Below are 72,089 nucleotides of genomic sequence, written 5' to 3'. Positions count from 1 at the left end.
TGGCAGCCCTTGCAGCTGTAGCACGGGAGTCGTGGGCCTGCGGGCTGAGGTGATGCTTTAAGAGAGTGTGTTAAGCCGCGAATGATTCATCCTCAGTGATCAATAAAATTATTGTGCAAGTACGAAATGCTTCGAAAGAGTTTGCAAGTGGCTGCGGGAGTGAAATTCTAATTAATCTATAGATTTTCTTGGAAAATGTGGCAGTTATAGTGAGCGTGCACTTGCTCGGTAGAAGAGGCGTGGGCTAATAGCTAGTAGGCGGTGGTGTTCAATGAACGAGGCAGAGTTAGTGAAATCCTGATGACGATGATGTTTTGTTTGTGGGGCGCTCAACTGCGCGGTCATCAGCGCCCGTACAGAGTCCCAATTTTTACACAGTCCAATCTAGCCACTATTACGAATGATGATGATAATGATGAAATGATGAGGACAATACAAACACCCAGCACCCAGGCAGAGAAAAACCTCCAACCCGGCCGGGAATTGAACCCGGGAACCGGTGCATCAGAGGCAGCAACGCTAGCCACTAGACCACGAGCTGCGGACGATCCAGTTGATGGCAATAAATTCCATTTGTTCCTGTGGAAACTTGACATGTGGTGTATTTTCATGTTTTTCCCTTTTCTGCTTTGAACAGTTATCCTGTTTTGTTTTTGGAGGAGATAATTGTCGGGAGTTAATAGAAATCAGGTGGAGGCGGCGTACAGACCTTGCAGTGTGCGTTCTACAACCTAGTGGTCGGATCTGAGAGTCTTTCGGAAGGTGCAGTAGTGAAATTGCTATTGGGCGTTTACTGGTGCTGTATTAGCAATGGCTAATTAAACCCCGTCGCATTGGTCAACCGAGGGTGGGGGACGCTTATTTAAACTAGAAAATCTCAAATCAAACACCTTTCAGCCGTCTAAGCTTCAAAATTGTTGTTTTATTGGGCTACCAGTTTCGCCGATATATTACGCCATCTTCAGCCCCACTGACCGACCTATAAGAAGAGTCCACCTTTGTCCAGTCGAAATAGGGGCCAGAATTCAAAAACCGGTAGTTGTAGATTATTGAGACACCCATTACTTCAAACATTACCCGCCGAGTCGGGAAGCAGGAGTGATCATTTTTTGTCTCGTTATGCAACATTTTATGTTCCTCACTAAGACACTGTTCTGTCACTGCGTATTTCTCTGGCTGGAGCAAGCGAGTGTGACGATCGTGTTCTACACATCGCTCCTGTATAATACTGATAGTTTGGTCGACATAAGTCATCCCACAATGATAAGGAATTTTGTATACTCTGTGTTTCCTCAGTCTTAAGTCATCCAAAAAGGGCTCTAATATTAGCCGGCCGCTATCGTCTTAAATTCTTGAAATTTTAGAGGATGTACTAGCAGCAACAGGTAAAAAAGCAACAGAATTGCAGATATTCTCTGATGGTTTCCATGGCCGTGTGAACTGAACAGCGCGAATATTTTGTTGGTCAGTATAACAATGCTTCTTAAAAACAACATTATATTATCTAATTCGTGGGTAAAATTTTCTGCGTCGCAATAGCATAGACTCTCTTCACCAAAGTCCGCAAGACTCCCGTGCATTGGTGTGGAAAATAACAGCTGGTTGCATGAAGCTAACGATCAGTATGCTAATTGTTACGATATACAGGGTGTTACAAAAGGGCACGGCCAAACTTTCAGGATACATTCCTCACACACAAACAAAGAAAAGATGTTATGTGGACATGTGTCCGGAAACGCTTAATTTCCATGTTAGATCTCATTTTAGTTTCGTCAGTACGTACTGTACTTCCTCGATTCACCTCCAGTTGGCCCAATTGAAGGAAGGTAATGTTGACTTCGGTGCTTGTGTTGACATGCGACTCATTGCTCTACAGTACTAGCATCAAGCACATCAGTACGTAGCATCAAACGGTTAGTGTTCATCACGAACGTGGTTTTGCAGTCAGTGCAATGTTTACAAAGGCGGAGTTGGCAGATGCCCATTTGATGTATGGATGAGCACGGGGCAATAGCCGTGGCACGATACGTTTGTATCGAGACAGATTTCCAGAACGAAGGTGTCCCGACAGAAAGACGTTCCAAAGAATTGATCGGCGTCTTAGGGAGCACGGAACATTCCAGCCCATGACTCTCGACTGGGGAAGACCTAGAACGACGAGGACACCTGCAATGGACGAGGCAATTCTTCGTGCAGTTGACGATAACCCTAATGTCAGCGTCAGAGAAGTTGCTGCTGTACAAGGTAACGTTGACCACGTCACTGTATGGTGAGTGCTACGGGAGAACCAGTTGTTTCCGTACCATGTACAGAGTGTGCAGGCACTATCAGCAGCTGATTGGCCTCCACGGGTACACTTCTGCGAATGGTTCATCCAACAATGTGTCAATCCTCATTTCAGTGCAAATGTTCTCTTTACGGATGAGGCTTCATTCCAAAGTGATCAAATTGTAAATTTGACAATCACCATGTGTGGGCTGACGAGAATCCGCACGCAATTGTGCATTCACGTCATCAGCACAGATTTTCTGTGAACGTTTGGGCAGGCATTGTTGGTGATGTCTTGATTGGGCCCCATGTTCTTCCACCTACGCTCAATGGAGCACGTTATCATGATTTCATACGGGATACTCTACCGGTGCTGCTAGAACATGTGCCTTTACAAGTACGACACAAAACGTGGTTCATGCACGATGGAGCCCCTGCACATTTCAGTCGAAGTGTTGGTACGCTTCTCAACAACAGATTCGATGACCGATGGATTGGTAGAGGCGGACCAATTCCATGGCCTCCACGCTCTACTGACCTCAACCCTCTTGACTTTCATTTATGGGGGCATTTGAAAGCTCTTGTCTACGCAACCCTGGTACCAAATGTAGAGACTCTTCGTGCTCGTATTGTGGACGGCTGTGATACAATACGCCATTCTCCAGGGCTGCATCAGCGCATCAGGGATTCCATGCGACGGAGGGTGGATGGATGTATCCTCGCTAACGGAGGACATTTTGAACATTTCCTGTAACAAAGGGTTTGAAGTCACGCTGGTACGTTCTGTTGCTGTGTGTTTCCATTCCATGATTAATGTGATTTGAAGAGAAGTAATAAAATGAGCTCTAACATGGAAAGTAAGCGTTTCCGGACACATGTCCACATAACATATTTTCTTTCTTTGTGTGTGAGGAATGTTTCCTGAAAGTTTGGCCGTACCTTTTTGTAACATCCTGTATACTATGCCCCAAAATCCCATCGTCATTTCTGTGAAACAAAACATCAAGGCAAGGAAGTTTTCCATCCTTTTCAACTTCCATCGAAATTTGATACTAGAATATGGACAATTAGATTGACTAAAAGACGATTCAAAGCACCAATCACATGATGCCAGACCATAAAAGAATCATCAACGTACCTCCAAAAACAGACAGGTTTGAGAAACGAAGTCCTGAGCACCATACCTTCAAAGTCTTCCACAAAAATATTGGCTTATATTGGCCAAACTATGCAGGACCAATGTGTAGAACACCATCCTCTCATTCTTTTGCTGCTGCCAGAGAAATTTACAATGGCAGAACACAGTTTTAATGAGGGATACAAAATGTTGTATAATGTAAATGATGGCTTGTGCTTCCCGCTTCTGGGAGTGTGTTCTAAAGGAATCTATTGAAATTCGATTATCTAATAATATTATTACCAAGGATAAGGGTTTCACTTTAATTAAGGTGTGGAATCCGATTTTATCTGATATTAAACAGGAGCTTCACTTTGACCAACAAATTCTTTTAATTAGTATCCTGCTAGCGATATACCGTTTTGTCTGTCTCTTCCTCTGTTGCGCTACTGGTTCACTTAGCCTGAGGGCAGCAGCACCGCTGCTCGCGCTCATGTGGTGGGCCGGGGCGGTGTACAAAAGGAGGCACCAATAGTGTTGGAAACTCAGTTTCGGCGAGAATGTGCATGAGCATACACACCTGAAGATGGCGGCCAATTGGCTTGGCTCTGAGCACTATGGGACTTAACTTCTGAGGTCATCAGTCCCCTAGAACTTAGAACTACTTAAACCTAACTAACATAAGGACATCACACACACCCATGCCCGAGGCAGGATTCGAACCTGAGACCGTAGCGGTCGCGCGGTTCCAGACTGTAGCGCCTAGAGCCGCTCGGCCACCCCGGCCGGCGGCGACCAATTGGTCTGTTGAAATATTGGGTCAAAATGACTACATTATCCGGCTGCAAGCATTAGGAGAGTATCATCAGAGTGAGATACACTTCCTACGTATCTCATTGGCTTCATCACAGACAGCACTAGTCATCCACAGTGTGTTTCTCGGAGTAATCACACTACATATTAACTTTAAATGTGACATTCAAAACTAGCATGTTCAGTGTCTTGATTTCGAACATAAAGTCTTTGTTTGAATTCTGTTTTCGTGTTTTAAAGACATAGTGACATGTCTTCTACGCTTTGGACACTTGGCGTTTCATTCGACCCAGAACCCTTTGAGTTTGGTGTAATTTTCCTGGGTTAGTCGAAAACTACATGTACATCTATATCCGAACTTCGGCAGCAGCTGATGGCGTGTGGCGGGAGGTACTTTTGGTACCAATATCACTCCTCCCTTTCCTGTTCCATTCGCAAATGGCGGCTGGGAAGAAAGATGTCAGCATGCCTCCTTATCAGCTCTGGTTCCTCTGACTTTCCAGTTGTCATTTCACGAACTTTATGTGAGAGGAATTAGTATGTTGCTCAAAACTCTTGGAATGCACTCTCTCGAAATAACCGAGTGAGATTGCACAGGGGTAAGGCATTGGACTCCTATGGAGGCCGGCAGTTCAATTCTGTTCTGGCCATCGATATGTAGGCTTTTCGTTATTTCCCTGAATCGCCAAGGCAAATGCTTAGGTGGTTTCTTTGAAAGGACATGGCCGATTTCTTTCCCCTGTCCGACCTAGAGCTTCGTTTCTAATAACCTGGTCGTTGACGGTACCTCAAACTTCATTCTTCTTCTTCTCTTTTTTTTTTCTCGACACTGTAAAAGTAAACCTCTCCGCCATGCACGACGTCTCTCCTGTAGTGGCTGCTACTGGAGTTTGTTGAGCATCTCCGTAACACTCTCGCACTTTCTGAGCGAACACGTGGATCTTCTTTGTCTCCACTGCAAATACAAGTGTGCTACGTTAGGAGCAGCGTATGAAGAGTACACGCCAGTTTCCTTCGGATTTTCTACAGGGCGAACTGCTCCGACTAAATTTTGATGGTTGTTCAGGAATATTTTCTGAGGAGTTGGACGGAAAGGAGCCTTGATCACTGGTGCCTTATTACACAGTAATTGCAATTAGTTTGACTGCCTACTCCAATTTGTATTTGTATCTATACTCCAGTGAAAATATATGCACGGCATGCTAATGTCAATTGTATGCGCTGTGTGTCTTGTTTAGAAACAAACTTGTTCCATTCACTCTTGGTAGGCCAGCCGGGGTGGCCGAGCGCTTCTAGGGTCTACAGTCTGCAACCGCGCGACCGCTACGGTCGCAGGTTCGAATCCTGCCTCGGGCATGGATGTATGTGATGTTCTTAGGTTAGTTAGGTTTAGGTAGTTCTAAGTCTAGGGGACTGATGACCATAGAAATTAAGTCCCATAGTGCTCAGAGCCATTTGAACCATTTGAACCACTCTCGGTACTTGCTGTTTACAACAGTAATGGCCACTCTAATGTTTGTCCTCAAGTTTGTAATCAGTGTTGCTCGGCTGTGCCTCAGATTTGTTTTTCCGGAAGCCTTAGTTAGATGTTGGACGCTGGGCGTTGCCAGTGATATGTAGCAGTATCAAACTAATTACAATTAGTGTGTAATAAGCCACCGGTGGTCGTAGGTCCTTCCCGCCAAAATCCTCAGAAAATATTCCTGCACAACCACCAAAATTTAGTCGTTGCAGTTGGAATTCGCCCTGTAGAAGATCCAAACGAAACTGGCGTGTTTTCTTCGTGTGTTGCCACTAACATAGCACCCTTGTATTTGCAATGGAGATAAAGAAGATCCATGTGTTCGCTAAGGTTTACTGATGAATAACTGGCTTAATACATCTCGAGTACCTCCCGCCGGAGGTTCGAGTCCTCCCTCGGGCATACATGTGTGTGTTGTTCTTAGCTTAAGTAGTGTGTAAGACTAGGGACCGATGTCCTCAGCAGTTTGGCTCCTTAGGTATTCACACACATTTGAACATCTCGTGTACGGGTTCACTTAATGAAACAGAAGAGCGACACAGCGATGCTGTGCTGAGTTGTTCCCGTAACCAAGTCACATTACTTTTGCGTCTGTTCATAGGTGCCTACCAGAATCTGGACGCTTCTGTGATATGGTTATTACGTGTCAAAACCTATTTCACTTGTGGAGGCATTTTCGAAGAAGCAGGGTAACTGAGGTAATAAATCATAATTACGAGTAAAATGTGTGTAACGAGCCATGGGTCCCTTATACAGAAACACTAAAAAAAAAAAAAAATTCGAACGACCTACAGTATCTTGTTAGGGGAGTTCTGGTACACCCTGCATAATTTCAGTGTAGATGCGAGTGTGCTACCTTAGGAGTAAAGTTCATGTGACGCTGTTCCTTGGATCTTCTCTGTCTCCACTGTAAATGCAAGTGGACTACATTAGTAGCAGTATTCGTGTACCGACCTGCCCTATTCATACGAAGAGAAAATATTTGCACGTTATAAATGTGAGTTAGAGCGTAACGACTGAAAGCGTGGGTCGAAATACAGCGCGTTCATCGCTGTATGGTGTAAGTCCACAGAGAGACGTGGAAGCTGATGCATAGGTGGGCCGAGATAATGACGGCAGTGTGTGGTGATGGCGCGTGAAGGCCGCGCCGCAATTCGTGTTCCTCGGCGCGGAGCTGTCGGAGGCGGGCAGTTTTTCCGCGCGCCTCTCAGATGTCTCGCCACAGTGGACATTCGAGGAAGCTGGCTTTCCGACAAAAAACGGACAAGTGTAGAACATTCCTGCTGCCAGACGTAGGAGCGACGGCATAAAAAGGGGCGCTGCTGCCGGAGAAATCCAGACGCGAGCTGCGAGCCAGGAGCCAGCAGCCAGGAGCCCGCACCGCAGCAGCAGCGCTTTGTTCGTATCCCGTCTCACTCAAAGTCCCTCCGCCTCAAGCAGCAGGCAGCCCCAGCTGACTCATCAGGTGAATGTTCTTTGTCGGTCAGCAATCGTCATTCTCAACCATGTATCAGCCACTCCCAGATACAGGCTGCTTCCACACTCCTCCATACGTTACTAACTTCAACTTTTTGCAACCAACTGTGTCCTGTGTATACGTCAAAGATTCGCCTCATTTGCGAAAAGTTACTGGTCTTTACCCAGGTTTCAGCTAGAGTAATCTAGCCTTCTTCAGAAGCATAAAATAAACTAATACATGCCAGAATAAGGCACGGTCAAACATAGAAATCTTAAGTACCGTGGTACCATGTCAAGCTACGCTACTTAGCTGAGGAGCAGCCCCGGCCCCACTTCATGGAGAGCGGTCTATTAGCCGCGGACGCTGCGTTTAGCTTGACATGGTACCACGGTACTTTAGCTTTTTATGTTTGACCGTGCCATATTCTGGCATGTATTGCTTTATTTTATGCTTCTGAAGAAGGCTAGATTACTCTAGTTGAAACGTGGTTAAAGACCAGTAACTTTTCGCAACTGAGGCGCATCTTTGACCTATTAATTATCACAGTTGCTGACAGGGCTGCAACATGTTGGAAATTCTTGTGTCCTGTGTGTCTCTTTAGATCGTCAATCATTCCGTTAGGTCATCCTCTAGGTCTTTTCTTATCACGATGACTCAAACATAGGTTCGTCTTAGTCCATCTCCCAGTTTCACATCGCTATACGTCTTGCCCATTTCAGGGTCGTAACTGCTTCTATCACGTCCTCAACTCCCGTCATTTCTGTTATCCATTTGTTTGTTTTCCTATCCAGCTTGTTCTGCCGACATGTATCTTTCCACTGATGTTGAGCAACCATCAATTTTTGAAATATTTGTGAATTTAAGGTCCATGTTGTACACTCGTAATTTAATACACTGATTATAGGTTTCCGTTCAAGGAACATTGGAAGTTTACTTTTGAATATACCATTGAGTTTCTCAAACGAAGTCCATACCATTTGTACCCTCCTATTTATTTCTTTACAAGTGTGACCACTTTTTTAAATTTTTACTATTTTCAAAGCTACATACTAGTATCTACTTGTTTTAAATCTCATAATCTATCTACAGGGGTGCACAAAAATATGGAGACACTAAAAACACAAGTTACCATGCCTAATACGGCGTTATTCAAAATAGCTTACTGTTGTCTCGGAATGGTTCAATACAGGTCCTGTATGGTTTTCAAGGGAATCTCACGCTATTCTTATTGCAAAATTGTGGCAAGCTCAAGTAACGATATGGGGAATGGATAGCCTCCGCGCACATTCCCCTCCAAAGCAGACCACAAAGGCTCAGTAATACACTACTGGCCATTAAAATTGCTACACCACGAAGATGACGTGCTACAGACGCGAAATTTAACCGACAGGAAGAAGATGCTGTGATATGGAAATGATTAGCTTTACAGAGCATTCACACAAGGTTGGCGCCGGTGGCGATACCTACAACGTGCTGACATGAGGAAAATTTCCAACCGATTTCTCATACACAAACAGCAGTTGACCGGTGTTGCCTGGTGAAACGTTGTTGTGATGCCTCGTGTAAGGAGGAGAAATGCGTACCATCACGTTTCCGACTTTGATAAAGGTCGGATTGTAGCCTGTCGCGACTGTGGTTTATCGTATCGCGACATTGCTGCTCGAGTTGGGCGAGATCCAATGACTATTAGCAGAATATGGAATCGATGGGTTCAGGAGGGTGATACGAACGCCGTGCTGGATCCCAACGGCCTCGTATCACTAGCAGTCGAGATGACAGGCATCTTATCCGCATGGCTGTAACGGATCGTGCAGCCACGTCTCGGTCCCTGAGTCAACAGATGGGGACGTTTGCAAGACAACAACCATTTGCACGAACAGTTCGACGACGTTTGCAGCAGCATGGACTATCAGCTCGGAGACCACGGCTGCGGTTACCCTTGACGCTGCATCACAGACAGGAGCGCCTGCGATGGTGTACTCAACGACGAACCTGGGTGCACAAATGGCAAAACGTCATTTTTTCGGATGAATCCAGGTTCTGTCAACAGCATCATGATGGTCGCATCCGTGTTTGGCGACATCGCGGTGAACGCACATTGGAAGCGTGTATTCGTCATCGCCATACTGGCGTATAACCCGGAGTGATGGAATGGGGTACCATTGGTTACACGTCTCAGTCAGCTCTTGTTCGCATTGACGGCACTTTAAACCGTGGACGTTACATTTCAGATGTGTTACGACCCGTGGCTCTGCCCTTCATTCGATCCCTGCGAAACCCTACGTTTCAGCAGGATAATGCACGACCGTATGTTGCTGCTGCCCTGGCCAGCACATTGTCCAGATCCCTCACCAATTGAAAACGTCTGGTCAATGGTGGCCGAGCAACTGGCTCGTCACAATACGCCAGTCACTACTCTTGATGAACTATGGTATCGTGTTGAAGCTGCATGGGCAGCTGTACCTGTACACGCCATCCAAGCTCTGTTTGACTCAATGCCCAGGCGTATCAATGACGTTATTACGGCCAGAGGTGGTTGCTCTGGGTACTGATTTCTCTAGGATCTATGCACCCAAATTGTGTGAAAATGTAATCACATGTCAGTTCTAGTATAATATTTTTGTCCAATGAATACCCGTCTATCATCTTCATTTCTTCTTGGTGTAGCAATTTTAATGGCCAGTAGTGTATTAAAAACTGGTGGTCGTGCTAGCCACGAGAGATGCGACAGGTCATTCTCGTCATCACAAAACCAGTCCTGGACGGTGAAAGCTGCGTGAAAAGGGGACCTGACGTCTTGGAACACGGCGTCACCATTGGGGAACAAACATTGTCCCAGGGGTGGAGCTCATCGGACAAAATGGTCACATAATCCTTCGCAGTAATGCTACGTTGCAGAGTATCCATGAGGCCTATGGAGTACCTCGATACGGCTGCCAAAATCATCACCGAACCCCCACCATATTTCACTCCTGGCATGTAAACTCGGCCAGAAGTTGGAAAAAAAGTGCAACAGGACTCATCCTACCATATGAATTTTTTCCATAGCTCTATAGACCAGTTTTTATGGGTTTGGCACCACGTTTTTCTGTTACGGACATTTGCGTCACTGATGAGTGGGCTCTTTTCCGCCTATCGTCTTCTAATTTTTCGCTACAATCTACTTCAACGACCGTCCATCACGCTCAGTGAACACACACTTTCATCAGCGTTAAGACATAGCGGATGGAATGGGGTACCATTGGTTACACGTCTCAGTCAGCTCTTGTTCGCATTGACGGCACTTTAAACAGTGGACGTTACATTTCAGATGTATTACGACCCGTGGCTCTGCCCTTCATTCGATCCCTGCGAAACCCTACATTTCAGCAGGATAATGCACGACCGATATGGTGCTCCTTGAAACACAAAACACTTCGGCTGCCTTGGTTACGAAAGCATCCACCGTCCGAGCTCCAACAACAGTTTGCCCACGTTCGAATTCACTTCGCTCCGACATAACACACACACAATTACACAGAATACTGTTCTGATCGTGTCTGACACCTGCAACGTAATGAAAACATTGCACAGGTGCCGTTCGTGTTAAAATATAACAGCGCAACCTGCAGGCTTGGCCAGCATCTACATTTATGTTCAAGCAGACATTTCTCGCCGTGTTTCTATCTTTTTGTGCAACCCCTATATTTTTCTGTCCCTACCGAGACGCTACATGTTGGGATACGTTACAATTTTTAAAAAAAAGTTTATTTATCTTTATTCAAGGTCCATTATCTAGGCTACAGATACGGACACAAAGTTTTTATTTTCTTTTTCTTTTTTTCTTTCAAGGCCTACTGGACATTACAGTAGGATGAGGTCGGTTATACCTATTGTTCCAAAATCACTGATGGTTTGTTCTGAGTATTTTTGTGGTTTCCGTACATATATATCAACATCTGTAATATGTGAATCACTGCAAAACTGTGTGGCAGAGAATGCTTTTTATTGTATCATATTTTACTGTTTCTACCCGTAGCATTCATGGATGAAGGGTAGGAACAACAATGCTTGTACGCTGCTGAGCGAATTGTTGTATGTCTATTTTTATCTTTGAGACTTTTAGGAGTGGGTAAGGAAATAGTTGAAGAATACTCCTACTTTCAGCTCCGAAATAAGTTCTTAGAGTTACCTGGGCATGTTTTCGAGAGTAACATAGCGCTTGTCTTCGAGTGTCTGCCAGTTAAGATTTCTCCAGTCTCTCGCCAGTTAAACGAGCCTATGATCATTGCATTACTCTTCTTTGTATCTGTAGATGTCCCCTGTTAGCCTGATCTGATATGCGTCCGACACCTCTGAGCAGTTCAAAAAAATGTTCAAATGTGTGTGAAATCTTATGGGGCTTAACTGCTAAGGTCATCAGTCGCTAAGCTTACACACTACTTAACCTAAATTATCCTAAGGACAAACACACACACCCAACTCGAGGGAGGACTCGAACCTCCACCCTGGACCAGCCGCACAGTCCATGACTGCAGCGCCTGAGACCGCTCGGCTAATCCCGCGCGGCTTCCCAGTATCCTACAACTGAATAGTAGCTTGCATTTCTTACACCTGAGCTTAAGTGGTCATTACATTTCAGGTACATGTACATTGTTACTCCTAAATATTTGTATGACATGACTGACTATAATATAATATAATATGATTAACATCGTAGTCACAGGACACCTTGCTTTTACGTTTCTTGAATGTCGAAACTTTGCATTTATTTACATTAGGAGCTATTTGGCAATATTTCTAGTAGGCTTTTGCTTTGACATTAACTAACTGGCTGTTACTACAGTTTTTAAAGGACACTACGGTCGCAGGTTCGAATCCTGCCTCGGGCGTGGATGTGTGTGATGTCCTTAGGTTAGTTAGGTTAATTAGTTCTAAGTTCTAGGGGACTGATGACCACAGATGTTAAGTCCCATAGTGCTCAGAGCCGTTTGAATCATTTTTGCCGGACAGAAATTCCTCATAGAGGAATGGATCATCTGTGGAAAACCTGAAATTTCAAGTAATAATAACAGCCTAGTCATTAATGTATAACACGAACAACAGTCCTGTCACATTACACTGGTACATGCCAGACATTACATCCATGTATGCCATAATTTTATGTTAAGTCTTAAGGAAAGAAGTTCCTGTAAAACGAAAGCTCAATTTTAGTGCTTAGTTGCTGGTGAGGTCGATGAAGACTGAGCTTTAACTTAGATGGACAAGAGTCAGGCTTGTTCCGCAGAGTTCTTTGCTCCTCAGCGAGGCCGCTCACCCTTTAAGAAGGCTCACCCGCTCACGAAGTCATCTCTTGCCGTCCCTCTGCCCGTTTCTCTTCATTGACGTCTGTAGCTTATGTAGAAGAATTGATTTTAGTGATTATGCTGACAGTATAAAGAAAAACAAGAATCGGTCGGCCCAAGTCCCGCCACGCTCTCCCCAGGACGTCGCTAAGGTCACCAAACTCCGCCCTTGTGCTCTCAGGTCCGGCTAAACTGGGAACCTCCCCAGACCTTCCTGTCCCGTCTGTCACCTAGGCATCAGCTTACACTTCCTCCTGTGATTAAGTTGTTCAATAAAAACATGCAATTAATTCGACAATAATTTCTGGGTTAGTTCATTCATACAAACCAGAAGAAAAAGAAGACACCAGAGAAAGAAGCGAGCGAGAGAGGTATGGTCACATAATGATAGAACGGCAAGGAACATATAGTTTTACCTGAGCGGCAGCGTAGATAATCTCGTGGCTCGTTGATGACCGCACTTACGTACTTACGAAGTATCAACATTGTCTTTCAAAAAAAATGGTTCAAATGGCTCTGAGCACTATGGGACTTAACATCTATGGTCATCAGTCCCCTAGAACTTAGAAATACTTAAACCTAACTAACCTAAAGACATCACACAACACCCAGCCATCACGAGGCAGAGAAAATCCCTGACCCCGCCGGGAATCGAACCCGGGAACTCGGCAACATTGTCTTTCCTCATCTACACAGTCTGAAATAAAAGTGTATTATCCATAAGAGGAGGAGGAAACGAAACGAAACGAAACTTTACAGGATAAGAGTATCTGATGTATTTTCATTCATTACAAGATCGAGTGAAATTTAGAGAGAATTTGGCAGTATGAGGCCACCTATCACATGACGTTGCAGCTCCTCTGGCCTAGTTGTATGTTGGGAAGGGTGTCATAAGGCTTTTGTATCCTCGCCTGCGGCAAGCTGGTCCACAACTGTTGTAACTGGTCTTTGATATCGTGGACACAGGTACTGGGTCGGAATTGACGCCCAACCTGCACACACACATGTTCTCCCCGGGTCTTGGTGGCCACATGAGTACCTCAATATCAGGCAGACAGTTCATAGAGACACGTGCCATGTATGGACGAGCATTGCCTTGTTTGAAAATGGCACCACAATACTATCGCATGAGAGGAAACACGTAAGGATGCAGGATTTATGCTTGCACCACAGACTACTTCTACCAATAGCTACGGATAACTTAAAGCCACATATTGAAAGAGTCAACAGTAGAAGAAATATTAACGGCTTTTGGGTAAAGTTAATTACTGTTGTGATATCGTAGTGGGAGAAACGATGCTAACTTTTGACTACAGCAAAAACAAAATACCGATTCCTACTTAATGTTTGTCAACTTTGTTTACTGGTCATAATACACGACTTTCGTCCACTATAGCTGAAGGTTTAAGTTTCCTCTAGCAAAAAATGGTAAGTTCTTTAATAACTAAAGAACTTTCGGGACAGTGTATGTCTCTAACATTCCTCTTTGGCAAGATCTTTGGAGAGGTTCTTAACCTTAGCATTCTTACGATCTGCGAACAATCAGATGTGTATTTGTGTAATGACCGTTATGAATGTTTGTTATGTTAAGAGCTGCATGTTAAGAGAACGAAAGCATTGAAATCGTAGGAAAGCGACTGGCATACTTAGCCTATGCAGACGACATCTGTTTACTCTCTAGGTCTGAAGAGTAGTTGGAGCAAATGACCAGAGCACTAAAGGAGGCTGCCAGCATATTTGGGCTAAACATAAACGAAGCCAAGACAGAGTACCTCGTTATGACGCGTGGTCAACGTCAGGCTGCTGGTCATCTACAACCACTGCAGGTGGGAGACCAGTCCTACAAGACGGTGCATGAATTTAAATATCTAGGGGCACTTTTCACTGAGAACTCGTCATGTGAAGCAGAGATCAATGCCAAAATACAAGCAGGAAACCGATCATACCACAACCTAGCACAACTGCTTCGGTACAGATAGCTCTCCAGACAGTTCAAGATTCGACTGTGCAAAACCCTGATCCAACCTGTTGTTCTATATGACTGTGAGACATGGAGTATCCGGAAACAGGACTTCCATAAGCTCCTCGTTTTTGAGAGAAAAGTGCTTCAGAAGATCTTCGGTCCGGTCTGCAGGCACAGGGCAATGGAAGACCAGACACAACCAAGAGCTTGAGGAACTATACCAGCAGCCCAACACAGCAGGAAATGTCAAAGCCAAACGAATGCATTGGGCTGCCCATATGGCCAGGATGGAAGATCACACATGGCCTAGGAAGCTCCTGGGTTCCTCATCTACAGGAAAGAGACCCCCAGGGAGACCCAAGAAGCATAGGAGGTATGGCCTCCATGAAGATTTAAACCAAGCATCAATAGATATGGATGGATGGCGGATAGCAGCAACGGACAGAATACAGTAGCAGCGTGCGGTCCACTGGGCCTGATCATGTAGAAGAAGAAGGAGAAGAGTTGCATATACCTTGTTTTGGAACAGTATGAAGTGAATGGACAGGAGATAGCATAACCTAGCATTTGTTCATCCTGAAAACAGAAGAGATCAGTCCAACTTAATGCGTCAGCCAACGAATGGCTGACCATCAACGGTTTTTACATCCTAACTTCGCAAGACAACGCAAAGAGGGCCTAAATTTAGCACAGGTCTTTGACGCTCTATCATGAACTTTATGTTACACTACTGGCCATTGAAATTGCTACACCAAGAATAAACGCAGATGATAAACGAGGATTCATTGGACAAATATATTATACTAGAACGGACATGTGATTATATTTTCACGCAATTTGGGTGCATAGATCCTGAGAAATCAGTACCCAGAACAACCACCTCTGGCCGTAATAACAGCCTTGATACGCCTGGGCATTGAGTCAAACAGAGCTTGGATGGCGTGTACAGGTACAGCTGCCCATGCAGCTTCAACACGATACGACAGTTCATCAAGAGTAGTGACTGGCGTATTGTGACGAGCCAGATGCTTGGCCACCATTGACCAGACGTTTTCAATTGGTGAGAGATCTGGATAATGTGCTGGCGAGGGCAGCAGTCTTACATTTCCTGTATCCAAAAGGGCCCGTACAGGACCTGCAACATGCAGTCGTGCATTATCGTACTGAAACGTAGGGTTTCGCAGGGATCGAATGAAGAGTAGAGCCACGGGTCGTAACATATATGAAATGTAACGTCCACTGTTCAAAGTGCCGTCAGTGCGAACAAGAGGTGACCGAGACGTGTAAACTGTGGCACCCCACACCATCACGCCGGTTGATACGCCAGTATGGCGATGACGAATACACGCTTCCAATGTGCGTTCACCACGATGTCGCCAAACACGGATGCGACCATCATGATGCTGTTGACAGAACCTGGATTCATCCGAAAAAATGACGTTTTGCGTTTTGTGCACCCAGGTTCGTCGTTGAGTACACCATCGCAGGCGCTCCTGTCTGTGATGCAGCGTCAAGGGTAACCGCAGCCGTGATCTCCGAGCTGATAGTCCATGCTGCTGCAAACGTCGTCGAACTGTTCGTGCAAATGGTTGTTGTCTTGCAAGCGTCCCCATCTGTTCGATACAGTTCCCCACAGTCGTTTAATGAACAAAGTAAGAGCATATGGACTATCAGACCAATTGTGTGATTGGATTGAGGAGTTCCTAGATAACAGGACGCAGCATGTCATTCTCAATGGAGAGAAGTCTTCCGAAGTAAGATTGATTTCAGGGGAGTGTCGTAGGACCGTTGCTATTCATAATATACATAAATGACCTTGTGGATGACATCGGAAGTTCACTGAGGCTTTTTGCGGATGATGCTGTGGTGTATCGAGAGGTTGTAACAATGGAAAATTGTACTGAAATGCAGGAGGATCTGCAGCGAATTGACGCATGGTGCAGGGAATGGCAATTGAATCTCTATGTAGAGAAGTGTAATGTGCTGCGAATACACAGAAAGATAGATCCTTTATCATTTAGCTACAAAATAGCAGGTCAGCAACTGGAAGCAGTTAATACCATAAATTATCTGGGAGTACGCATTAGGAGTGATTTAAAATGAAATGCTCATATAATGTTGATCGTCGTTAAAGCAGATGCCAGACTGAGATTCATTGGAAGAATCCTAAGGAAATGCAATCCGAAAACAAAGGAAGTAGGTTACAGTACGCTTGTTCGCCCACTGCTTGAATACTGCTCAGCAGTGTGGGATCCGTTCCAGATAGGGTTGATAGAAGATATAGAGAAGATTCAACGGAGAGCAGCGCGCTTCGTTACAGGATCATTTAGTAATCGCGAAAGCGTTACGGAGATGATAGATAAACTCCAGTGGAAGACTCTGCAGGAGAGACGCTCAGTAGCTCGGTACGGGCTTTTGTCAAAGTTTCGAGAACATACCTTCACCGAAGAGTCAAGCAGTATATTGCTCCCTCCTACGTATATCTCGCGAAGAGACCATGAGGATAAAATCAGAGAGATTAGAGCCCACACAGAGGCATACCGACAATCCTTCTTTCCACGAACAATACGAGACTGGAATAGAAGGGAGAACCGATATAGGTACTCAAGATACCCTCCGCCACACACCGTCAGGTGGCTTGCGGAGTATGGATGTAGATGTAGATGTATGGCTCAAATGGCTCTGAGCACTATGCGACTTAACTTCTGAGGTCATCAGTCGCCTAGAACTTAGAACTAATTAAACCTAACTAACCTAAGGACATCACACACATCCATGCCCGAGGCAGGATTCGAACCTGCGACCGTAGCGGTCACCCGGCTCCAGACTGTAGCGCCTAGAACCGCGCGACCACTCCGGCCGGCTAGATGTAGATGTAGATGTTGACTCATGGACCGAGACGTGGCTGCACGATCCGTTACAGCCATGCGGATAAGATGCCTGTCATCTCGACTGCTAGTGATACGAGGCCGTTGGGATCCAGCACGGCGTTCGTATTACCCTCCTGAACCCATCGATTCCATATTCTGCTAACAGTCATTGGATCTCGCCCAACTCGAGCAGCAATGTCGCGATACGATAAACCACAGTCGCGACAGGCTACAATTCGACCTTTATCAAAGTCGGAAACGTGATGGTACGCATTTCTCCTCCTTACACGAGACATCACAACAACGTTTCACCAGGCAACACCGGTCAACTGCTGTTTGTATATGAGAAATCGGTTGGAAACTTTCCTCATGTCAGCACGTTGTAGGTGTCGCCACCGGCGCCAACCTCATGTGAATGCTCTGAAAAGCTAATCATTTGCATATCACAGTATCTTCTTCCTGTCGGTTAAATTTCGCGTCTGTAGCACGTCATGTTCGTAGTGTAGCAACTTTAATGGCCAGTAGTGTACATTTACTTCTGGCTTTTCACCACCTCTCGAAAACTGTGGCACTGGGAATGGTCTTCACCACCAATATGATTCGAAGTGGCTACATTAGAGTGGAGAGGTACAAAATCACCGCTGTTTGTGGACTTCGGCGACAGTAAACGTGTACCTAGGGTGGACGAATACCATTCTCAGTTGTCCGCAGCTGGTGGTCGTGCGGTAGCGTTCTCGCTTTCCGTTCCCGGGTTCGATTCACGGCGGGGTCATGGATTTTCTCTGCCTCTTGGTGACTGGGTGTCGTGTGGTGTCCTTAGGTTCGTTAGGTTTAAATAGTTCTAAGTTCTAGGGGACTGATGACTATAGATGTTAAGTCCCATAGTGCTCAGAGCCATTTGAACCATTTTTGAACCATTCTCAGTTATTAGCACCGACTACGTGTATCTTGTATGAGACGTATATTGATTATTTAGTATTAAGTTAAGTTTCAAAGACGAACTCAAATATCAAGACTCAGTGGACGGTAGCTTTATTGGCAAAACATCTTTTCAATTTGTTTCTTACGACGTGATATCAAAGAGCAGCTCATTTAGCCATGTTTTGCATCATACACGCAAATTAAGTTAGTGAGTCATTGTTAATACCAAATCGTCTGTTATATGTTCTATACAGGTGCTAGAAGTTTTTTTCGCGCTTGACGGGGTAGGTTCAGCGAAACTGTTAGGTTTCAGAAGGTGACTTTCAGTTCGACTTTCAACAAAGGCATCTCTTTACTTGGCCCCTGCTGCGCCCACATTTTGCACACAGCAGTAGTTCCGGAGCAGCAGCCCGACTTAAGTCATCTCCATCTTCTCGCTCGTGACGTAAGAGGCTCTGGTGTGCGCCGCGGACAGATGTGCACGGCCACAGACGCGTTTCCGCTACAAGTCAACAAATACAGGAGAACAGAATCACAAGTTTATTTCCTGTTCTCTGTCGGTGCCAGCAACTTGTTTGTGTCTGAAGCACAAGTAACACAATAAAGTAGTCTGACAGTAAATACTACAGAAATCATATGAACACTCGTAGCTTCAAATATTTATTGAGCTTGTACGATCAGTTTTTGTAGCTTGCCATTTAAACTTCTGTCTAGAATAAGGACGGTGTATGCATAAGCGGCCTCCCATTCCAATTTGATATTTACAATGACAGAAATCGAACGTTACCATAATTAAAACCGTTCTGAAATTATTCTAGAATGATTAACAGAGTCTAGAGAAATACGAACCAGTACGTAAGTAAGATATCCGACCCTCACTTCTCCTAAAAAAAATCTGTTTTTTGTTTGAGGTTCACTGACGTTTATGTAGAGCTTTAGAAAATATATAAAAGAATAAGAGTGGTCCATGTAAACTAGTGACAACAGAAGCTTTAAAAACTTTAGATAACCTTTTGAATCAACTATGCTTCAAAGTTTCTTTTAGATCTCGGGTGATATATTTTGTTTGACAAGTTTTAGACTTGCAGTTTATCTGCAGTTGACGAATAACTGACACTCCGTCCCCTAATTCCTAATTGTAATGAGACGGTGCTGATTACGCATAACTGGTTTACTCTCAGATACAGTCTCACAATTTTAGGACTTTATTTGTGTATTTGTTAATCATACTGAACCTTCATAGCTGATCAAGACAGTGTACCGACGGACCGCCATGTCATCCTCTGTCTTTGGCGTCAATGGACGTGCTATGGAGGGGCGTGGGATCAGCACATCGCTCTCCCGGCCATTGTTAATTTTCGAACCTGGGACCTCTGCGATTTGGTCGAGTACACCTTAAGTTGGCATCGCGATGCTGAGTACACCCCGTTCAGTTCTCCCACCAAGGACAAGTCCCTCGCAGTATCGGGAACCGAACCCGGGTCCTCCGTCAGTCTCGTTGCCCACTTAGCCACGGAGACGGGCTTGACGGTGTGTTACGTGGAGCTAATTGCTTACTTTCACTACGAGTCGCTAATGCCATATGCAAAACCTGAAGTGTACCGACGTCAGAGATATTAATTCGAACGTACTTTTTACCATTAACTTTTCGTCTGAAGTCCCGTTTCGTATTCTACATCTACATCTACATCCATACTCCGCAAGCCACCTGACGGTGTGTGGCGGAGGGTATCTTGAGTACCTATATCGGTTCTCCCTTCTATTCCAGTCTCGTATTGTTCGTGGAAAGAAGGATTGTCGGTATGCCTCTGTGTGGGCTCTAATCTCTCTGATTTTATCCTCATGGTCTCTTCGCGAGATATACGTAGGAGGGAGCAATATACTGCTTGACTCTTCGGTGAAGGTATGTTCTCGAAACTTTGACAAAAGCCCGTACCGAGCTACTGAGCGTCTCTCCTGCAGAGTCTTCCACTGGAGTTTATCTATCATCTCCGTAACGCTTTCGCGATTACTAAATGATCCTGTAACGAAGCGCGCTGCTCTCCGTTGAATCTTCTCTATATCTTCTACCAACCCTATCTGGAACGGATCCCACACTGCTGAGCAGTATTCAAGCAGTGGGCGAACAAGCGTACTGTAACCTACTTCCTTTGTTTTCGGATTGCATTTCCTTAGGATTCTTCCAATGAATCTCAGTCTGGCATCTGCTTTACCGACGATCAATTTTATATGATCATTCCATTTTAAATCACTCCTAATGCCTACTCCCAGATAATTCACGGAATTAACTGTTTCCAGTTACTGACCTGCTATATTGTAGCTAAATGATAAAGGATCTTTCTTTCTATGTATTCGCTGCACATTACACTTGCCTACATTGAGATTCAATTGCCATTCCCTGCACCATGCGTGAATTCGTTGCAGATCCTCCTGCATTTCAGAAAAAAAAAAACGTGGTTCAAATGGCTCAGCACTATGGGACTCAACTTCTGAGGTCATTAGTCCCCTAGAACTTAGAACTAGTTAAACCTAACTAACCTAAGGACGTCACACACATCCATGCCCGAGGCAGGATTCGAACCTGCGAGCGTAGCGGTCTCGCGGTTCCAGACTGCAGCGCCTAGAACCGCACGGCCACTTCGGCCGGCCATTTCAGTACAATTTTCCATTGTTACAATCTCTCGATAGACCACAGCATCATCCGCAAAACCTCAGTGAACGTCCGTTGTTATCCAGAAGGTCATTTATGTATATTGTGAATGGCAACGGCCCTACGATACTCCCCTGCGGCACACCTGAAATCACTCTTACTTCGGAAGACTTCTCTCCATTGAGAATGACATGCTGCGTTCTTTTATCAAGGAACTCTTCAATCCAATAGCACAATTGGTCTGATAGTCCATATTCTCTTACTTTGTTCATTAAACGACTGTGGGGAACTGTATCGAACGCCTTGCGGAAGTCAAGAAACACGGTATCTACCTGGGAACCCGTGTCTATAGCCCTCTGAGTCTCGTGGACGAATTGCACGAGCTGGGTTTCACACGATCGTCTTTTTCGAAACCCATGCTGATTCCTACAGAGTAGATAACTGTTAATACATATCTATTCATCTGTATGCTCTGTTGTCTTCATAGTCGTGTAGTTTTGTTTCTTACTTTTCCGACGCATAAAGCACGAGCTACTGTTTACTTTCTACTGTCGTCTAATGTATTGTATGAAGTGATTTAGGTGGAAATCAGATGGGAGAAGCAGAAAGAAAATGGTATTTACGTGGAAACATGTTAGCGTCTATTCAGCTTTGTTCTGGTGATTTACGGGTACATGAAATCCTGTTTGTGTGCATAATCCTCACGTCATCATCAACAAAATCATCCGGTTGACATCCACTGCTGGATAAAGGCCTCCTGTAAACATTTCCGTATATTATAGATTTCAGCAACATGCACCTATGCTACTTACGCATGTTTTCTTCCAAAGGAACCATCAGGGCATTCGCATTAAACGATTTTGAGGAAATTGCGGAAAACCTAAAACTGGATGGACGGAAGGGGTTTGAACCGATGTCCTGCAGAAAACGATTCGAGAGTCTTATCACTGCACCACCTCGCTCTGACGGAATAATAGACGCCAAATGACACGAAGGGGTTCAGGACAACAAGGAAAATGGGTAAAGATACCTGATAGGTGAGGCGAAGCTGCGTCTCGCGCACTGTATTTGGAGAGGCAGGTGTTATCTAGGCCTGTCTCGGATACGACCTTATTTGTGCCATTAGTGGAGGCATGTGGGTGTGGCAGCATTAGCCTTCAATGTAAGGCCACGCGGGTCGGCTACTGACGCGAGACGGACCTGCAGGAGCCGCAGACCTTGACCCCCAAGCCGAGTACCGGAGAGGGCCGGACGCGCGTCCGCTGCATACGCCACGGCGCGCTCTGCTCTGTCCTCACAGAGGCTTTCTGCTCCAAATCGACTACTCGTGGTAGGTGCGCGACACGAGCCATCTGTGAACCAGCCGCTAAACACGTCGCGATGGGTAGTGACGTCAATGATCGAGAGACTGAGCCGATTGTAAAATTATAAAAGGCTGACTACGATGAAGACAGCCCGTGTGCACAGTCCGGGAACGGTGCGTTATTTGCCAACGTCGGAAGTTAACAAGTTCTGGCAGCAAATACTCATTTTATGTTAATTGATTTTGTGTCTGCTTAGTATTTAGTGTTAACTTTGTTTTGGTGATATGTTGCAAAGAGTGCATGAGGATTCTATTACTTTCCTGGGAGTGTTCTTTCACAAGAGAGACCAAATCTCTAAAAGGAAAAGCTTGTTTAGGTTTTATAACACCTGGGAAAAGAAAAGCCCTACTTTGAGCGTAATTAACAACGTAAATCTACATCTACGTGATTACTTTGCTATTCACAATAAAGTGCCTGGCAGAGGGTTCAGTGAACCCCCTTCAAGCTGTCTCTCTACCGTTCCACTCTCGAACGGCGCGGGGAAAAAACGACCACTTAAATTTTTCTGTGCGAGCCCTGATTTCTCTTATTTTATAGTGATGATCATTTCTCTCTATGTGGATGGGTGTCAACAGAATGTTTTCGCAATCGGAGGAGAAAACTGGTGATTGAAATTTCATGAGTGGATCCCGTCGCAACGAAAAGCGCCTTTGTTTTAATGAATGCCACTCCAATTCACGTATCATGTCTGTGACACTAAATACCCTACTTCGCGATAATACAAAACGAGCTGCCCTTCTTTGAACTTTTTCGATGTCATCCGTCACTCCCATCTGATGCGGATCCCACACCACACAGCAATACTCCAGAATAGAGCGGACAAGCGTGGTGTAAGCAGTCTCTTTAGTAGACCTGTTGCACCTTCTAAGTGTTCTGCCAATGAATCGCAGTTTTTGGTTTGCTCTACCCACAATATTATCTATGTGATCGTTCCAATTTAGGTTATTTGTAATTGTAATCCCTAAGTATTTAGTTGAATTTAAAGCCTTCAGATATGTGTGACTTATCGCGTAATCGATATAGATGCAATCCTTTTTAATGATATTTATTTCAACAGCGAAAAAGACAGTTTAACAGAAACAGAAAAATAGTTTGATTTTTTTTACACTTAGAAAAAGAAAGACAAAAAAAGGTAAGAAGTGTCTATGCACTGCCTCCTAAACATTATTTGATGTGTCCATATGTACATAATTTTTTTGAGCAAGTAAATGTTGAAATTTCGTAATGTTTGGCCGACATCTATCCAATTATTTCATTTCTCAATAGTGTAAAGGGTTTACTATAAAGTCGCTCTTAATAACAACCAATATGAATTTTGCTTTAGTCATTAACAAACTCTGTCGTTTTTAGTTGCATAGTGCGGATAATATAGTTCGACTTTTTGTAAGAAATATCCATTATAACCTCACTTTCACCGCTAAGAACCGTCACAACACACGTAACTTCGGCGCCGGTGTGCAGACAAAAACAACCACTTGTGACAAGCGAGTCTCGGTACAGGAATGATACGCCAGGGATGCTGCAGTAGACTCACTTGTAACGAGCGAGCACCTGAAATGAGAGAGTTGTCCGTATAAATCGAGCTTTAGCGCTGACCGCAGGAAGTTTTTCCATGGCGCAGGTTTCAGTCAGAGTCTGAAACTTCCTTCGTCTGAAGAGGGAAAGTAGAAAGTTGAAATAGATAGATCTGTCTGACTGCCTCCTGTTCCCATTAGATGTTATTGACAAATCTTCGATGCAAAAAACCTTCAGAAATTTTCGTGTTTATGCAAGATGCAGAGGGATTGAAAACACAATGAGAAAAGGTATCTAAAATCTACCGCCATCTTTCGAACGGAACAGCCGTATTTATAACAGGGAGTTCTGCGTAAAACTGGCTTGGTATGTGGTATCACGTAAGCGAATCTCGTCGTCTAAAAGGATGAAACTGCTAGAAGGAGACCAAAAGTGACCTTGATTGCGATTAAATTTTAAACAAACAGTAGTGTTATTAGTTTTGGCGAGGAAGGAAGGAGAAAAATACGCCAGCGAGAGGCAGAAAAATCATTAAATTAAAAACAACGAAATACATGTTTTTGTCCGTAATAAGAGTGCATTAAAAACGTTTTACTGCTACTGGTATCGAAGTAACTTAAAAGCAATCACCACCTTCACTTCTAAGGAAACTAGAACTTAGTTCTTCGCTTATTAAAAACAAAGTTACTCGCAAAAATGGCTCTGAGCACTATGGGACTTAACTACTGAGGTCATCAGTCCCCTAGAACTTAGAACTACTTAAACCTAACTAACCTAAGGACTTCACACACATCCATGCCCAAGGCAGGATTCGAACCTGCGACCGTAGCGGTCACGCGGTTCCAAACTGACGCGCTTAGAACCGCACGGCAAAGTTACTCACATAAAATGTTCTTTTGGACACAGAGAAAAATAATTTATTTGCAGATTACAAAAGGAATAGAGAAAACGCTGCTCTGTGTGGTACGTAAAATATTATGGAATATAGAGTGTGAAGGTCTGTTCACTGCCTTTCGTCCAATGAACGCCTCCTCTGTTTTCTCGTCAGCTAGTGAGATATTACCGTAAACAGATTGCATCACTTGGTAACTCCGCATCCCCTAGCCTAGACAGACCGCCTACCACACTTCCTCCGGCCGCCCAGCGACTTGGTAATTGCGTCCTATTGGAGTAACGGAGATAACAGAAGGGAACTCGATAGTTCGAAACTATGGGCATCTGCCGATCTGCTCCATGCAGTGATCGCTGTGTGTTGGAGGGATCGTGTATTGCATTAGTTGAATTAAATTTACTGAAATGAGATTAAGTCGAGGAAGCTGAAATCAATGAAGTTTCAATGACGTGCAGTGAAATCAGTAGGAATCTTTCAAAAATATTGAGCCTAAAGTATAATGAATACTGTTGTTTTTGTGGTCATCAGTCTGAAGACCGATTTGGTGCACCTCTCCACGCTAATCTCTCCTGTGCAAGTTTCCTTATTTCTGTATAGCTACTACAACCGATAAGTAATTGAATCTGTTGGCTGTAGTAAAGTTTTGACTCCCTCTACAATTTATATCCCCTCCTCCCCCCCCCCCCCCCCCACCCATTCCCTCCGTGAAAACTTCTTGATGCTTCAGAACGTGTCTCATCAACTGAACTTTTCATTTAGTCAAGTTGTGCCATTCTTTTCATTTCTCTCCGATTCAGGTCCACCTCATTAGTTATCCTATCTAACTTTCTAACATAAAGCACTCTTCTGTAGCACCACATTTAAAAAACTATTCTCATCTCCTTGTCTGAACTGCTTCTCTCATAAAAGACTACAAGCCAGAAAAATGCTTCCAGAAAATATTTCCAAATATTTAAATTTAAATTCGTTGGTAATTAAGTTCTGTTTTTCAGAAATACTTTTCGTACTATTACCTGTCTACATTTCACATAATTCGGCCATCGTCGACTGTTTTGCTGCCGAAATAGCAAAACTCGGCTACTGCTTTTGCTGTCTCAGCTCCTAATCTAATTCCCCTCTTCATTCCCTCATTTAATTCAACTATGTTATATTACCATTGTTTTACTTTTTTTGTGTTCGTTTTATAACATCTTTTAAAGAGACAGCCAATTCCATTAAACTGTTCTGTCAAGTTATTTTCCGTGTCTGATAGAATTACAACGTTGTCGGCAAACATCGAAGTTTTTTTCCTTCTCCCTTAACTTTCTTTCCCTTTCCTAATTCCTTCTTGGTTTTATTTACTGCCTGCTCAATGTACACATTGAATAGCAACGGGGGCAGGATACAACTTTGTCTCCCTCCCTTCTCAATTACTGCTTCCCTACCGCGTCTTTCTCCTCTGGGTTCTGCAGAAATAAAATGAGTAGGTCAACACGAATGTAAATTTGTGACACGACTGGGACGCCAACTCCCATCCCCTGCTTTGTGCGAGCAGTCCTCTTCACCACTAGACTATTCTAGAAAGCGCCAAGGCGCGACTCAGATTTACATTGTCACTGACGTTTCTACCTGCTTATTCCGAACGCAGTAATGAAAGGCTTTTATATGGGGTATGTGGAGCTGTCGCTGCTATATATATAAAAAAAAAAAAAAAAAAAAAAAAAAAAAAAAAAAAAAAAAAAGAAACTGTTTCGTGGAAGACCATGCCTTACGCAGCGACAAGGGTACGGGGTGACAATTATTGAATTATGTGAAAAAAAGAAAACGTAAATTAGTTACAAACTACGGCGTGCACACACTTATTCAACATGTAAACGTCACTACAGATATTCGGATTTAGTTTATGACATGTTAGACATGCCTGCCATCATTGGCGATGATGTGGTAGACACGAACAGCGAAATTCTGCATGACCCGCTGAAGCGTCGGAACATCGATGCTGTCGATGCCTAGTGAGTGGCTGTTTTCAGCTCAGCAATTGTTTTGGGGTTATTGTTGTACACGTTGTCTTTAGTATAGCCCCGCAAAAGGGAGTAGCATGTGTTCAGATTCGGAGAATATGGTGGACAATTGAGGCCCATGCCAGTGGCCTCTGGATACCGCAGACCCAGAATGCGGTCCTCAAAGTGCTCCTCCAGGACATCAAACACCCTCTTGGCTCGATGGGGTCGAGCTCCGTCTTGCATGAACTACACCTTGTCGAAGTCAGGGCCACTTTGGGTAATGAGGATTACATCATCTTCCAAAACCTTCACGTATCGTACTGTAGTCACCGTGCCATCAAGGAATACCGCATCGATTATTCCATGACTGGAGATTGCACATCACACAATCACCCGGTGGGGGTGAAGAGGCTTCTCGATCGCGAAATGCAGATTCTCAGTCTCCAAGATGCGCCAATTTTGCTTATTGACGAACCCATCCAAATTAAAGTGGGCTTCGTCGCCAAACCAAACCACACGTGCATATACTAATTCCCACCATGCCCTGCGGCCAACCGTACAGTTTGAACGTTCTGACGCAAACCGTTCATAAGTTATGACGATTTTATTTCATATCGTTCAATAATCGTCACCCTGTATATACCCCGTGTTGGTTGCAGCAGTTGGGAGTAAATGACGAAACGTTGTTGACAAGAAAATTTTAGCGGGGTTCGAGTCCCGCTGTGTCACAAATTCCCATGTGTCATGACTTATTCACTGCCATGTATTGTGACCTAATAATACGTTAATTTCAACAGCCTGAAATCGTCGTTGTAGTGTTGAAGGGTAGATTCACTCGTCCAGGTCACTTGGAAGGGTCGCAAATCAGTGTCCCATCACAGTTATAAGTGCAAGTATTTTAAAACACCTGGCAGTCTAAAGATGTGTGCCGGACAGGGATTCTGCACGGACCATGACTGAAAATGCTCTTAACAGCTGGTAAGAGCGTTACAGAGAGAGACAAGGTTTGAAGTTCGAGTCGTGTACCGGCACACAGCTTAAATCAGCCAGGCAGTCCAAAACAGCGCACATTCCGTTGCATAGGGAAAATTTAGTTCAAATGCAAATATTATTGTACACGGCCTTCATTTCTAAGGTATGCTGTTGCGCAGCACTAACTCTATTACCATATAGGTTAAGAGGTTATCCCTTGCGTCAGCGTCGAGCGGCATCTATAAAAGTACTGGAAGTTTCGTGGGAATGGGCAGGTGACTAAAGCTCTGTATAGAGTGCTTGAAACTCATTGGATGATTTTACCAACACTGATCAAAAGTTTTATCCCCATGGGAAAGAGCAAAATTTATTGGATGATTTTACCAACACTGATCAAAAGTTTTATCCCCACGGGAAAGAGCAAAATTTATTTAAACGTGGTATTTTATTACGTATGCTGTCCAGCGGGCAGCAGTATGTTGTTGTTATTTGTGTTATTGACCGATGATAGCTCGTATGTGCTTGACTGGAGCAAAGAGACAGTGTTGTTGTGGCTACAAAGCAGTTGTATGCCGTGCTTCCCTTGCGTCATCAATACAAAGGACGTGCGAAGAGTTTCAAGATGGAGGAAGCATACGTTAACAAGGAATTGCTGAGGTCATATTACGTGTAAGTGAAAATATAATCGGCAAAAATACATGGAAATTTCCTACGGAGCCTACCAGAAATGATCCAAGGACACAGGCAATAGTTTTAGTTACTAACAATTTTAGTTGCCAACACTTTTACTGTGAGTACATAATGATCCTGTCCAGAGACATGTGTTTTGTTAGCGTTTTATAACACTTACCAAATAGCACGAGCACTTGCCTGAGTGATGAAGAGATTTTTGATTTATGTGGAAAAATTAACAGACATAATAATGTCCGACAAAGTCTACACCTTCACTAAGAATGACTGTGGAAGTTAAAAGAAAAACTTGTTTTGTGCCCTTTTCAAACTTTATTTTGATAATTGTTCTTTATTATGCTATTTACATACCATCTTTGATATACTAAATTTTCTTCGTCGAGAGGCGTTGGTAAATACTGCAGATTGTGGCGGAGAGGAGAGAATAGGCATACATTTTGTAAATAAGATGGAGACTCTGTATTGGCTAACAGAGTCCAAGAGTAGCTGAACCGACAAATGGTCTCGATGAATTGACCGTGCCGTTGGTGAAATTAAACACTTGTAGGGTACAGGCACTTGACTCATAAGATTATACATTTCATAGCTTGTGGAATTTCGTTAAGGACCAAGTTTAGACGGTTCCATTTCCTGTAACGTAGCAAGAATTGAAAAGAACAACTTCGATGTGATGGGTATAACGATGGAGAGCATCGCGGTTTAAGAATTTTGAGAACGGAACTATACACGAACGTCTATGGGCTACTTTGAGTGCTTCTGAGCCTGGTGAAAGCATTCGGAACTTCCTTCTTTGAGAGCGTGGTAGGATCGAGAATTAATGTTCAGCGTTGGGCTATAAAATCCCCTAATAATTTTGAACTGGTAATTCATACATTTCCGTGTTGTATTTTTAACGCTACCAAAATCGTGAACCCAACAAGATCCAGTATGTGTATGCACTAGTAATACTGGAGTGTATATACATTCCAGAAGTGTTTTATATGCTTTACGTAATCTACAACATAAATTACAAGATATTTATTGATCGCAAAAACATTGCTACGCGAGCCGGATGCTATATGTACGTACGACAATCTTGTTGCTACTTCACTCCACTTCTTTTGTCCATTCATACTAAGAAATATGAAGTATTCTTTTCTTTCACGTTTGTGTCGTTGTTCAGGGGAATCCACTCATCCTGGATTTGGCACTAGTGTATGGCCTCTTGCCACCCTGTCCGTACATGGTACCCATTTAATCTATGGAAGGAAGAGAGTTTAACGTCCCGTCGGCGACGATGTTGTTGTTAGATACGGAGCACTAGCTCAGAGTGGGGAGGGATGTGGAATGAAACAGGCCGTGTCCTCTTTCAAAGGAACATCCTGGCACTGGCTTTAAGTTGGTTGGTTGGTTGATTTGAGGCAGGGGTCCAAACAGCGAGGATATCGGTCCCATCGGATTTGAGAAGGGTGGAGGAGCAAGTCGGCCGTGCCCTTTCAAAGGAATAATCCAACCATTTGCCTGAAGCGATTTAGGGAAATCACGGAAAACCTAAATCAAGATGGCCGGACGCGGGTTTGAACCGTCGTCCTCCCTTATGCGAGTCCAGTGTGCTAACCACTGCGCCACCTCTCTCGGTGGCTTTAAGTGATTTAGAGAAGCTACACGAAACCAGAATCTAAACAGCCTAACGAGGAGTCAAATGGGTTTTATCTATGGACCGATAGAAAGGCATATACGGCATCTGTCTGCGAATCATCCCTTCTCACCGAACGAGGTGATGCTGTGGTAAGACACTGGTCTCATACTTGGGAGGATGACAGTTCAAATCCCCGTCTGAAGGAGAATGCCGAAATTTTTCCATTGAAAGACCACTGGTGATTCTCCTTCCCATTCTTTCCCTATCCGAGCTTTTGCTCCGTATCTAATGATCTCGACATTAAAGGATGATTTTCCTTCATTCTACAACATAAATTATAAGATATTTATTGATCGCAAAAACTTTACTACGGGAGCCGGATGCGATATGTACGTACGACAATCTTGTTGCTACTTCACTCCACCTCTTTTGTCCATTCATACCAAGAAATATGAAGTATTCTTTTTCTTTCAAATTTGTGTCACCTTTCAGGAGAATCCATTAATTCTGGATTTGGCACTAGTGTATGGCCTCTTGCCACCCTGTCTGTACATGGTTCCCATTTAAAATATGGAAGGAAGAGAGCATAGCTCTAGAATGTAAGCAAATGTACTCTGCCTGACAAAACAAGTGAAGCTGCTAGAAGACAGGGTCGGATCTCAGGTTAACTTAATAAAAAATGGTTCAAATGGCTCTGAGCACTATGGGACGTAACATCTATGGTCATCAGTCCCCTAGAACTTAGAACTACTTAAACCTAACTAACCTAAGGACAGCACACAACACCCAGCCATCACGAGGCAGAGAAAATCCCTGACCCCACCGGGAATCGAACCCGGGAACCCGGGCGTGGGAAGCGAGAACGCTACCGCACGACCACGAGATGCGGGCTTAACTTAATACCCGTGCACGCCATCTACGAGTGTATAAATGATTAGAGCTACAATGTTCTGACAGGTAGAACGACCACCTGAGTGCATTAACGTTGTTCGTACTTAGTGTCGTTACCAGGCTTGGTATGGTAAATATGGAGCGTCAACGGCGTCAGATGATGAGTGATAACTGTCAAGGGCACGAAGATCTTGCGCAATCTTGTGAGACAGCGTTACCAACACCTGACAGAGTCTGAAAGTGTCCACATTGTAGGTCTCCATTTGGCCAGTTGGTCGAATCGTGCAATCTCCAGATTTGTGGTGCTTTCGAATGTGGCAGTGACCCGATGTTAGACTGCATGAGAATGTGAGGGCAGAGATACTCATCATCAATGTTACCACGTCTGACCAACAGAAGGGAGGACCGTCGTTGTGTGCACCAAGCACATCGTAACCCCTCCACATCTGCGCGTACCATCGGAGAACAAGCAATGGACTCCCTAGAACATTCTGTGTTGTCCCGCACCATTGGTCGATGACTAGCAGCAGCCGAACTAAGGAAGTACCACCTCATGCACAAACTGCCGTTAATACAACAGAAACAACCTTATCTGGAGTGGTGCGGCGACTGCGAAGTTCGGGCACCTGATGAATGTTGTCGCACTGTGTTCAGCGATGGACATCTGTTACGCACTTCCTCAGATGACCATCGTCGGAGATTATGGCGGCGACCAGGGGAGAGGTCCCATTCTTGCAATGTTTTGGCGTCATGGTGTGGGGAATCATCGGGTACGACTTCAGGTCACGGCTGATTGTGACTGTGTGATTGAAGGCGCAACAGTAGGTGACGGACACCCTGAGCACTGATGTTTCATATCTCCCGTTACAATATCACGCTGGATTTGTTCAACAGGACAGTGGTCGTCCACACGTGGCGCACATCTGTACGAACTGTCTGCGTGATGTTGAGGTTCACATCATTAAAATCCCTAGATCTGTCGCCTATAGATCACGGTTGGGACCAGCTTGGCCATCAACTTTGCCCCATTTCGAATGTTCGGGTATCAAGGAACAGTCACAGTAGTCAGGACAGTCAGAGCTTGCCTAACAGAGGATACAATGGCTTTATGACACCCTTTCCCAACCGAATCAATGCACGCATCCAGGGCAGAGTGATTGCAACGTCATATTGGTAAGTGGGCTCACACCTTATAAATTGTAGTCGACTTTTAAATCACTGAAACAACATCACATACTTCCTCAAACCGTGAGTTTCGTTTAGTTTCCTTCTCCCCTTCCGGGTGATTCATTTCTGTTGTTAGGCAGCTTATATGGGTCGATAGATTAATTTAAAAAATGGTTCAAATGGCTCTGAGCACTATGGGACTTAACTTCTGACGTCATCAGTCCCCTAGAACTTAGAACTACTTAAACCTAACTAACCTAAGGACATCACACACATCCATGTCCGAGGCAGGATTCGAACCTGCGACCGTAGCGGTCGCGTGGTTCCAGACTGTAGCGCGTAGAACCTCTCGGCCATCCCGGCAGGCGATAGATTACTTACTATTTAGGACTTTTTACGTTCGTTTCCATGCGGTACACTGTCATTTTTCATACCTAAAAATATCTGACGAAGTTCTACCGTCGTTGATAGCTTTCTAATTTACGAAAAAAATGAAAAGTACTGATAATATACTGTGGGACTAATGAACGAGTAACTTACGATATTTTCCGTTAGAGATTCTATGCAGCAAGGTTTCATACCTCTCTTCTCTTACGTATTGTATCTCATCTTGTTTTCAACAACTGATAATAGAACAGCTGGTTTTATTCTTAGCATGGCTAGTCTTGTCGACTCCGTCGGAGAGTTCCTTACGTTCACTGGGTACAAGATGCCTCTGTTCCGTCGGTCTCTGTCACAGCTGAGTATTTTACAGGGCCTTTTGGATTAGAAGGAGAGTTACTATGTTTACGTGAGACAACTTGTGAAAGGTAAAAACAGAGACAACTTGTGGAAGATAAAAACTGATTTTGTGAGACCGATTTTAACTATCATGTTTACATGTTAGGCATAAATCGACTTTGCTTCCCGCATCAAATATCGATTTTCGGAGTGCCAGTAGTTTAACACAAGTGTCTGTGTAAATTTTCACTTCCGCTCCTGACAACACGATGAAGTGAACTTATGCATACCTTCGTAATTTTTTAGTAAAGAGAAAGTACGATATCAGTGAACGCTTAAGAAGTATTATATTCTTAAAGAATTTTGCGGGGGAAAAAGTTTTATAATATCCTTCTAGGTCACATGCTCTGCGAAAAACGTGAGGAGTGATCCCTGGTAAAACATTATTATACTTTACAGTTTTAGGGATGTGAAATGGATATGAAATGACAAATGACTAAAGATACACCTGTACACAGAACTAGCAAACATTTTGTCACCAACTGTTGATTGTGTACGGAGGGTTTCGATACTACAAAAAAAAGTGGATATAGTAGTTTACACATATAGCCATCTTTGCAGAATATAGAACCGTTATTAATAATTTAGAGTTTGATAAATCAACAAATATAGCAGCATTTACGTATCTCTTCCCGTACAATAGTGTTAAAATACATTTCCCTTCAATTAAATAAAGCAAACAAATACTTCCCTCATCAGCCCAGCCCGTTTTGTTCAGACCAAAAGCTCGACCGAGCGAGGTGGCACAGTGGTTAGCACACTGGACTCGTATTCGGGAGGACGACGGTTCAAACCCGCGTCCGGCCGTTCTCATTCAAGTTTTCCGTGATTTCCCTAAACTGCTTCAGGCAAATGCCGGGACGGTCTCTTTGAAAGGGCACGGCCTACATCCTTCCCTAATCCAATGGGACCGATGACCTCGCTGTTGGTCACCTGCCCCAAAGCAACCAACCAACCAACCAACCAATCCAAAAACTCGTTTAATACAATTCTCTACGATAGCCTGCCTGTGCAAGTTTCTTTATCTATGCTTAAATGCTGCAACCTACATCCATTTTACCTCACTTACTAGGACTTCAACAATTTGTACTCCCCCGAATTCCATTCATTGCCAAATTAAGAATTTCTTAATGCCTCAGGGTGTATCCTGTCGGCCCATCTCATGGTCTTCCCACGTTTTAATGTAAATCGCTCTTCTCTCATGCTCGATGCAATATTTTTTCATTAGATACTATGATAATATGGATAGTTCTATCCATATTATCTTCAGCATTGTTCTATAGCACCACATTTGCGTTTTCAGAAAAAAGTTTCATGCTGTTTCCAAGTCTGCATTTTATATCCTGTTTTCTTTTGTCATTGTTAGTTGTTTTTCCGCCCAAATAACAAAACTAGTCTTATTTTTAGTGTCACATTTTCTAATCTAATTCCTTCAGCATCACTTGCTTTAATTCAACTACAGTTCATTACCTGTGTTTTGCTTTTATTGATGTTTATCTTATAACATATTTTCACGACACTGTTCACACATTGTTCAACGGATTTTCCAAGCCTTTTGCTGTCTCTGACAGAATTAACAACGTCATCAGCAATTCTCAACAAATTTTACTTCTTCTCTCTGAACTTTACTTTCTTCCCCAAATTCATCTTTAGTTTCCTTTACTGCTTGCTTTACACGCGGACTGAATAACACAGAACAAAAGGCACGCACCTGTCTCATTCCTTTCTCTGTTGCTGCCTCCAGTCCATGTCCTTCGATTCATTTTGCCGCAGTCTGGTTTCTGTCCAAGTTAAGGATAACCGTTAGTCAAATACTTCTTTCTTCCTTTCACTCCACATAAAGTCACTTCGGCGACATAATTCAACGTTTTAATAAGGAAGCTGTGACCTGGTAAACGGATCACGACTGAAATGCTGTGTAGCTTTTACAAGGAACGAATAGACTATCGACTGTGGGAGCTGAAATCCAGCAGAAAATACACGTCTTCGGAACCGATATAGGATTGTTCACACGACCAACCAGAAATTGCAATGGGGAATCACTTTACGGAAAACTGGGATCTGAAAATCCACGTAAACGTACAAAAAACAGCAAAAGCTTGATATAGACACCACTAGACTTTAGCAAAGCATTTGATGCCATTGACTTGCGTAGTTCAAAAATGGTTGAAATGGCTCTGAGCACTATGGGACTTAACTTCTGAGGTCATCAGTCCCCTAGAACGTAGAACTACTTAAACCTAACTAACTAAAGGACATCACACACATCCCTGCCCGAGGCAGGATTCGAACCTGCGACCGTAGCGGTAGCGCGGTTCCAGACTGTAGCGCCTAGAACCGCTCGACCACCCCGGTCGGCTGACTTGCGTAGTGCTCGGACAAAAGATTCTGTGAAATTTTTCAGGTAGTATGCTGAAGTGGTCTGAAAGATACTTAGAAAACAGACAGCAACGTGCTGTCTGTGTAAATGAGAAGTCGTGTCGTAAGCATGTTCTCCGAGGAGTGCTATGTGAGTCAGTCAGGGCCCACTCTTGTTCTCCTCGTCGGTCCTGTTCTACAATTTTACCCAAGTACGAGACCTGAAGATGTCAACACTGCCATAGTCCAGATGAATGGCCATCTGTTTTCAGCGTTAAGATGCGCGCCTAGTCTGGGACTTGAATCAAATGCTTTAAGGGGAGGTTTACTATCTTTTGCCCGAAAAAGCATGCTCTCTGAGAATTTTTTTCTCGGCATGTATTATTGATATCAATGTCAAATTTGGTCAAAATGTTTATTGATGTTTCCTCTACAAACTGGAATTTTTTCGACCGGAAATGTCGAAGAGCAAAGGCCTAAGTGCCGTCGGAACGAAACAAAATTTCGATGTAGAACTCCACGCGCGGTATGTCACAGGTCAGCTGGCTCGTCTGAAATCAAAATTGAGTTGACGTTAGCGAAGTATACAAGATTATTTAGGAGCTGTACCTCGCTTAAGTTATTTGGACCATAGGAAACAAAATGGCGGCCATTTGAAAAAATAGGGCTTTTTTCGTCGATTTTTCGACTTCGTCGTCCAAGTAAAAATATTTATAGTTGATGGATCGAAATAAAAGTGGTACAGCTCCTAGACAATTTAGTTAGCTTCGTCGGAAACAAAGAATCATGCCAATCGATTCAGTAGATTTGAAGTTACCACACCGCGCGATAAAAAAAACGTCATTTCGAGAAAAATGCGTTTGAAGTTTTGACTACATATAAATGCAATATTATGCAACGTACGTTCAATCTGCTATTCCGAATCCATAAACTAGTCCTTCCTCTTCCTCATAGAGGGCATTCTGTTCGATCTGGGCCATCCTGCGCCGCTCCAGAGCCACTCGTACGGCCGGTGACAAGCGGTTTTCGGCCGCTTGAATCCAGTGGTAGTCCGAATGATTGGCGAACTGCGTCGAATAGAGTCCCAGGGTGACACCCATCGTTGTCATGGTCTTCAGAATTGCTGAATACTCTTCGTTGAAGCTGCTCACTGCCAGCAAAGTCGCAATCTCCACAGTCTTCGCACCAGTTGCAAATGCTTGTGGGCTAACTTCCAAACACGCGCGTTCAAACTTTCATTTGAAATTTGTGTGTTTCCTCCCAAGCACCGGTACAATAACTCGCCCTCCGAAAGAAAAAAACTGGTGCGTGAAAAAGGCCGATTTCAGGCTTGTGCATTTTTTTGTTCAGCCGCGAATAACAAACATTTCCGTTCCGTATTCGGAAAAATCGTTTCAGGGGTGGATTCTAAACACTTATGGATCCAAAAATGCAATTTATAAAAAGTCGATTTTTTTAACCAAAAGATACTAAACCTCCCCTTAAGGTCCCAGGGAGTTTTAGTATGCCTCCTATTCCTCTCGACGGTATACAGATACTGTATCATAAAAAAAGACAAGAACCTGGGTGTAAATCTGAATGATCACTTCAGCTGGGAATAAATCCATTCAGGAAGACTTCTGCTTGCCGCTACGTCCTACATAAGTTTTGGAATATATTTCCACAGGATGTGAAACTTAAAGCTGCGCTATCACTCATTCTACCGAACCGAACGTTCACTGTTGCGACGTATTGTAACACGTCTTCTTTCTCTGTACTCATTACCTGTGTTTTGTGATGATCCTTTTGCAATTGCAATGTAACCGAGAGAGGTGGGGCAGTGATTAGCACAGTGGACTCGCATTCGGGAGGTCGACGGTTCAAACCCGCGTCCGGCCATCCAGATTTAGGTTTTCCTGATTTAACCTAAATCGCTCCACGCAATTCCTTAGAAAAGGGCGCGGCCGATTTCCTTCCCCATCCTTGACACAATCCGAGCTTGTGCTCCGTCTTTAATGACCTCGATGTCGACGGGACGTTAAATCCAATCTTTCTTCCTTCCTTTTCATGCAATGTATATAAATTATCTAACAGAATGCTTCGGAAGCTCTTTAAGACTCCTCGCAGATGTTGTGGTTGTCTATAAGACAGTCGCAACCCCAGAAGACAGTATCAATTTGCACACTGACTAACAGAAGATTGGTGAATGGTGCAGTCTCTGGCAGGTGACCCTGAGTGTAAATAAATGTAACATATTGGGCATACTTAGGAAAAAGGAATCCACTACTGCACAAATACACTGTTTATGACAAATTTCATGAAAAAGTAGCCTATATACCGTAAAATATCTAGGGTAACTATACAGAATGACCTTACATGGAATGACCACATAAAGCATATAGCAGGAAAAACGAACACCAGACAGATTCATAGGAAGAATCTAAAGAAAGAAACGACTTACGAAAGAAATGGCTTACAAGGCGCTTGGTTGACAGATTCTTAAGTAGTGTTTATCAATCTGAGAGCCTTATCAGCTGGGACTGAGGGTAGAGATAGAGAAGATCCAACAAAGAGTGGTGTGTTTTATCACGGGAAAATTTTGTGGGCAAGGGAGCGTTACAAAAGTGCTCAACAAACTCCAATGACAGACGCTACAAGAGAGGTGTTGTGCATGACGGAGAAGTTAGCTATTGAAATTGTGAGTGAGTACTTTCCAGGAAGAGTCGGAAAATACAGGGTGGTCCATTGATCGTGACCGGGCCAAATATCTCACGAAATAAGCGTCAAACGAAAAAACTACAAAGAACGAAGCTCGTCGAGCTTGAAGGGGGATACCAGATGGAGCTATGGTTCGCCCGCTAGATGGCGCTGCCATTGGTCAAACGGATATCAACTGCGTTTTTTAAAAAATAGGAACCCCCATTTTTTATTACATATTCGTGTAGTACGTAAAGAAATATGAGTACTTTAGTTGGACTACTTTTTTCACTTTGTGATAGATGGCGCTGTAATAGTCACAAACATATGGCTCACAATTTTAGACGAACAGTTGATAACAGGTAGGCTTTTTAAATTAAAATACAGAACGTAGGTACGTTTGAACATTTTATTTTGGTTGTTCCAATGTGATACATGTACCTTTGTGAACTCAATTTCTGAGAACGCATGCTGTTACAGCGTTGTTACCTGTAAGTACCACATTAATGCAATAAATGCTCAAAATGATATCCAACCTCAATGCATTTGGCAATACGTGTAACGACATTCCTCTCAACAGCGAGTAGTTCGCCTTCCGTAACGTTCGCACATGCATTGACAATGCGCTGACGCATGTTGTCGGTCGTTGTCGGTGGATCACGATAGCAAATATCCTTCAAATTTCCCCACAGAAAGAAATCCGGGGATGTCAGATCCGGTGAACGTGCGGGCCATGGTATGGTGCTTCGACGACCAATCCATCTGTCACGAAATATGCTATTCAATACCGCTTCAACCGCACGCGAGCTGTGTACCGGACATCCATCGTGTTGGAAGTACATCGCCATTCTGTCATGCAGTGAAACGTCTTGTAGTAACATTGGTAGAACATTACGTAGGAAATCAGCGTACATTACGCCAATTAGATTGCCATCGATAAAATGGGTGCCAATTATCCTTACTCCCATAATGCCGCAATGTACATTAACCCGCCAAGGTCGCTGATGTTCCACTTGTCACAGCCATCGTAGATTTTCCGTTGCCCAATAGTGCATATTATGCCGGTTCACGTTGCCGCTTTTGGTGAATGACGCTTCGTCGCTAAATAGAACGCGTGCAGAAAGTCTGTCATCGTCCCGTAATTTCTCTTGTGTCCAGAGGCAGAACTGTACACGACGTTCATAGTCGTCGCCATGCAATTCCTGGTGCATAGAAATATGGTACGGGTGCAATCGATGTTGATGTAGCATTCTCAACACCGACATTTTTGAGATTCCAGATTCTCGCGCAATTTGTCTGCTACTGATGTGCGGATTAGCCGCGACAGCAGCTAAAACACCTCCTTGGGCATCATCATTTGTTGCAGGTCGTGGTTTACGTTTCACATGTGGCTGAACACTTGCTGTTTCCTCAAATAATGTAACTATCCCGCGAACGGCCCGGACACTTCGATGATGTCCAGGATACCGAGCAGCATGCATAGCACACGCCCGTTGGGCATTTTGATCACAATAGCCATACATAAACACGATATCGACCTTTTCCGCAATTGGTAAACGGTGCACTTTAACACGGGTAATGTATCATGAAGCAAATACCGTCCGCACTGACGGAATGTTACGTGATACCACGCACTTCTACGTTTGTGACTATTGCAGCGCCATCTATCACAAAGCGAAAAAAGTGGTCCAACTAAAACATTCATATTTCTTTACGTACTACACGAATATGTAATAAAAATGTGGGTTCCTATTTTAAAAAACCGCAGTTGATATCCGTTTGACCCATGGCAGCGCCATCTAGCGGGCCAACCATAGCGCCATCTGGTTTCCCCTTTCAAGCTAGACGAGTTTTGTTTTTTGTAGTCTTTTCGTTTGATGCTTATTTCGTGAGATATTTGGCCCGGTCAGTATCAATGGACTACCCTGTATATTACTTCCTCTCACATACGTGTCACGAAATGACGGCAATGGGAAAATTCGAGAAATTAGAGCTAATACAGAGACTTACCGGCAATCATTTTTCCCACGCGCCATACGCGAATCGAACGGGGAGGGGGGGATCAGTTAGAGGTACCAGAAATACCCTCCTCCACACACCGTCATATGACTTGCGAAGTATTGTTGTAGATGCAGATGTGGAGTAGGGAAATCTCTAAACGATTAGAGCTAACCATGAAACCTTGTGTGCGTTGTACCAGGATCTCCTGTCTACTTGGCCATGTCAGTCCTTTACGTGCATAGTTAGGATGGATGCAGCCAGACACGTTACGTGACTATCGTAAGCTATATCGACTGCATCGGTCGCTCAGTGCGCGTGTACCCCAGTACCTCGCTTCAGGGATTAAGTACCTGTCATTCCATCACAATCACAATATAAAGCCTCACTTATCTAGTATCCCACTTGTGTCTACCTATAAAACAGAAGCATTTGCGAACTCCTTTCTGTTCTTGCCGACCACCTCTGGAACAACCTACCCTGTACTCTTTGCACAGTTCAATGTCGCGTTGTATTTAAGAAAACGGCGAAGCATTTCCTTCAGCTCTTAACTTCTCCCCAAGAAATAAACGCATATAACTAGTTTCTGCAAACATTAAAGTCCCCCAGCTACACCTCTTTCTCTTTTCATTTCTCCATCAGTCACTCCTCTTTCTTTTCCCCTGTGTTCATTACCTCTGTTTTTTCACGATCCTCTTTCCCTACCTCTTCCACCTCGTCACTCATTTCCTTTGCTGCTGGCGCTCATACTTAGATCTATCGGCCTTTAATTTATTTATGAACTTCTCGTGAATGAATACAAACTGAGTTTTCTGCCGCACTATTTATGTTCTAGTACGAAGGTTCAAGAATCATAAAAGAAAGTTGTGTACATGGAAGAATCCTGGAGATACTAGAAGGTATCAGATTACACAATGATAAGACAGGTTTAGGAACCAGGTTTTAAATTCTAAGACATTTTCAGGGGCAGATGTGGACTCTGACCACACTCTATTGGTTATGGACTGTAGATTAAAACTGAAGAAACTGCAAAAAAGGGGGAATTTAAGGAGATGGGACCTGGATAAACTGAAAGAACCAGAGGTTGTACAGAATTTCAGGGAGAGCATAAGGGAACAATTGACAGGAATGGGGGAAAGAAATACAGTAGAAAAAGAATGGGTAGCTCTGAGGGATGAAGTAGTGAAGGCAGCAGAGGATTAAGTAGGTAAAAAGGGCTAGGAGAAATCCTTGGGTAACAGAAGAAATATTGAATTTAATTGATGAAAGGAGAAAATATAAAAATGCAGTAAATGATGCAGGCAAAAAGGAATACAAACGTCTCAAAAATGAGATCGACAGGAAGTGCAAAATGGCTAAGCAGGGATAGCTAGAGGACAAATGTAAGGATGTAGAGGCGCATATCACTAGGGGTAAGATAGATAGTGCCTACAGGAAAATTAAAGAGACCTTTGGAGAAAAGAGAACCACTTGTATGAATATCAAGAACTCAGATGGAAACCCAGTTCTAAGCAAAGAAGGGAAAGCAGAAAGGTGGAAGGAGTATATAGAGGGTCTATACAAGGGCGATGTGCTCGTGGTCGTGCGGTAGCGTTCTCGCTTCCCACGCCCGGGTTCCTGGGTTCGATTCCCGGCGGGGTCAGGGATTTTCTCTGCCTCGTGATGACTGGGTGTTGTGTGCTATCCTTAGGCTAGTTAGCTTTAAGTAGTTCTAAGTTCTAGGGGACTGATGACCATAGATGTTAAGTCCTATAGTGCTCAGGGCCAAGGGCAATGTACTTGAGGCCAATATAATGGAAATAGAAGAGGATGTAGATGAAGATGAAGTGGGAGATACGATACTGCGTGAAGAGTTTGACAGAACACTGAAAGACCTGAGTCGAAACAAGGCCCCGAGAGTAGACAACATTCCATTAGAACTACTGACGGCTTTGGGAGAGCCAGTCCTGACAAAACTCTACCATCTGGTGAGCAAGATATATGAGACAGGCGAAATACCCTCAGACTTCAAGAAGAATATAATAATTCCAATCCCAAAGAAAGCAGGTGTTGACAGATGAGAAAATTACCCAACTATCAGTTTAATAAGTCACAGCTGCAAAATGCTAACGCGAATTCCTTACAGACGAATGGAACAACTGGTAGAAGCCGACCTCGGGGAAGATCAGTATGGATTCCGTAGAAATGTTGGAACACGTGAGGCAATACTGACCCTACGACTTATCTTAGAAGAAAGATTAAGGAAAGGCAAACTTACGTTTCTGGCATTTGTAGACTTAGAGAATGTTTTTGACAATGTTGACTGGAATACTCTCTTTCAAATTCTAAAGTTGGCAGGGGTAAAATACAGGGAGCGAAAGGCTATTTACAATTTGTACAGAAACCAGATGGCAGTTATAAGAGTTGAGGGGCATGGAAGGGAAGCAGTGGTAGGCAAGGAAGTGAGACAGGGTTGTAGCCTCTCCCCAATGTTATTCAGTTTGTATATTGAACAAGCAGTAAAGGAAACAAAAGAAAAATTCGGAGTAGGTATTAAAATTCATGGAGAAGAAATAAAAACTTTGAGGTTCGCCGATGACACTGTAATTCTGTCAGAGACAGCAAAGGACTTGGAAGAGCAATTGAACGGAATGGACAGTGTCTTGAAAGGAGGATATAAGATGAACATCAACAAAAGTAAAACGAGGATAATGGAATGTAGTCGAATTAGGTCGGGTGATGCTGAGGTAATTAGATTTGGAAATGAGGCACTTAAAGGAGTAAAGGAGTTTCGCTATTTGGGGAGCAAAATAAATGATAATGGTCGAAGTAGAGAGTATATAAAATGTAGACTGGCAATGGCAAGGAAAGTGTTTCTGAAGAAGAGAAATTTGTTGACATCGAGTATAGATTTAAGTGTAAGGAAGTCGTTTCTGAAAGTATTTGTATGGAGTGTAGCCATGTATAGCAGTGAAACATGGTCAATAACTAGTTTGGACAAGAAGAGAACAGAAGCTTTCGAAATGTGGTGCTACAGAAGAATGCTGAAGATTAAATGGGTAGATCATATAACTAATGAGGAGGTATTGAATAGAATTGGGGAGAAGAGGAGCTTGTGGCACAGCTTGACTAGAAGAAGGGATCGGCTGGTAGGACATATTCTGAGGCATCAAGGGATCACCAATTTAGTATTGGAGGGCAGCGTGGAGGGTAAAAATCGTAGAGGGAGACAAAGAGATGAATCCACTAAGCAGATTCAAAAGGATGTAGGTTGCAGTAAGTACTGGGAGATGAAGAAGCTTGCACAGGATAGAGTAGCATGGAGAGTTGCATCAAACCAGTCTCAGGACTGAAGACCACAATAACAACAACGAGGGAACTTCAGAAAGTGAGATTCACATTAAGCCCCACGTAAAGACTTCTGTGAAACGAGAGCTATTTAGCCGGCCGCTGGTGGCCAAGCGGTTCTGGCGCTACAGTCTGGAACCGCGCGACCGCTACGGTCGCAGGTTCGAATCCTGCCTCGGGCATGGATGTGTGTGTTGTCCTTAGGTTAGTTAGGTTTAAGTAGTTCTAAGTTCTAGGGGACTTATGACCTCAGCAGTTGAGTCCCATAGTGCTCAGAGCCATTTCGAGAGCTATTTATTTTCAGAAGAGAGGACATGTTCTGCGTTCCCTGCAGAGTCAGCTCTGCTGCGGTACAGTTGACAGCTGCATCACAGAGTGCGAGTAAAATGGCACGGCAACTGCAAACGAACTCCAAAGTTGAAGTAAGCGGGATAGTACGGGTCTTGTGGGCAAAACGTTTAAATTGAACACAGATTCACCGTGAAATTCTGGAGGTATATGCTGTGTCCCGTTCAGCCGTAGTGAAATGGTGTCAACATTTTACCAAGGTCGCACAGACCTGGTCGACACATATTAGGAGCCGGCCGGAATGACCGAGCGGTTCTAGGCGCTACAGTCTGGTACCGCGGGACGGCTACGGTCGCAGGTTCGAATCCTGCTTCGGGCATGGATGTGTGTGATGTCCTTAGGTTAGTTAGGTTTAAGTAGTTCTAATTTCTAGGGGACTGATGACCTCAGAAGTTTAGTCCCATAGTGCTCAGAGCCATTTGAACCATTTGAACATATCAGGAAGGGATATCATCGACACCGACAAAAGACGGCAACGTTCAGGCGACCGAGGAACTGATCCGCAGGGATGCGGATTTTCCAACGATGAGGACGTTCACACAATGGTTCTCGACGGGCTCCGTGACGTAGGAGCGGATTTATATCGTCGAAGAACTGAACGATTGGTAAAACGCTCCGACCGTCCTTGACAGAAACTTTGTGAAAAATACAGTCATGTATCTCTGCCACTTTGAAGTGTCGTACATAATTCAATAACATTTACTTGGCCTGCAATAAATAAATAAAATGTAAATGTCGTGTGACTAGGGCTCCCGTCACGTAGACCGTTCGCTGGGTGCAAGTCTTTCGATTTGACGCCGGTTCGGCGGCTTGCGCGTCGATGGGGATGAAATGATGATGATTAGGATAACACAACACCCAGTCCCTGAGCGGAGAAAATCTCCGACCCAGCCGGTAATCGAACCCGGGCTCTTAGGATTGACGTTCTGTCTCGATGACCACTTTCTTTTTAAATCTCATTTTGTTTGCTTGCGTTCATTGCATCTGCTCGGGGCGGACGTCGTAAGACATCCATTTAATTTCGTTGTTGATCGATTAACTCAGTTTTTTTTATTCCAGAGGGCTATTAACCCTCTGACCGAACACGCTGAGCTACCGTGCCGGCAACCTCAGCTAACGGGGGCGGACGGCCTGCGATTATAATGTATAATGTATAACGTATTTTTTGAAGTCCTGTAGCATACTCGAAAGCATGTCTCGCTAGCTCAGTGGTTAAGTACCAGACTACGGCAATAAAGGTTTATCACTTGTTTCACTCTTGGCAGTGATGACATGCCGAGTTGCACCGTGGTTAGAAATCTACTTTAAACCGTAGGACTCCATGTAACTGGATTAGTAATTCAGTTCAAAAAAGGTTGGACGGACAGAAGAGGATACCATCTCCTATAGTACCGTGCAGAATAAAGCATGTGACGTTCAAATCAACGTTCGGGTTGATAACAGCTTTGGCTTCACATGAATGACATCTCGTGTCAATGATGGGAGTTACGAGCTGGTCAGCTACAGAGGAGGCGGTATCTAGCGGGAAAAACAGTAAACATCCGCTGCAACTCCTGTGAGCAGCGAAGTTAAGGCTTCCATTCAGTCCCTTGTTGACCAGTCAGTTGTGGGAGTTGAAGATAGCGAAACGAAAGCCTAAGTTTTAAATTTCACGTTCAAGAAATTGTTCTACGGGAGAATCGTACAAACATACCGTCATTTGACCATCGGAGAGACACATATCGACGACATAGTAATAAGCATACCTGGTGTAGAAAAACATCTGAAAGATTTGAAAACAAATAAATCATCACGTACAGACGGAATCCCAGTTCGATTTTACAAAGAGTACTCTATGGCATTGGCCCCTTACCTAGTTTGCATTTATCGCGAATCACTCACCCAGCATAAAGTCCCAAGCGGCTGGAAAAAAGCGCAGGTGACTCCAGTACATAAGAAAGGTAAGACCAATCTACGTAACTTATGATTCCTGCAGAGTCTTTGAATATATTCTCAGATCGAATATAATAAACTGTCGAGACTGAGAAGCTCATGTCCACGAGTCAGCAAGGTTTTAGAAAGCGTCGCTCGTCTGAATCTCAGCTTGCCCTTTTCTCACACAATATACTGAGACCTATGGATGAAGGGCAACAGGTAGGTTCCATGTTTCTAGATGTCCGGAAAGCGTTTGACACGGTGACCCATTGCAGGCCGTTAACGAAAGTACGAGGATATGGAATAAGTTCACAGATAAGTAAGTGTCTCTAAGACTTCTTAAATAATAGAACCCAGAATGTTGTCCTCGACGGCAAATGTTTATCAGAGAGACAAGGATATCGTCAGGAGTACCCCAGGGAAGTGTGACAGGAGCGTTGTTGTTCTCTATATACATAAATGATTTGGTGGATAGTGTGGGCAGCAATCTGCGGTTGTTTGCTGATGCTGTGGTGCACGGTAAAGTGTCGAAGTTGAGTGACTGTAGGAAGATAGAAGACGACTTAGACAAAATTTCCAGTTGGTGCGATGAGTGGGAGCTAGCCCTAAATGTGGAAAAATGTAAGTTAATGCGGATGAGTAGAAGGTCAAATCTTTAATGTTCGGGTACAGTATTAGGTGTCCTGCTTGACACAGTCAAGTCGTTTAAATATCTTTGCGTAACGTTGCAAAGCGATATGAGGTAGAGCGAGCATGTGAGAACTGTGGTAGGGAAGACTTCTGTTTACCGGGAGGATTTTAGGAAAGAGCGGTTCACCTGTAAAGGAGACCGTATATAGGACGCTGGCGAGACCTATTCTCGAGTACAGCTCGAGTGTTTGGGATCCGTGCCAATTCGGATGGAAGGAGGAAACCGAAGCAGTTTAGAGGCAGACCGCTAGATTTGTTACAGCTAGGTTCGAACAGCACTTAAGTGTTACGGAAATGCTTCGGGAACACAAATGGGAATCCTGGAGGGAAGGCTACGTTCTTTTCGAGAAACACTAATGAGAGAATTTAGAGCACCGGCATTTGAGCTGACTGTCGAACGATTCTACTACTGACAGCTACTGACAACATACTTTGCGTGTGATAAAATACGAGATAAAATACGAGAAATTAGGTCTCATACGGAGGCATACAGTCAGTCATTTTTCCCTCGCTCTATTTGCGAGTGGAACTGGAAAGAGAATGACTAGTGGTGGTACAGGGTACCCTCCGCCACGCAGCGTATGGTAGCTTGCGGAGTATCTTTTGTATGCCGCCTAGATAGGCGGTGCGTGGGTCTGCTCCTGTGATCTGCTTCTGTAATACAGGCCGAGACTGAAGGAAACGAGCAGGAGCAGGAGAGGCGAAGCACTTCGGTACTGCGTATAACACTTTTAATAGAGTCAAAAAAACAAGTAAATATCAAATGCTTACATAACTTTGGCTAGGATGAGCACGTAGGTGTGAAGCCGTAGTCCATGTCTAATCCTGTGAAGTTAGGATGACTGTTCTGTATAACCTCAAAACTAACAAATACTCGTTGCTGTCCAAACTTTAACTGAACGTAACTGATACAAAGTCTCAATAGCAAGCTAGCCCACTCGGTAGTAGAAGAGATATTTCCAGGCCGTCTGCTCTTGATGAAATGGCCGAAATCAAGACGGCACTCCTTGAGCTCCACAGCGTCGGCCAGAGGGCGCTGTGGTCGGCGTAGTCTTCTCTCGTAGTGCCAACTTACGAGAACATGCACCTATGTTGTGGCATCGTAACTATCGACGCCACAGTATCTATCTAGGTTTAGATGTTGAAGCTTGACCAGAACCTTTCCATACATATTTAAATTAAAGTACCCTACCACGTTATTTGGTCTGTATGCGAAGACTAATCTCAGGAACAGGAACTACTGTAGGAATTTTGATACAGTTTCTGCTAACAGATAGACTATTCACAAAAGGTTTGTATATGCAATTTACTAGCGAAACCGGCAATGCTTTGCTATTGCTAAATATGTGTGGGAATTAGATATACATCCTAAACTCCTTCCCCCTTCTCTCTCCTCACCTGTTCCTCTTCTCGGTCTTTGTCCGTCTGCTCCTCCTCTCTCTCTACGCCCATTTACTCCCCCCTTCGCTTCTCAGACTCCTACCCGTCTCTCTGACCTTGTGCCTTGTTCATTGTTACTGCAAACGAAACCTTGCCTGGGGATGTATTTGTTTAAAATGGACTGATAAATCGGTTGGGATAATTGGTATCGGTGTATGAGAGACACCTCTCCACCTGCTGGATTTGTGAGGATAGTAGCTTCAGTGACATTATTTCGGCTAGTTTTAATCGGCGAATGGGTAAGATTACAAAGTTCCGAACGATTCAGATTCCCTAATCTCCCTATTTCTGTCCATTCCTCCTCCTCCTCTCTACGTCCATTTATTCCTCTCTCCTCCACCCCTCTCTGTCCTCCTACCCCTCTCTCTGACCTCGAGCCTTGTTTAATGTTATTGTGAACCAAACATTGATTGGGAATAGAAGTCGCTAAAAATGAACGGATAAATCGGTTGAGATCATTGATATACGTGGTATGAGACACACCTCTCCAGCTGCTGAATCTGTAACGATAGTAACTTCAATGATATTATTTCGCATAGTTTCAATCGCTGAATGGGTACGATTACAAAGTTCTGGACGATTCAGATTCCCCAGTCATGGGCCGATAACTCATAAATAAAATTTTACTGTTTTCTGTAAAAACGAGGAAAAGGAAGGAAACAAAACAGCACATTGTTGTGTGTACAATCTTTGTTTGAAAAAAATATAAGAAGAAAAAATATATATGAAAGAAACAATTTTTGTAATGGTTCACACGCCCTTATATCGTAGTTGTAACTGACTGCGAGAATCGAAACCGCACTTTTTCATAGCACAGCATAGCGTTTTCTTTCTTGCAATCAGAGTTAACAGAAAGCCAGTACATTGCCGTTAAAAAAGTGTAACCTATGTTGGTCTAAATGTTCATTGGAGTATCGTATAAAATTTTGAAGTAAATTGCTCAAGAACGTTTCGAGATTTCTGGTAACAACGTTCCCCCTTTATATATTACGTACATATTTATGTGTATTAGATATTAGAAGTGTATAGCCTATATCCATCTGAATGTCCAGTAGAGTATCGTGTAAAGTAAATCGGTCAAGAACTTTTCCAGATTTTTGGTAACAACGCTTCTATTTTTTTATACTACATATGTATTTATCTGTTATACAGGGCGTTTCAGAAGTGGTGGTCAATATTCAGGGATATAACAGGAATGATCATTAGAAACAAAAAAGCCAAGTAAACATGGGGTCTAAAACGCATACCTTAAGAGGTATGAGAAATTCTTGATCTTCGATACTGTGAAACAAATCTCTTCTACTGCAATCTCTTTGCTTTCCATATTTTGGGAAGTGTTAGTGTGGACCAAAACAGGAGAAAATGTCCAGTAAACATGTCTCGAAAATGCATACCTTAAAAGTTATGATCACTTGTTCATTAGAAGGGTTGTGTTTCAAAACAGTTAAGATGAACAAGTGCTCATAGCTCTTAATTTATGCGTTTTAGAGCACATGTTCACTGGAATTTTTTTCTTGTTTTAGTCTATATTACCGTTTCCCAAAATATGGAAAGCAAATAGCTTGCAGTTCAAATGGTTCAAATGGCTCTGAGCACTATGGGACTTAACTTCTGGGGTCATTAGTCCCCTAGAACTTAGAACTACTTAAACCTAACTAACCTAAGGACATCACACACATCCATGCCCGAGGCAGGATTCGAACCTGCGACCGTAGCGGTCGCTGTGGTTCCAGACTGAAGCACCTAGAACCGCTCGGCCACTCTGGCCGGCGACCTTGCAGTAGAAGAGATTTGTTTCACAGAATCGAAGATCAAGAATTGCTCATAGCTCTTAAGTTATGCGTTTTAGACTCGATGTTTCCTTGAATTTTTTGTTTCGAATACTTATTCCTGTCATATCCTTGAATATTGACTATCACTTCTGAAACACCCTGTGTATTAAAAAAATTTAACCTATGTCCGTCCGAATGTTTATTAGAGAATCATGCAATAATCTGAAGTAAATCGGTCACGAACGTTTCGAAATTGGTAACAACGATAAACAATGACTTGTGTTTACATAGTAGTGTAGACTACCGTTACGCCAGACAAGTCGTCCAGAGGTAGATACTACTATGCTTGTGAAGTCGGGGCAGATGGCTAGTATGAAGCAAAATATATAGAATGCCAATATCATGTAAGCGAATGCCTGATGGCCCTGGTCTCGTCAGAATACATAAATCAACAAATAAATGAAATAAATGTAAGCGTCCTCATCTCTCGCGTAAGTACGTTAAACCGTAGAAGGAAGCAAAGGAGGATCGGTTGCGTGGCACAGGGGAGCGCGTCCTCTTTTCATTTTCTTACGGTTTGCCGTAGGACGCCCCCACATTAAGGATGTGTAAACGGGTGTCAGGTATCGCGGCGCAGCTGGCGACGCCGTCGGGTCCCTCTTCCCACGGCGGTTTTTCCGCGCAGGCCGGAATTATCTGGGACTTATCACGCGCCCCTCCTCGCATCCTTTCTTTACCCCTTTACCTGTTCCCTAAAAAAGCGCGCCGACCCTCGCGCACATGTAGTGACAACAGAGCCCCGACCGTTACCTGAGCCTCTCGCCCCGCCAGCCGCACCTTCAAAACTCCCAGCTGAAGACTGATGCACTGACGCCTGCTATTATCCCAAAACAGGAGCTCCGGGCGCGCGGGAATGCGGATGAAATCCGTAGGAAAGTACTCGGGATGAAAGGGCTCGTGTGTAGCCCGTTAGACAATACGGTCCATCTGGAAGCCGTCCAAGAGCGAGCAGAGGTGAGTCGCGGAATCTTGGGAATTTTCGAAGCTCGCGTGCCAACGTAATTGTGCCAGAGGGAAACTTGAAAGACGTTCCAATATTACAAAGAGATAAGATTTATGCTGGCTCATTTCTAATTGTTACCGGCCGTTCCCGATTCAGTGACACCTAAACGCGCGTAATTAAACACCGGTGACACTGCTGTGACTTTCCATTGATCTAATAAACGAAAACCAGAATTTTATTTTCTCTCCCTGCGATCTATTACACAGTCTGCTTGAAGTATAGGCGGAGAGTCCGTTCGACCACGGTTCACAGCAATTGAAGAATCTATTACGTCACTCATCGGAATATTGTGCCAACTATTTTATCTGCCACACGTGCAGATGAATCTCCTCGGTACTGCTTCGAGTAATGTGGCTTGATGTCGCAAAGACGTTTTGACGTCACTCAGAAATTTGAACTTCACGTGTGTCATTTCTGTCCGGGAGTTCACTTCAGGGGAGCTCTACGCCTCGTGCAAGTCTTTTTATTTACTTCCTTCAGTCCGGAACCGCGCGACTGCTACGGTCGTTGGTTCGAATCCTGCTTCGGGCATGGATGTGTGCGATGTCCTTAGGTTGGTTAGGTTTAACTAGTTCTAAGTTCTAGGGGACTGATGACCTCAGATGTTAAGTCCCATAGTGCTCAGAGCCATTTGAACCAATTTTTATTTGGTTCCTCTTCGGCGACTTGCACGTCGATAATGATGAAATGATGATTCGGACAAAACACACACACACACACACACACACACACACACACACACACACACACACACACACTGTCCCGAGCGGTAAAAAATCTCCGACCCGGCCGGAAATCGAACTCGGGGCCCCATGATTGAGAGTTAGCAACCCTAACCACAAAATTACGAACTGCTGATCACATTTAGAAATTACTCACGGACTCACCTTAACAATGGCTGTAAGGCTCCTAGCCAAAATATCTGAAGAGGAGTTAATGAAGTCTCGGCTGCTCCCCAGGGAGGTATTGAAACACTGTGTATTTAAGAATCACAAGGAATCGTTAACTTGGCTAGAAACATGACCACATGTCACCTATTACGCACAAGTACAAATCTTATTATTTCATCACAACTACTGAAGTACGGACCAGTGTATTAGGCTCCAATACCTATTACGCGCCGGCCGGTGTGGCCGTGCGGTTCTAAGCGCGTCAGTTTGGAACCGCGTGACCGCTACGGTCGCAGGTTCGAATCCTGCCTCGGGCATGGATGTGTGTGATGTCCTTAGGTTAGTTAGGTTTAAGTAGTTCTAAGTTCTAGGGGACTGATGACCTCAGTAGTTAAGTCCCATAGTGCTCAGAGCCATTTGAACCTATTACGCACAAGTACAAATCTTATTATTTCTTCTCAGCTACTGAAGTACGGACCAGTATATTAGGTTACAAAACCATTAGCGTATTAAAACAGAAATTTTCTACAGAAAGGCTTTTTATTTTTTCTTTTCGTCACGATGACAACTTTTCTTTGAAAAGCGTAGTAACGAACTTGTAGCCGTTAAGTATTAAATAAAATTAAAATTAATAACCCCCTGTCATCCCTGCAGGACAAAGAAAAATGATGTTCGACCCCTCAATAAGGAGAGTGTTCGTCTTTCTCTTTTCTACATCTACACCTACATCTACATCTACATCTACGTAGTTACTCTGCAGTTCCCACTTAAGTGCCTGGTAGAGGGTTCATCGTGTTCCACTTTCGAATGGCGCGTGCGAAAAAGGAACACCTAAATCTTTCCGTTCGAGCTCTTATTTGCTCTTGTTTTATTATGATGTCACAGTCTGGTGTCAGATGAGGTGCTGCCATGTATGGAATATTGTCAATAATCGGTACCTTCTTATCCTCTGCTGCTCACATGATTTCAATGACATGACTGTTAATAGCTTTTATTTTGTAATTGTGTTTTCTCACGAGTCGACCCACTGTGGTCTTGCTGTTGACTTTTTTCCCTTCAATAATTTTTTATGTCCACTTTAACTTCTAAAAACCTGTAAGTACTTAGTATTCGGTTCAATAAGATGAGAATGGGTCGTCATCTGTGTAGGTTAACCCTTTAAGTCTCAAAATAGCATAGCCAGCAGAAGAATTAAATACAAGTCAGCATGTACTCTTTGGGAATAGTAATCAGTAAAACTGCTCAATTTATTACGTATTTCGAAGTCCACTTTGATTTACGGGGTAGTAAATATTCATACCGATGAAACAGGAACACAAAATCATACATGTAGTTTCACTAATAAGTTTGAAAATATCTGCAGGAAATTATCAGTGTCAACTTCTGTTGCTTAATATATTGCTCCGGAGGAAGGCGTATCCCAGAGGAAAGAGGTTCACAACCAACTCTAGACCATGCATATTTGCAGTTACTTCGACATCAGAGTCAATTTCACGATTTTCAAAAATGTTTCAAACACAGGCAAACAGTCTACGCTGCCTGCTGAATCTGTACTAGACGTTTCACTCACAGATCCATTCGAGGCTGTATTACCCAGACTACCATCAGTTACAGAAGTAGCATATGAAACTGACGGGGATAGCAGCTACATCATCTGCATTAGAGTCTGCTCAAAATTCTGAATCTTCAGCGTGCTCTTCTGTAACTTCTTCCCAGCAGTACGATCAGCCAGAACTTCATCATCCAGGGAACTATGTCGCCTCCATGACGTCATTCTTATAGATATAAAAGAAATATTCACGAGTCTCATTATAATCCCTCTAACAATAAATCCAGTAATAAATCAGTACATAGTATGTCTGTTATATTGAAGTGTGTACCTGAACTGTTTTCGTCAAGTTAAATGTTTTCAGTTTTCATCTTACATGTGCTCTGCCAGCGGAAATAATTTATATTATTTCAGCGGCTAATGTTTAGGAGATAATTTGTAAAACTATGTTATCTGCAATGCATATTCTTCATTAGAAGCAGTATTTTAATCAATAAAATTAGATATAACTAGGGACAGAATTCACGAAACGCTTTTTGCCCCAATGTACGGCGCGAAAGAGAACTAGCTGTTGATATGCTTACTTTATAAAGTAGGAAATGTTACTGTGAATAACGTGTATCGTCGTATATATCATAGGATGTGAGAAGAGTACATCCACAGGTGACAAATGCCAACCGAACTCAAAACCAGCTCTGAAGACGGCTGTCTGAAAGAGCAGCAGTAGATATTGATACAATTACCTACTTCTTCGCTGGTATCTCAAGCCTGACGACTTGATATTCATACTTATCAGAGAAACTATTGTGAATATATTAATATCAAAATCGATTGCATGTAGTAAATAAAGTAATAAACAGCACTTAACACCGGTGGTATATGTCTTTACCAGTGATAATTAAAGTGTTAAAGTGTAAGCCACGAAGGTGAGCAGTTCACATTCTGTCTATAAACATACGGTGTAATACCCACAGTTCAGCCGATAAGTGGACTCGTGGGTAAAATAGCACCGCTTCGCTCTACAGTCAACTAAACGTTTAGAATATTTTATTCGGATTCTACAAGTAAATGAAATGTGCCTTTAAGTTCCAACGAAACAAATGTGAATGCTAATGATCTCTTTTATCAGTCACAAAGACATGAGTGTTAAAAGTAAATATATGAGAAGCCTTCGTTTTCAAACGTTGCTCATTATCTGTACACTTCAATTGCTGTGTTATCATATATTCTTACGATTTCACGCAAGTATTTATTCTGGATTGAATGACACAATGAAGTGTTATTTAATTTGCAGTTTGTTTGGAAAGCAAGATACTTGATGCGACTTTTGCAAATATGATTTGTGTCTTTCGAATACGAAAATCTTGTAGTGATAGAGCGTTATGGCGATATGAGAGCCATGATGACACCGTCACGTATGGTTTGTCTCAGGTTAGTTGTTACGTACAAACCAAACACTGATAGATACCGCGGGTCCCTGGCGCTTCATTAAAATATAAATCGTGCTATATGCAATTGTAATCACCACATACGGGACGTTTCTTGAGATATTCATTAGTGGAAATCTTCTTAAAAGCTATTCAGTTGTCGGGAGAAAAGTCTTTTCCCTTTATGGTCTAGAGCACGTATAGCACTTGCGAAGAGCTATACCATTTTAAAGTCTGCCGGATGAGGAAATAGTCGCAACTACTTGTATTAAAATAGTTTTCTAGCAGGTTTTTGGTGATACATGTAACAATTTCTTCTGTCATAGCCGTTGAGCACAACTTAAAGAAGGTTTTATGTTTTCCTTTCAGAGGTAAATGGCATCGTCTTGAGTCACCTTACGAGGATCCAGTCATCAATCTGAATCAACATTTCATCTGCTCTCCTGATGGAGACACAATCTCGGAGACTGCTCAGTTATAATAACTTTGACAAGAAAGATAGTTTTATTATTCTCTCTGTCGGTTACATGTATTACATACTTGATCGATCCTTTCGCCACTGTACGGTGCCTGAGGACTGAGACATTCAGCTTCGAAAAAGCATGTGAAATGGTTCAAATGGCTCTGAGCACTATGGGACTTAACTTCTGAGGTCATCAGCCCCCTAGAACTTAGAACTACTTAAACCTAACTAACCTAAGGACATCACACACATCCATGCCCGAAGCAGGATGCGAACCTCTGACCGTAGCGGTCGCGCGGTTCCAGACTGTAGCGCCTAGAACCGCTCGGCCACACCGGCCGGCCACAAAAAGCATGTAAATTAGACAGCAATAAATACAGGTGGACAGATAAAGAAAGAGGAAAATAAAGGAATACATATTAATTTTTCCTCCCTGAATTCTTCTTCAGCTGACGTCCTGTCTGTCTTCGATGACCAGAGAAGCAACAAGGTTGTATTTGATGACTTTTCAATGACAGGCATCGATACACTTCTGGAACTCTCAGATAAATCAGATTTCGGGAGTAACCTGAAATTTTAACACTGCCTGTTTTCATAGACGTGAGGTAGTGGTTGTTAGACATTAATAACACCTTGAATCACTGAATTCAACGACGCGATGTTATTCTTCTTTTTGAACTATGAGTTTCGACGGATGTAGATCCCATCTTCAGGTTTAATGGAACAGTCTCCCACCGCTGAAATATATCTAACATCACGTCTTTATCAACTGTCCATGAAACATTTGAAGTCCTTCTGTCAAAACATTAAACTATAACACAATGCAATGAAGCTAAATTAGCAGCTTTTTTCCACTAAAACATGTCCAACATCATGTCTTCGCAAGTCCCACGAATTGTAAAGTTCTCATGTCCACACAACAAATTATAGTCACAAAATATTTTGGCTTACTAAAAATGCAGAAACTGCCCAACAGTAAGCGCATCTAGTGACATGCACGCCACACACGTATTTTTCCAGTCGCCGCTTGCGGTGACCATGCAATATGCAGCGGCTGCGTGATTACACCCTGTTCCGCCTTGCTATATCACAACACGAATGTGTGGCAGCCAGTACAAGGATTCAGAATCGAGAGGTCTCAAAGATTTCTTAAAGATGAGGCTGTGTTATCTGAAGACTAATAACGCTGTTATACAAACTTTGCGGCATATGTGGTACGCGACATGATTTTTGTAGGTGTTAGCAAGAACAAGCTTTTCCACTGCACTTAGACGCGAGCCCCACGTAAGACTCACCTGCAGAAATGAAACTTTGGTCTCAGAGACCAAAGCTTTATTTGCACGGTGTTTGATTTTAAGATGGACATCTTTGCTTGATTTTCAACAACGAAACGAGAGAGCTATGAAACCATAAATACAGTGGATGCTAAGCATCTCGTTATTGATACTGTCAGAAATCTAAAATTTTCTCAGGTCTGGACGTAAACAGCGGGGATCGAACCATTAATGATACAATTACTGGACTTCTTCTAAAGTATGTGAACAAAACAATGAAAAATCTTTGTAACAGTCGCCATTCGTGATACCGAACACCTGCTGCAGTAAAAGAAGGTAACGAGTAATCACCGAAGTGCTTAAATTGGCGCATTGAGCAGCTTCGGCTATTGTTCGCTCAATGCAGAGATGAATCAAAGACCTATGTCACGACGCTGTTTCGTGCTTATGCTATACTTTTTGCAGTTCTGTTGCGAGGCTGCGCTGCAGAATTACGGTAGCAGCGTCTACGATCTGCGGACCCTGCAAGGAACGATAGATAGCTACTAACAAGTGAATTTCGTGCATTCTGCGGAACTCTATTACAAAAGGGTGAGATACATATATTTGCCACGGTACTACTTTGTAAAGAAATTACGTGATAAATTATACTACTTACGCTTTACAAGGGCATTACGCTGGACTCGCATTCGGGAGGACGACGGTTCAATCCCGCGTCCGGCCATCCTGATTTAGGTTTTCCGTGGTTTCCCTAAATCTCTCCAGGCAAATGCCGGGATGCTTCCTTTGAAAGGGCACGGTCGACTTCCTTCCCCGTCCTTCCCTAATCCGATGAGACCGATGACCTCGTTGTCTGGTCTTCTTCCCCAAAAGTGTCCGCAGCTCGTGGTCGTGCGGTAGCGTTCTCGCTTCCCGCGCCCGGGTTTCCGGGTTCGATTCCCGGCGGGGTCAGGGATTTTCTCTGCCTCGTGATGACTGGGTGTTGTGTGATGTCCTTAGGTTAGTTAGGTTTAAGTAGTTCTAAGTTCTAGGGGACTGATGACCATAGGTGTTAAGTCCCATAGTGCTCAGAGCCATTTGAACCTTCCCCAAAAACAACAACAACAACAACAGCAACAAGGGCATTAAATGGGCGGTAGAAAGATTTCAGTTGAACGTTCTATCGACGGAGCACAACCTCGGACTGTGGAGGGATGCCGAAGGAAGTCGTTCGTTCCCTTTTAGAACGACTATCCTGACATTTTTCTTAGTCGATTTAAGGAGACTACGGAATACTTAAATCTGGATGGCTGGACAGGGATCTGCAGCGCCATCCTCTCGGAAGCGGAATCTTACCACTGCGCCACTTCACTTGGAAAACTATCATTATAAGGAAGGACCTTGGAACCAGTTGGGAGATAATGGAAGCTGTGTGGGACCTTGGAACCAGTTGGGAGATAATGAAAGCTGTGTGGGACAACTAAGAAGTAGGATATCTACGGGCAAGAGAGCTTTTGAAAAGGTGAAATGTTTGTTGACGGCAAAAATCATTCATACAGAACCCCGAAACAGATTCGGAAGATCTTTTGTCTGGAGTGTAATATTATGTTGCACCGAATCATGAATAGAAAATGAAAGTGAAAAAAATATTTGGATGGTTTTAAAATGTTAAAGTGAAGCTGACTGGCAGAATGATGAATAAAGAATTGCTTATAAGAATAGGAGGAGAAAAACGACAAGCAGAATTGGTACGAATGCGGAAAACGTCTAAGGTGGGACATATACTCTATCTGATCAAAAGTATCCGGATGTATGTTAGTGGGCATAAATGTGGGGTACCTCCATTTTTTGCCTTTATGAGGGCCTGAACGTTGCTGTGGACACGTTAAATCAGGCGACTGAATGTCTGCGGTGGAATGGCAACCCATTCTTTCTCAACTGCCGAAACCGGAAAAGGTAGTGACGTTCGACGATGTAGTCTTGAGCGAAATCGACGCTCTAACTCATCCAAAAAATGTTCAATTTGGTTCAGATCGGAATTCTGAACAGTCCAGTCCATTACAGGAATGTTATTATACGCAGTAGACCTTCAATAAGAGTATGACACCCTTCAGTTCGGCCGCTCATTTCTGAGTTGTCGAAAAGGAAGTTGCAGGCTCCTTATGAACCTACAAGTTTGTATGCACGAATAGACAAAATGTTATACTAAAATACTGTATAAACCTCATTCCTTTGTTCATTAAGAGAGGCTAAGGAGGCATTATGATGGCAGTTTGTCATGAATCGGTGAAAATTAAAATTTATGCACTGGAGAACGATTTATTTCTGCAAAACTAAGAAGGTGCACCAAGTAGGACATGAAAGTATTATAAACCGTCATTAGATAAGTGCCTTTGCACACTGTTCAAAAACATGAAGTGAAGTATGTAATTTTTAAAATTATAGTCTTATAAACGATCAATTATATTAAATTCAATGAAAAATTAGGTTACTTTACTTCGTGTGGCTTAAGGTGCTAACTGAATTGAGCATTCACATACAGCTATACACTGAGGTGGGAAAAGTCGTGGGATAGCGATATGCACTAATACACATGGCGCTAATATCGTACACGGGGTATAAAAGAGCAGGTCATTGGAGGAGCTGTCCTTTGTACTCAGGTTATTCGTATGAAAAGGTTTCCGACGTGATTATGGCCGCATGATGGGAATTAACAGACTTTGAACCCGGAATGGTAGTTGTAGTTTGATGTATGGGATATTCGATTTCGGAAATCGTTAGGGAATTCAATACTCCGAGATCCACTGTGTCAAGAGTGTACCGAGAATGCCAAATTTCAGGCATTGCCTCTCACCACGCACAACGCAGTGGCCGACGGCCTTCACTTAACGACCGAGAGCAGAGGCGTTTGCGTAGAGTTGTCAGTGCTCTACAGACAAGCAGCACTGTCCTAAATAACCACAGAAATCAATGTGGGACGTACAAAGAACGTATCCGTTACGACAGTGCGGTGAAATTTGGCGTTAATGGTGAACGGCAGCAGACGACGGACGCGAGTGCCTTTGCAAAGACCTCGACATCGCCTTCAGCCGCTCTGCTGGGATCTGACCATACGAGTTAGACCCTAGACGACTGGGAAACGGTCGGACGAGACACGATTTTAGTTGGTAAGAGCTGATGGTAGGGTTCGAGTGTGGCACATACCGCCAAACCATGGACCACTGAACCGATCATTGACTTGAAATGGTTACGTTTGGCTGAAAGGAGACCATTTGTAGCCATTTATGGACTTCATGTTCCCAAACAACGATGAAGTTTTTCTTTTTGGATGACTATGCGCCATGTCAGCGGGACACAATTGTTCGCGACTGGTTTGAAGAACATTCTGGACAATTATAGCGAATGGTGTGGCCTCCCAGATCGCCAGGCATGGATCCCACTGAACAGTTATGTGACATAATCGAGAGGTCAGTTCGTGCCAAACTCCTGCACCGGCAGCACTTTGGCTACAGTGGCAGGGGCTACCAACGACTTGTTGAGTCTATGCCGCGTCGAGCTGCTGCACACCGCAGGGCAGAAGGTTGCCCGACACGATTTTAGGAGGAATCACTTGAGTTTTGTCACCTCAGTGTAATTTCCTATCTGCTTGCTTGCAGTTTGTATACTGTAAGCTTCTGTCAGTATTCACGATGTCCTTTGGGTCATAACTACACATTTACGAAACATTTGCGATTAATACACTCCTGGAAATGGAAAAAAGAACACATTGACACCGGTGTGTCAGACCCACCATACTTGCTCCGGACACTGCGAGAGAGCTGTACAAGCAATGATCACACGCACGGCACAGCGGACACACCAGGAACCGCGGTGTTGGCCGTCGAATGGCGCTAGCTGCGCAGCATTTGTGCACCGCCGCCGTCAGTGTCAGCCAGTTTGCCGTGGCATGCGGAGCTCCATCGCAGTCTTTAACACTGGTAGCATGCCGCGACAGCGTGGACGTGAACCGTATGTGCAGTTGACGGACTTTGAGCGAGGGCGTATAGTGGGCATGCGGGAGGCCGGGTGGACGTACCGCCGAATTGCTCAACACGTGGGGCGTGAGGTCTCCACAGTACATCGATGTTGTCGCCAGTGGTCGGCGGAAGGTGCACGTGCCCGTCGACCTGGGACCGGACCGCAGCGACGCACGGATGCACGCCAAGACCGTAGGATCCTACGCAGTGCCGTAGGGGACCGCACCGCCACTTCCCAGCAAATTAGGGACACTGTTGCTCCTGGGGTATCGGCGAGGACCATTCGCAACCGTCTGCATGAAGCTGGGCTACGGTCCCGCACACCGTTAGGCCGTCTTCCGCTCACGCCCCAACATCGTGCAGCCCGCCTCCAGTGGTGTCGCGACAGGCGTGAATGGAGGGACGAATGGAGACGTGTCGTCTTCAGCGATGAGAGTCGCTTCTGCCTTGGTGCCAATGATGGTCGTATGCGTGTTTGGCGCCGTGCAGGTGAGCGCCACAATCAGGACTGCATACGACCGAGGCACACAGGGCCAACACCCGGCATCATGGTGTGGGGAGCGATCTCCTACACTGGCCGTACACCACTGGTGATCGTCGAGGGGACACTGAATAGTGCACGGTACATCCAAACCGTCATCGAACCCATCGTTCTACCATTCCTAGACCGGCAAGGGAACTTGCTGTTCCAACAGGACAATGCACGTCCGCATGTATCCCGTGCCACCCAACGTGCTCTAGAAGGTGTACGTCAACTACCCTGGCCAGCAAGATCTCCGGATCTGTCCCCCATTGAGCATGTTTGGGACTGGATGAAGCGTCGTCTCACGCGGTCTGCACGTCCAGCACGAACGCTGGTCCAACTGAGGCGCCAGGTGGAAATGGCATGGCAAGCCGTTCCACAGGACTACATCCAGCATCTCTACGATCGTCTCCATGGGAAAATAGCAGCCTGCATTGCTGCGAAAGGTGGATATACACTGTACTAGTGCCGACATTGTGCATGCTCTGTTGCCTGTGTCTATGTGCCTGTGGTTCTGTCAGTGTGATCATGTGATGTATGTGACCCCAGGAATGTGTCAATAAAGTTTCCCCTTCCTGGGACAATGAATTCACGGTGTTCTTATTTCAATTTCCAGGAGTGTACTTGCCACGTAACCGTCACTTAATTAAAATGGCAGCTGAATGCTATTTGACTATTTTTACGTGGTTTACTACGTAATTTCACGTTTTTGAACCTATTTGTGATTACTGAAGTGTTGGAATTGTGTCAATAGTTCCCCAACCAGTGTATGCCTTATTAGTATAAATTTCGATCACTTGTTCTTTACGTTTTTAATATTTCAGGCGCTACAAAGTGTGAACTTGAACTCTATCGTGAAAGTTTCAGGGTTGTTCAGACATATTTTCTAAGTATTTAGGCATCAGGAACCTGTCGTTTCCAGTGGCTCGTATCACAGTAATCGCATTTCACGTGACCTGTCATCCCATTTATCTTTGTATCTGTATCGCACTGAAAATGTCTGCACAACATCATAGCTGTGTCTATTGTTTCGAAACAAACTTGTTCCATTCACTCACAGTATTTGCTTTTTAAAACAGTAATGCCCACTCTACCCCTTTTCCTCAAGTTTGTAATCAGTTGCCGGCCGCTGTGGCTGAATGGTTCTAGGTGCTTCAGTCTGGAACCGCGCGACCGCTGTGGTCGCAGGTTCGAACCCTGCCTCGGGCATGGATGTGTGTGATGTCCTTAGGTTAGTTAGGTTTAAATAGTTCTAAGTTCTAGGGGACTGATGACCTCAGATGTTAAGTCCCCTAGTGATCAGAGACATTTGAATATTTTTGTAATCAGTTCCGCTGCGTTCTGTCTCGGGTTGGTTTTTTCTGGCAGTGTTGGTTGTATGCTGAAATTGTTACACAGCAGTAAAGCTACGTTTACAGATGAAGAGTTGGTCGATATGCACCTCATGTATGCGTTGACTGAATGCAATAGAAGAACGGCAAATACGATGCTATGCTGTGTTCGTGTTTCGTCTGAAACTTATTGCCTAAATATGTATTTTGTGTTTTACCTTTGGTAACTGCATGTTACAACTATTAATTGTTATGGAGGAATGTTCGGTAGAAATTTGCACAGAGCACAACTTAATCATAGCTAACACTTGGTTCAAGAATCATAAAAGAAGGTTGTATACATGGAAGAAACCTGGAGATACCGACAGGTTTCAGATGGATTATATAATGGTAAGACAGAGATTTAGGAACTAGGTTTTAAATTGAAAGACATTTCCAGGGGCAGATGTGGACTCTGAACACAATCTATTGGTTATGAACTGTAGATTAAAACTGAAGAAACTGCAAAAAGGTGGGAATTTAAGGAGATGGGACCTGGATAAACTGACTAAACCAGAGGTTGTACAGAGTTTCAGGGAGAGCATAAGGGAACAATTGACAGGAATGGGGGAAAGAAATACAGTAGAAGAAGAATGGGTAGCTTTGAGAGAGGAAGTAGTTGAAGGCAGCAGAAGATCAAGTAGGTAAAAAGACGAGTGTTAGTAGAAATATTGAATTTAATTGATGAAAGGAGAAAATATACAAATGCAGTAAATGAAGCAGGCAAAAGGAATACAAACGTCTCAAAAATGAGATTGACAGGAAGTGCAAAATGGCTAAACAGGGATGGCTAGAGGACAAATGTAAGGATGTAGAGGTTTATCTCACTAGGGGTAAGATAGATACTGCCTACAGAAAAATTAAAGAAACCTTTCGAGAAAAGAGAACCACTTCCATGAATATCAAGAGCTCAGATGGAAACCCAGTTCTAAGCAAAGAAGGGAAAGCAGAAAGGTGGAAGGAGTATATAGAGGGTCTATACAAGGGCCATGTACGTGAGGACAATATTATGGAAATGGAAGAGGATGCAGATGAAAATGAAATGGGAGATACGATACTGCGTGAAGAGTTTGATAGAGCACTGAAAGCCGTGAGTCGAAACAAGGCCCCGGGAGTAGACAACATTCCATTAGAACTACTGACGGCCTTGTGAGAGCCAGTCCTGACAAAACTACTATCTGGTGAGCAAAATGTATGAGACAGGCTAATTTCCATCAGACTTCAAGAAGAATATAATAATTCCAATCCCAAAGAAAGCAGGTGTTGACAGATGTGAAAATTACCGAACTATCAGTTTAATAAGTCACAGCTGCAAAATACTAACGCGAATTCTTTACAAACGAATGGAAAAACTGGTAGAAGCCGACCTCGGGGAAGGTCAGTTTGGATTCTGTAGAAATGTTGGAACATGTGAGGCAATACTGACCCTACGACTTATCTTAGAAGATAAATTAAGCAAAGGCAAACCTACATTTCTAGCATTTGCAGACTTAGAGAAATCTTTTGACAATGTCGACGAGAATATTCTCTTCCAAATTCTGAAGGTGTCAGGGGTAAAATACTGGGAGCGAAAGGCTATTTACAATTTGTACAGAAACCAGATGGCAGCTATAACAGTCGAGGGGCACGAAAGGGAAGCAGTGGTTGGGAAGGGAGTGAGGCAGGGTTGTAGCCTCTCCCCGATGTTATTCAATCTGTATATTGAGCAAGCAGTGAAGGAAACAAAAGAAAAATTAGGAGTAGGCATTAAAATCAATGGAGTAGAAATAAAAACTTTGAGGTTCGGCGATGACATTGTAATTCTGTCAGAGACAGCAAAGGACTTGGAAGAGCAGTTAAAATGGAATGGACAGTGTCTTGAAAGGAGGATATAAGATGAACATCAACAAAAGCCGAACGAGGATAATGGAATGTAGTCAAATTAAATCGGGTGATGCTGAGGGAATTAGATTAGGAAATGAGCCACTTAAAGTAGTAAAGGAGTTTTGCTATTTGAGGAGCAAAATAACTGATGATGGTCGGAGTAGAGAGGATATAAAATGTAGACTGCAGTGGCAAGGAAATTGTTTCTGAAGAAGAGAAATTTGTTAACATCAAGTATGGATTTATGTGCCAGGAAGTCGTTCCTGAAAGTATTAGTATGGAGTGTAGCCATGTATGGAAGTGAAACATGTACGGTATGTAGTTTGGACAAGAAGAGAATAGAAGCTTTCGAAATGCGGTGCTACGGAAAATGCTGAAGATTAGATGGGTAGATCACATAACTAATGAGGAGATATTGAATAGAATTGGGGAGAAGAGGAGTTTGTGGCACAACTTGACTAGAAGAAGGGACTGGTTGGTAGGACATGTTCTGAGGCATCAAGGGATCACCAATTTGGTACTGTAGGGCAGCGTGGAGGGTAAAAATCATAGAGGGAGACCAAGAGATGAATACACTAGACAGATACAGACGGAAGTAGGTTGCAGTAGGTACTGGGAGATGAAGAAGCTTGCACAGGATAGAGTAGCATGGAGAGCTGCATCAAACCAGTCTCAGGACTGAAGACCACAACAACAACAACAACTCATAAACGGTCCCGGCGGAGGTTCGAGTCCTCCCTCGGGCATGGGTATGTGTGTTTGTCCTTAGGATAAAAAATGGCTCTGAGCACTATGGGACTTAACATCCTAGGTCATCAGTCCCCTAGAACGTAGAACTACTTAAACCTAACTAACCTAAGGACATCACACACATCCATGCCCGAGGCAGGGTTTCGAACCTGCGACCGTAGCGGTCGCGCGGTTCCAGACTGAAACGCCTAGAACCGCTCGGCCACACCGGCCGGCTGTCCTTAGGATAATTGAGGTTAAGTAGTGTGTAAGCTTAGGGACTGATGACCTTAGCAGTTAAGTCCCATAAGATTTCACACACATTTGAACATACTCGTAAACAACATCTCCTCCCCGGATACAAAGTCTCTCTCTCTCTCGCTCTCTCTCTCTGTCTCTCTCTCTTTCTGTCACACACACACACACACACACACACACACACACACACACACACACACACACACACACACACATACATGTCCATCCTCCCTCCCTCAGTACCACCCTCCCAAACCCGCACATAGAACTCTAATTTTATAGACTTTGTAAACAGCACATGTCAATTTTTCAGTAATGAATACACGTTACTTTTGTAATAATGACTGTTCAAATGGTTCAAGTGGCTTTGAGCACTATGAGACTTAACATCTGGGGTCAGCAGTCTCCTAGTCTTAGAGCTACTTAAACCTAACTAACGTAAGGACATCACACACATCCATGCCCGAGGCAGGATTTGAACCTGCGACCGTAGCAGCAGCGTGGTTCCGGACTGAAGCTCGCCAGCAGCGACCGGAAAATAGTGACTGCAATTTATATCAGTGTATATAAGTGTGTTTGGGGAGGAAAGGTCAATATTTTACACAGTGATAGTATAAGTAACTCTGAACAAAAAATGTTATATGAACATGGATCCCCAAATGGTTCGTTAGGGAAGAATGGGTATAGAAAGGAACTTTAATTCTATAAAATTGATGTGTACAACGTGAACGTATACTCAGTACCAGTGGACCGTAACGCAATTTTCTTGCAAACAATGCACGAGTACATGCCATGTTTACGCTATGCAACCTACCACGCTTTATGGTTCAAATGGCTCTGAGCACTATGGGACTTAACTTCTGAGGTCATCAGGTCCCTAGAACTTAGAACTACTTAAACCTAACTAACCTAAGGACATCACACACATCCATGCCCGAGGGAGGATTCGAATCTGCGACCGTAGCGGTCGCGCGGTTCCAGACTGTAGCGCCTAGAACCGCTCAGCCACCCCGGCCGGCACCAAGTTTTATGGTCATTTGACATACGTAGTACGTGGTACAATCACCCGTTGTTTGCGCAGTTGTGCCGTCGTATTGTGTAGTGTACCGACGACGGTTCGGTTAGCTGTGTAGTGTATGGTGTTAACTGTGTTCGTACAAGCGCTGCTAACAACGCCACACGTCTACAGTAATGAGGAATACGCAGATATGTTTTATGTTTATGGCTTTTGCGACAGTGGTGCTACCGCTGCAAGAGCAAAAAATGGTTCAAATGGCTCTGAGCACTGTGGGACTTAACAAATGGCTCTGAGCACTATGGGACTTAACAGCTGTGGTCATCAGTCCCCTAGAACTTAGAACTACTTAAACCTAACTAACCTAAGGACATCACACACATCCATGCCCGAGGCAGGATTCGAACCTGCAACCGTAGCAGCCCCGCGGTTCCGGACTGCAGCGCTAGAACCGCACGGCCTACAGGCATTTTCCGACTCGACGGTTACCTGATCGCAGGGTGTTTACCAAAGTATTTATCAGTTTGCATTCAACTGGCTCTCTTCCAAGTAGACATTTTTCGTCCGAGCGTGCACATCAAGAAACTTTGCAAGAACAGGAGGAAACGAAGTCCCAGTACGAGCATACTGCATATGAATGTCCCACAGATAAGTATATGGGAAACATTACATGCGGAAAAGCTGTATCCATTTCACATACAACGTGATCAAAATCTCCACGTTGTCGATAATGCCCAACGACTTCAATTCTGTCACTGGGTAATTGAGAATAGTCATTTGCTTCCATTCATACTATTCACTGACGAAGCCCAGTTTTCACGACGTGGAATAAACAACACAAGCAATAATCATCGATGGTCATGGGAAAATACACATGCTTCAGTGGATAGCAATTTCCAAGTTCGTTTTGCCACAAATATGTGGTGGGGCATGATCGATAACCTTTCGATAGGTCCATTCATTATCAATCAGCGATTGTCGGGAGAGAGGTATCTGCATTTTTTTGGAAAATTCATTTGTGGAACTATTGGAAGACGTTCCTTTAGCCAAGCGAACTGGAACGTACATCGAAGATGATGGTGTCCTTCCACATGTTACCTTACATGTGAGGGACCATCTCAATTGCACCTACCCTAATCGCTGAATTGGCCGTGGCGGTGCTATTAACTGGCCTCCAAGATCACCTGCCTTACACCTTTAGATTTCTGTTTATGGGGTTAGATGAATTCAGAGGTGCACAAAGCGAAGGTAAATACACGAGACGAACTGCTTCTTCACATCATGGACGCAGCTGAGTTGATTAGGAATTAGGAGCCAACCACAGGCAACTGTACAAGCAAAACAAGATGTTATCGCTAGAGAGCAAAAGTGCATTGACGTTCATGGTGGGATATTCGAACCTGTTCTGTCAACTGTACAATATCTGTACGATAAGAGTCAAAGCCGTTTGTAAAAGACGTGGTACGTCCTTTTTCAACTGAATACATGTAACATGCATGTTGTGATGCATTATGTACTAATTGCAAAGTAAATAAACATTATGTAAAGTGTGTAACATAACTGTACTTCTCTGCAACACTGTTTTCAAGAAAATCACGTTACGGTTCAGTTGTATTTCGTATACGTTCACGTTGTGCACATCTATCTTGCAGAATTAAAGTTTCTTTCAATTCCCATACCTCCCTAACGAAGCATTTGCAGACCTATGTTCATATAACATTTTTTGTTCAGAATTACTTATACTGTCACTGTGCATAATATTGACCTTTCCTCCCGCTACACGCTGTATATTTACCGTCATTTATGTGCAACTTTTGAAAATGCGAGTGTTGACGAAATAAAATTTCTGCTCCAATTCAAATCCTTAACGTTAGGCACGTGGAAATTGTTGGTGGTGGCAAAGTTTGTATAGTGCTGTGTATTTAACAGAACTTGTAAACATAAACTATGTTTTTTTCGAGAGTGACGTGTGCACCAGGACTAAACCCATGAATGCTAGTATCTGTAAGTAATGCCAAGTCTATGTTATGATATAAATAATTCCTGATACTTTGCCACATTCAGTGCTTACTTGTTTCATTTTTTTCTAGTTTGCCACAGGTACACAACCTCCACAACGCTACAAACAGTCATTAAAATTATGTGTCATTTGATAATGAGTCATTAGCAGACTCGAAACCAGTCATGGTGTAATAAAAATGAAACCATCATAATTACACGATTACTCTGTAACGAGCAAACGGGGATCACGGGTCCTTTGCGTCAAAATACACAGAAAATATTCCCGAGTAACTTCTGAAGTTTTGTCGATGCAGTTCGTACGCATCCTGCGTGTACTTGAACTGTAAAACAGTGAGCGATCGTTTGGAATACTATTACGGTATACGCTGCCGGAAATGGCGAGTAATTTGTTTGCGATTAGTCGGATTGCCACACGGTCAAGTCATGTTAGGTACTCGCGGACGGGCTGCAGATGGGAGAGACGACGTGTGGGAACCTTCCCCATATTACTAGTGTTTCGTGGAGGAAGTGCACGGCGGGAGTGCGTGAGAAGGCTTGCTGGGTGTGTGGCAGCTGTGGGCGCATCCCGCAGTAACGGGGGTGACGGAAGCAGGCGCGCCGTCTGCTCGGTAAGAATGCCGGTGTCGGGGCCAGCAGCCGCAGCCGTTCGCGTCTTCTACGGCCTCGCCAAATAAAAAAGAAAATCCTGCCGCTCTGAAAACAGGCGAAAAAAGGGTTGAATGGTGTGTGTGTGTGTGTGCGTGTGTGCGCCGGGGGGGTCGCCCCGCCGACAAAGCCGGCCGAGGGGAGACGGAATGGGGTTACTGGAATATGCCGCCCCGTGCTCACTTAGAGCTTTTCCTTCGTTATTCGCGTTTGTGAAACACAAGGACCACCTTCCCCGCTCAATGCGCGCCCACCGCACACCGTTACTTCGCGCTCATCGGAACTCGCTCAGTGAAGTGGAACTGATACGGCAGCCAACTCTATTTAAATGTGGCTAAACGTAAGGTAACGAAGAGAAAAAAAACCGATAGATCTGATTACAAGATTATTAATGAGTATCTTGAGTTCGTCACACCGTACAAGGAGCGATATGGAATAGAATGATCACTGAATATCATTAGTAGGAAAGACGAATGGACGACATAGATTTATTTGAAGGTTTCTGGAAAAATGCGATGCATTTGTGAAAGAAATGGTGTACACGATACCGATGCTACCAGTTCTAGAGTACTGTTAAAGTGTTTGGAGTCCTTATCAATTGGCATGGCAACAGACATCGACCGAATTCCGTTGTACGCTGCTAGGATCGTATCAGCTCGGTAAATGTAGCAGAAATGCTCGGGGAACAAGTTAGAATCCTTGGAAGAAAGACAACATAATTCTCACGAAACGATATTTGGTAAATTTAGAAAAGTTGTATTCGAAGAACACTGTGCGACTAGCATGCAGCCACCATCGTACCGGGTCTTTATACACTACTGGCCATTAAAATTGCTACACCAAGAAGAAATGCAGATGATAAACGGGCATTCATTGGACAAATATATTATACTAGAACTGACATGCGATTACATTTTCACGCAATTTGGGTGCATAGATCCTGAGAAATCAGTACCCAGAACAACCACCTCTGGCTGTAATAACGGCCTTGGTATGCCTGGGCAGCAGATGGTTGTTGTCTTGCAAACGTCCTCATCTGTTGACTCAGGGATCGAGACGTGGCTGCACGATCCGTTACAGCCATGCGGATAAGATACCTGTCATCTCGACTGCTAGTGATACGAGGCCGTTGGGATCCAGCACGGCGTTCCGTATTACCCTCCTGAACCCACCGATTCCATATTCTGTTAACAGTCATTGGATCTCGACCAACGCGAGCAGCAATGTCTCTATACTATAACCGCTATAGCGATAGGCTACAATCCGATCTTTATCAATGTCGGAAACGTGATGGTACGCATTTGTCCTCCTTACACGAGGCATCACAACACCGTATCACCAGGCAACGCCGGCCAACTGCTGTTTGTGTCTGAGAAATCGGTTGGAAACTTGCCTCATGTCGGCACGTTGTAGGTGTCGCCACCGGCGCCAGCCTTGTGCGAATGCTCTGAAAAGCTAATCATTTGCATACCACAGCACCTTCTTCCCTTCGGTTAAATTTCACGTCTGTAGCACGTCATCTTCGTGGGGTAGCAATTTTAATGGCCAGTAAAGTAATTGATGTGGAGTTACCCATGGAGCTCCACTATGGGCTGAAATTATCGTATGGGAGTGAAGCTTGGTAGATACGCTAACTCTACAGTGGGAAATGAATTCATTCCAGTTGTGGCCACAAGGTGCACATCTGCGGGTGTGCTCTGTTTGTATGACGGTATGACATCGACACTGTCATTTGACAAGCCATAACGTGAGTGAACAGCGTGGCTATAGAGAAGAGAGGTAGTGCGCTGTTAGTGAAACTGTTCTACGTGAACGGCGCCAGCTACAGTGCTGCATTGAGATGGTACAGACGACGAACGGTCTAAGGAGAAGTCCGACGTCATTAAATTGTTTAAAGAAGATGATAAGAAATTCGAAACTTGGTGTGGCACCTGGAAGACAAAGACGTCTTAGACCAGTGGAAGTTACTGACAAGGTTGTTGTTGCTGTAACTGACCACGCAGCACTCGCCCTGTGTAGGGCTAGCGCTCATTTAGTGTCACGAGAATTACCCACCTCATGGTCAACAGTATGGGAAGTTTTGTAATCTACATTACACTGGTATCCGTGCAAGATGCAGTCGGTGGAGCAACTGAAACCTGATGATCCGCAGCAACTTTAGGGAAAGCCTACAGCTGCTAGACTGGGATGAAGTGTATAAGGAACCCGAGGCAAACTTGAAATATAACTTATTTCACGATACATTTTTAAGGGTATTTGAAAATTGTTTTCCCAAGAAAATAGTTAAACATAATTCCAAGAAAACATATAAAAAACCTTGGCTAACTAAAGGAATAAGAATATCTTGCAACCGTAAAAGAGAACTGTATCTAACAGCAAGAGGGAGTACTCACCCCGAAATTGTTCAACATTATAAAATCTATTGTGCAGTACTAAGAAAAGTTATTAAAAAGTCCAGAAGCATGTGTATCATGTCTGAGATCAGTAACTCTGATAATAAAATTAAAGCAATTTGTAATATTATAGAAAGGGAAACAGGAAACCAAGAGCACAGGAAGACATTAGTGCCATAAAACTGAATGACAAGTGTACTAACAAACAATCAGAAATCGAAAATATTTTCAATAATCATTTTTTAAATGTTGTGGAGAAAATAGGATCTAGATCTTCACTAGAAGAGGCAAGGCTACTAATAGAAGAGGCCATACTTGTGCAGTTTGAAACAACTATATTTCCACCAACCGCTCCCTCTGGAATCAGTAAAATAATAAACTCACCGAAAAGTAAAATCTCTTATGGAATTGATGGCATTTCCAGCAAGGCACTTAAAGCTTGTTCTCCACAAATAAGTAGGATTCTCAGCCACGTACGTAATAGCTCCTTGGAGCAGGGTGTTTTCCCCGATAGACTGAAATATGCCATTGTAAAACCATTGCATAAAAAGGGGGATACGCCGGATGTTAACAACTATCGCCCAGTCTCTCTTCTGACAGCTCTATCAAACATTTTTGAGACAGTAATGTATTCAAGAGTAGCCTCCCGTATTTGTAAAAGTAAAGTACTAAAAAAATGTCAGTTTGGTTTTCAGAAAGGCTTTTCAACAGAAAATGCTATATACGCTTTCACTGATCAAATATTAAATGCTCTGAATAACCGGACATCATCCATTGGTATTTTTTGCGATCTCTCAAAGGCCTTTGATTGTGTAAATCATGGAATTCTTTAAGATAAGCTAAATCATTACGGTTTGAGGGGGGCAGTGCACAAATGGTTTAATTCATACTTAAATGGAAGAATTCAGAAAGTTGAAATAAGTGGGTCATGTAATGTTAAAACAACAGCTGATTCCTCAAACTAGGGAGCTATCAAGTACTGGGTCCCACAGGGTCCGGTCTTAGGTCTTTTACTGTTCTTGATATACGTTAATGACTTACCATTCCACATTGATGAAGATGCAAAGTTAGTTCTTTTTGCTGATGATACAAGTATAGTAATAACATCCAAAAACCAAGAACTAAGTGATGTAATTGTAAATGATGTTTTTCACAAAATTATTAAGTGGTTCTCAGCAAACAGATTCTCTTTAAATTTTGATAAAACACAGTATACACAGTTCCGTACAGTAAATGGCACAACTCCAGTAATAAATATAGACTTTGCTAAGGTCTAGAAATAAAACTAAAACAGCCTGAATAGGCGTAG

This window comes from Schistocerca americana, chromosome X (genome assembly GCF_021461395.2).
Source record: "Schistocerca americana isolate TAMUIC-IGC-003095 chromosome X, iqSchAmer2.1, whole genome shotgun sequence".
Taxonomy (NCBI): domain Eukaryota; kingdom Metazoa; phylum Arthropoda; class Insecta; order Orthoptera; family Acrididae; genus Schistocerca; species Schistocerca americana.
The sequence above is the reverse complement of the archived record's forward strand: the minus strand, read 5'-3'. Positions refer to the sequence as shown.